The 70,935-nt window shown below is 37.6% G+C and overlaps 6 protein-coding genes, 1 long non-coding RNA gene and 2 other non-coding genes across 11 annotated transcripts in view; 4 read left to right on the top strand and 5 right to left on the bottom strand.

Moving 5' to 3' along the window:
* LOC106407447 overlaps nt 1-2,522 on the top strand; it is a 2,869-nt gene extending 347 nt beyond the window's left edge. The window contains exons 1-8 of one of the 3 annotated variants that reach the window (XR_001281764.3): nt 1-244; nt 340-521; nt 600-749; nt 844-915; nt 1,017-1,261; nt 1,343-1,566; nt 1,697-1,953; nt 2,027-2,522. The exon at nt 1-244 is cut by the window's left edge and continues 347 nt beyond it. This is a non-coding gene — a long non-coding RNA (uncharacterized LOC106407447). Of the gene's footprint in view, nt 245-328; nt 522-599; nt 916-1,016; nt 1,262-1,342; nt 1,567-1,696; nt 1,954-2,026 lie in introns of all 3 variants that reach the window. The other 2 variants (XR_007328476.1, XR_001281763.3) reach the window with 2 other exon arrangements.
* Nucleotides 2,523-11,737: 9,215 nt separating this feature from the next.
* Nucleotides 11,738-11,844, bottom strand: LOC125593681. The gene has a single exon (XR_007329581.1). It is a non-coding gene; the product is annotated as a small nucleolar RNA R71 (small nucleolar RNA).
* A 685-nt stretch (nt 11,845-12,529) lies between these two features.
* Nucleotides 12,530-13,324, top strand: LOC106408895. The gene is made up of 2 exons (XM_013849581.1): nt 12,530-12,972; nt 13,069-13,324. The coding sequence occupies exons 1-2, from the start codon at nt 12,530-12,532 to the stop codon at nt 13,322-13,324; spliced, it is 699 nt and encodes a 232-aa protein (XP_013705035.1).
* Nucleotides 13,325-26,951: 13,627 nt separating this feature from the next.
* On the bottom strand, nt 26,952-30,361 carry LOC106411551 (zinc finger protein-like 1 homolog). The gene is made up of 11 exons (XM_013852339.3): nt 30,226-30,361; nt 30,009-30,086; nt 29,728-29,808; nt 29,153-29,270; nt 28,976-29,070; nt 28,282-28,353; nt 27,856-28,110; nt 27,631-27,742; nt 27,357-27,540; nt 27,174-27,263; nt 26,952-26,995 (listed from the first exon to the last, which is right to left on the bottom strand). Exons 2-10 carry the CDS (start codon nt 30,030-30,032, stop codon nt 27,176-27,178), a joined length of 1,029 nt encoding a protein of 342 aa, XP_013707793.1. The 5' UTR covers nt 30,033-30,086; nt 30,226-30,361; the 3' UTR covers nt 26,952-26,995; nt 27,174-27,175.
* Nucleotides 30,362-30,921: 560 nt separating this feature from the next.
* LOC106409083 (histone deacetylase 6) lies at nt 30,922-31,910 on the bottom strand. The gene is made up of 4 exons (XM_013849766.3): nt 31,759-31,910; nt 31,541-31,677; nt 31,269-31,394; nt 30,922-31,187 (listed from the first exon to the last, which is right to left on the bottom strand). The coding sequence occupies exons 1-4, from the start codon at nt 31,798-31,800 to the stop codon at nt 31,058-31,060; spliced, it is 435 nt and encodes a 144-aa protein (XP_013705220.1). The 5' UTR covers nt 31,801-31,910; the 3' UTR covers nt 30,922-31,057.
* A 2,328-nt stretch (nt 31,911-34,238) lies between these two features.
* On the top strand, nt 34,239-39,230 carry LOC106409642 (BTB/POZ domain-containing protein NPY2). The gene is made up of 4 exons (XM_013850236.3): nt 34,239-36,488; nt 36,693-36,762; nt 36,849-38,030; nt 38,539-39,230. Exons 1-4 carry the CDS (start codon nt 36,427-36,429, stop codon nt 39,112-39,114), a joined length of 1,890 nt encoding a protein of 629 aa, XP_013705690.1. The 5' UTR covers nt 34,239-36,426; the 3' UTR covers nt 39,115-39,230.
* Nucleotides 39,231-45,921: 6,691 nt separating this feature from the next.
* On the bottom strand, nt 45,922-46,028 carry LOC125593527. The gene has a single exon (XR_007329431.1). It is a non-coding gene; the product is annotated as a small nucleolar RNA R71 (small nucleolar RNA).
* A 6,837-nt stretch (nt 46,029-52,865) lies between these two features.
* On the top strand, nt 52,866-54,733 carry LOC106408896. Its single transcript, XM_013849583.1, has 4 exons — nt 52,866-53,103; nt 53,231-53,303; nt 53,517-54,072; nt 54,146-54,733. The coding sequence occupies exons 1-4, from the start codon at nt 52,866-52,868 to the stop codon at nt 54,731-54,733; spliced, it is 1,455 nt and encodes a 484-aa protein (XP_013705037.1).
* Nucleotides 54,734-58,536: 3,803 nt separating this feature from the next.
* Nucleotides 58,537-59,028, bottom strand: LOC106408897. The gene has a single exon (XM_013849584.1). It carries the CDS (start codon nt 59,026-59,028, stop codon nt 58,537-58,539), a length of 492 nt encoding a protein of 163 aa, XP_013705038.1.
* Nucleotides 59,029-70,935: the final 11,907 nt, after the last annotated feature.

The following is a 70,935-nucleotide window of genomic DNA, read 5'->3' as shown; positions in this document are numbered from 1 at the left end:
GTAACGCCATCACACTCCAGATGTTCCAAGTGTAGGGACATTCGAAGAAGAGGTGATTCCGGCTTTCAGGGGCAGTGTTACAAAGAAGGCAAAGCGGTGAAGTTTGGAGGCCCCAACTGATTATTCTGTCCCTGGTTGGGCAGCGGTTGAGCACAAAGAGCCAAGTGAGGAAATTATGTCTAGGAATTCCTCCTTTGTTCCAGACAATGTTACACCAAGTTACCGCTGGGCCTTGGACACACAGGTTAGCGTAAACCATTCCAATCGAGTAGTTCTGATGAACCCTCCCTTCAATTTCCCATTCGTAAAAGTCGTCCTCATTTGTAAGATGGATTGTAGTGAGCAGAGCTTGAACCTCAACCTGTCTATCCGATCGAGCAGGAGGGAGAAGCCAAGTACTGTTGGAGTGAAGCGATGCAAGAGTTGCCATGTCTTGAATCCCCAGTGATGAGTTGGTTCTTAACTGGAGAAAGTCTCTCAGGTTGCCATAAGGAGACCAATTATCCGTCCAAAAACGACAGGTTAGTCCATTTCCTACTCTGAGTTTGATCCAATTGTAGACAAGGGGACTGAGCTTGAGCAATTTGTAAACTTGCCAGGAGAAGCGCCTGTGGGGAGCTACTGTCCATAAGTTACTCAGATCACCTTGTAGAACTTCTTCTCGAGAACCAAGCAACCCAAACAGAACCAGCTTTGGAGAAGAGGAGCCAAATGAGCTTGAGACAGCAGGCTTTGTTCCAAAGAGAGAGGTCATTTATCCTTAATCCTGCTTCAATTTTTGGTCTGGTAATATGTTCCCAAGAGACTCGTGCGGAGTGATGGCTCTCAATGTTTCCTTGCCAGAGAAACACACCACACAAAGAGTTGATACGCTTGACACACGCCTTGGGTAGGATAAACGTTGAGCACCAGAAGGTAGTTATTCCAGCAATAACCGTTTTTATTAGAAGCAACCGACCTGCAAAGGACAGAGACTTGACACTCCATGATGAGAATTTTGTTTTGATCTGTTGCAGGAGGCCTTCACAATTAAGGAGAGTGAGCTTCTTGGTACATAATGGCACTCCCAGGTACCGCACAGGCAAGGACCCCAGAGGCATACCCGTGGAGAATTGCACCAGATCGGTCTCTGCTGCTGTTAGACCCGAGGCAAAGAATGATGTTTTGTGGACACTCACAGCTAGACCAGAACGTTGTTCGAAATCCCTGAGGACCTGCAGAACAGCTTGGACCGAGTCCAAAGTTCCATCAATGAATATCAGTAAGTCATCAGCAAAACATAAGTGGGTCATTTTAGTAGATGCACAGTTTAGATGGTAATTGAATTTCATCTGTTGTGCAGCTTGTTTTAGCATGAAAGATAGATTATTCAAGGCAATTACGAAGAGATAAGGGGAGAGAGGATCCCCTTGACGCAAGCCTCTAGTCCCTTTGAAGTACCCATTGACCTCGCCATTGTAGCCTACTGTGAAACTCGTAGTACAGATGCAGGCACGGATCCAGGAGATGAAGAGCGGCGGGAGATTTAATCCCTCGAGACAAGAGAGAAGGAAAGCCCAAGATAAGGTATCGACAGCCTTCACTATATCAACCTTGATTGTTATTTTTTTTGTACCATTTGTCTTGTGATATCCATTGATTAGCTCTCCCGCAAGTGAAGTATTCTCAACTAATAGCCTTCCTTTTACAAACGCAGTTTGGTTGGGGGCTATTAACGACGACAAGATAGGCTTTAGTCTCTTCACCAGTAGCCTAGACACGACCTTATAGATAGTGTTTAGGCAGGAGATGGGCCGGTAATCTGTTATCTTCGATGCTCCTGGATGCTTCGGGACGAGGGAGAGTATAGTGGAATTTGTGGCTAAAGGCATGAAGGAGGTGAGGAAAAAATGGCGAACGGAGTTGACAACTTCAGAGCCCAAGATATCCCAAGAAGATTTATAAAAACCCGAGGTTAGACCATCTGGACCCGGAGCTTTGTTTGCATTGAGCTTGTGCACGACTGATGAAATTTCCTCTGATGTAGGTATTGAAGTCATGAGAAGGCTCTCAGTAGAGGAGCATGAGTAGGGGACCAGAGAGTTGAACCAAGCTGGTGAAGAGTTAATTCCCATCATAGGAGTAGGGCAAGGCCCAAGGATGCTGGTAAAGTGTTGAATCGCATGCGAAGACATGTCGAGTGGATCTTCTTTGAGCCAATTGGCTCAAAAAAAACAATTCGCCGGATATTTGAGGCATTGGTTTTTAACCACTATGACTAACCAACAAACGTTATGTCAAGTGCCGATGCGGCCACCTTGTTCAAATCCGGGTCTATCTAGTAAAAAAAATAACCCATCCCAAACATATTTGCCTAACTATATGTACTTTGCGTCGTCTCCTTCCATTCATAGAAGGTGTTTGCAATTTCATGGGATATGGTAATTGCCACCACTACAGATTGTTTCTTGTGTTCCATAATGAACAGTTTGTTCTTTTAGTTGTTTTCCTATAAGATAAATTGAGAGGGTCACATACTGTTACTTTGTTCTTCAACAAGGTCTTGTTTTTCGGTATGGATGGTTCATTGGAAGATAGCGCCGATGACAGTTAAACCATTCCAAGTAGAGTATGGAAAGAATATGTCAAGAAAATATGACATGATAATCTCCTATGCAAGAAAGTTACTTATTGTTCACATAAGTACAACTTGAATCTGACCGGCTGATTGTGGTCAAGTGGTAAGGAGACGGGACTGAGACGCCAACACGTTTCAGGTTCGATCCACCTGCTGCACGAAACTAAGTCACAATTATCCTGATCACCCAACACGGATATGGGCATATGCTTTAGGGCCCATTTGAATACCCGGAGAGAGGGTCTATCCGTGGGCTGCACCTCCCCTTGGAGATTAGTCTGGGCCTCTCCATGGGCCTGAGATACCCCCAGGTTAAAAAAAAAAAAAAAGTACAACTTGAATCGTAAAATTTCCTTTGACTGAGAAATCGAACATGCGCACACCATTAAAGTATTACACTATAACTCATTCAACTCATGTATCAGAGGTCGGAGAAACATCAGTGACCGCTTTGGATGTTTGGACCATGGATAAAAGATTCCTAATTAAGGATAACATTTTTTCTTTGTTAATTTTCGTCGTTATGGATATGTTTCCTTGTAATGGGACTGGTATTGGTTTGGATTGTTTAGTTGGAACAACGGAGATCATGTTGTGACTTGTGAGGGATCCAATTAGATGTTTCCCTATCTATACTACTAAAATTGAAATACATTTTTTGAACCCTTTATTTTGCTTAGTATTTACAGAAGTGTCACTCCTATATTAATGGTAATATTATTTTTAATTATTTATTAAGAACCACTAAATTTATTTTAGTAAATTTAATACTCTAATATTCAATAACAATATATTTGTCGAATATGTAAATACTTGTGCATTAAGTAAAGGATATTCGTTTGTTGAAACTATATCCAATGCTAACAATTTTGTTAAATTGAGAATCTGAGATAAACCAAAATATCGTCAATTTGAATTCGGTATATGTATTTTGACAATGATCAAATGGATAGTTTGACTAAAGACATAATTTGTTAGCTCAAGCTTTTATATATATATGTGTGTGTTTATATATCTAGGGGTTTGTAAGCAAGCAGTAATATTAGTTTTTAACTTTTTTTCAAATAGTATGTCTAGAAAATGATGGAAATTTCTTTAACAAACGTTATGATGGAGTGAAACACATGTTATTTGTAATATTTATATGCTTAAAAATATTGATTATATTTATATAGAATGATTTTAAAATTATTAAATATTCTAATTACTTATAAATGGAACTACTCAAAATGCTAGGTTATCCAATTAAATATTTAATCTGCTAAAATTTTGTGAAAAAATTTATCCGATTAAATATTCTGATATTTTTTCTAAAAGTCCAAAAATATAATTTTTACTCAAGCTATACAAAATTATCAAAAACTGGAAACCAAGCTAGAATCAAATTAGACCCAAAATTATTTTGAGTTCCTAACGTTGTTATTCGAACCAAAACAAAAACTAAATAACCATATCGGAACCAAACCCAAATTCATAAGTAACCGAACAATTCATATATCTATTTAACAAAAAAAATCACAATCGAATCAGAACCAAACCAAAAAACAAAAAAAAAAAAATTTGAAACTGAATCCGAGGCTTGAACATATTAAACAAACATATGGGTTAATAAGTCTGTCAATAGAAAATAATTACACGCTTTAAAAACGTGGGTCAAAGTCTAGTTGTCAACTAAAATAATATTATTAGATTTAATCTTATTGAATGGTCATATGTTTTTAATAACCATATGTTTTTTTTTGAGAAAGAGTAACTCTAGTATATTTTTTTAATAACTATATGTCAACTAGGCGTTTTCTTGCACCATGTGTAGAAATAAAATTTTAAAATTATATTTATAAATAAAATTTTATTAATTTTTTGGTTTTATTATTTACGTACAATATTTTAATTCTATGTAAAAATTAAGATAAAATAAATATTTTTATTTACATTTATATCTAATAATATATATATATATATATATTGAAAATATTTTTATTTATTTATTTTGGTTAATATATATTAAATAAATTTCTGTAAAATTAAGGGAAAGTTTTTTATGTATAATTAACAAAACATAAAATTAAATAATATTTCTAAAATTTGTAAATAATAAAAAGAAATAATCATAATATGATTAGAAAATTATTATTTTTGAAAATGCATAAATTATTTAAGATTTGTTTTAGTAATAAAAATTATAAAATAATTTAAATAAAATTAAATAATAGTTTCGAAAATTAGTATATATTACTGTATTTCTAACTTTAATATTTATTATTATATTAATGATGATTTATAAGTTATTACATTATTCTATAAACTTACCAAAATTATAAAACAACATTAAATGTAAAATATCCGTGTCGCAATTAGTCCAAACCATGTCATCTTTATTAGTATGTCATGTCATCTTTTTGTTTTCAAAATTAATGTGGTGATGACATGCGTTAAATCATTTGGCAAATAATGTATAGGGAATATTCAAGCATGTCAATCTCTTAGCTACCCATTAAACTCTAGTATATTTATTTATTTTACGATGCAGATTTGTATATACATTTTTCTTGAACCATTAATATATCAAAATGATCCAAAAAGGAAAAAAAAAAGGCTTTGGTCGATGGCTATAAACATACGGTTTTGGTTGCACAGTTAATTTACTATTTCCGGTGTAATCCTATAGTATTTTAGCCATCTAATCTATTAATTAAAAATCTTAAATTTTATCAACTTAAAAAATTATCATTTAAATTTGGACCTATTCACAGGACATTAGAAATAAGAGATAATTATCATTCCTTCTATTTTAGCTATACATTATAACTTTCCTTCTACAAATAAAGTCTATTCAAGATTATACTACAATGATAACAATACTTCTCCTACACTCACGCAAACATTAATACGACTTTGTATTATTATTCATAACTCTTAACTTTTTACTTGAATCGTCGGCTATCCAAATAAAATTATGTCAATTATACTTTGCATTTGAATCTTGGACTGTTATTTATAATTCTTTACAATGCACTAATAAAACAAACCTATACATACATCATCATCATGCACTTTTTTCAATTATATACAATATATATCTGGATGATAGAGCATCGATATTTATCATTGATGCATGTTATAAAACCTTAAGTATATATGTATGAAATATTGCAGATGCATGAATTAGTAGAGTAGATGTATTAAAATTTAGGCTTAACAAATTCAATATTATTAAAATTTAGAATATATTCATGAATAAAGGGAATGAGCCAAACGATTGTCACTGTAGTCATATGCTAATAATATTAACTACAACAACCAACATATTTCCTAAAATTATGCTTAAAAAACAGAAACGATGTATGTTTATCTTCCCTAGAGTTTAAAAACCTAACTGAATAATAGCAAATAACAGTCTTTTTAATTTTATTGGCCCAAAATTTTAAGAATGACTTTTTGATCTTTTTAGAATTCAATTAGTAGTTGACCAAAAAAGAAAGAATTCAGTTAGTAGCTCATTCTGATATGAATTCTCTAACCCAACTTTCAATTTCATTTATGTTTAATAATTATTATTTTTTATAAATAAATACCAATCATTGTTTTCATATAAATTTACGTATTGAAAAATATATTAAGTTCATATCTATCAATCTATACATTTTCAAACTAAAATTTTACAATAATTATTTTGCGTAGAAAAAAAATTTATTATACAATTTATGATTATCACACTTTACTTAATTTTTCTAAATTTTAAAATTAGGCTAATTTTTAAGTTTTTTTTTATGAATTTTAGATATTTTTAACTTCTATTTGAAAACTGTTAATACTTTGATATATTTTAGATATTAAAATGGGCACATGTTTAAAAATTTGTGTATTAAAATGAGCAAAACATTATTTAAAGTATTAAACTGCGTAACAAAAAAGTTTAGTTATTAAAAAGCATCATAAATATAGTTGAGGTATTTTTATAGAATTTTTTCTTTTGCATATTATAATTTCTATATTATCAAAATATTAGAATATTGTTTGTAAATATTATGTCAAACTACACAAATAATGATACCTTTGCATTATTCAACTATGGTTCAAGACTCATGTAAATAATATAATTTAATATAAAAAACAAAATGTTACACAAAACTTTTAAAAAATCATGAAATCATGAAATATTAATTCAAAAACATAAATCATTAATATAAATATAAATATAAATAATTCTGCGCATAGCACGGATTAGAATTTAGTCGTAAATTAAACTGGATTATCACTTTCCAGTTATTCTCACACGACCCGATTAGCCTTAAATTAGATAAATGATAGAATTTTGATTAGTTGTATAATAATGTTAGATTATCTCCTATGGTCATCTTGTTTTCTTTTAAATACCAAATATAGAATAAAAATTATTCTAATAGTGTGTTATATTTTGCGTCAAATACAGAGATATCAATAGTAGTACGCTAATCATAGAGTAACACTGTTTCTTTATTATACCAAAAAAAAGAATCATTGTTTCTCTACACTATTTTTATAAAGAAAATTTTTCTTTACAAAATCATCATTCACATTAGTATGTTTTCAGTTTTTACTAAAATAAAATTATATAGTATGATTTACACATTTAAATATAATGTTTAGTACATCATTTGCTTATAATTATGTATTATGATAAAAAATTAATTTAAAAATAATAGTGTTGTTGTATAAATAGTGTCATTGTGGTAGTATATTATTATAAAATAAAATGAATGCATAAAACTTTAATATTTCGAAATTTAAAATTGTATAATAAATTAATAAAATAAAAAATACTATATTTAGAATATTTTTTAAGAGTATAAAATACAGGTAACCATTGGAAAACACTCTTTTTATTTTTAGAGTACTTTATTTTTGAAGTAAAAAATAGAGGCTACCAGGTCTTACAAGAATAAAGCCATTAGTAAAATCTTAGGAACAGTGTAATTTTCAGTAACAATTTATGTAAAAACATTAGTATTGTTTTTTCTTCATAGAGTAGATATTATATATTTTCTTGTTGTCTTTATTTATATTGTTATCTAGTGAAATATACTTTACAATAATCTAAAATGGTTATTTTTTAAATGGTTATTTTCAACTGATTTCTAACAGTGTGGACCATCAAAAATAAGCAGTTTTGACCGTCCCACCATTTTCTTTGTTTTTTTCAAACCTGCTTATTCTAAATTAGCTTTTGATTTTGACTTTTGAGTTTGTTTTGATTGTTTTATTTGCTTCAATTTTTCGAAATGGATTTGCTTAATTTCTGTAATATCGTAGATTCTTAATATGTGATTAGACTTCTCCTGATGGTTCGCTACCCTTTTTGTACAACTCTTGTAGTACTTATGATTTTTTTTTAACTTTTCCTCACATCAACCAAAACACACAAGAGAAGGTGCAAACTAAAAGGAGATAGCCCTGAATATGCCATCTGCACATATGCTTAGTGAGAATCCAAAGGCAACGTACAAACCAGTTTAGTGACATTCCCAATCCTTACATATAAACAATATTCCTTGATTTTTTTTTTATAACAAGTAAATAACTTTTTTTTGACATTCATAGAGGATAGACGATATATACCCAATATTAAAGTTAAAATTAAAATTTGTAGAAAATAGACATAACTATTTACCGAGAAGTAAAAAAAGAAGAAGAGCTGTGTTTAGCTTTTGAAAAAAGACATTTGCCTAGGGCCCCCAAGTTTTGTAGAAATTTCAGGGTCCCTAATTACAAAAAATACTTTTACAAGGTAGTTAACATATGCTCTTAGTCAGATTTTTACTTTTATTTGATTTTGAATTGGACTTTTGTTTAAAATAAATATGTTTGTGATTATTTTTTGCTATTTTTTAAATAAAACTATAAAGATTCTACTTCTAAAAACCGTAAATATTTGATCCACATTGGTTTTCTTTTTATATGTTATGAGTTAGATTTATTTTATATATTTATGAGAATTTGATAAAAATATAATATTTTGAATATATTGTTTATTAGTTAATTTAGATACTAAGATTCACCTTTTTGACAGCTACCAACATTTCAGTCAAAAATTTGTATATTTGTATTTAAATTACAAATTCATACTTTTTTGATCATGATTTAAAAATTTTAGTTTATAAAATTTTGGTGAAGAAAATTTAGAAAACGTTTATGTAATAATTCAAAACTTTTGAGTGTTATATATATATTAAAAATATTTTATATAATTTGAATTTAAATAAAATTATTATTTAAAAACTATCATGTAACATGTATTTTTGAACTCGCCTCGGGCCTCCAAAAATCTTCGTACGGCACTGGGCATAAGAGCATCGAACTGATTACGGTTAAAATTACTGGGGGCATACGAAGCAAATTGCGTCCGTACCCTCGATTTTAGATTCCCCACTTTGAATTTAAAGGCTACGAAAGATCACTGTCCTGCCGATGATAAAGCACCTCCAATAATTATATTAAACGATTAAAAGCAATTGTTGTTGCTTTTTGTTTTCTTTTGGTGTGTTTAGAGGCTGAGTCTCAGGGTTCATGTGACTTGCATCAACCGGCCAAAATAGATAAAATATGCGTTGCCTGTGAGCGGTGAGGCTCATGATGATCAATGCGACCTTGAATCAATGTGTTTGTTAACCAAGGCCTAAGACCATCTCTAACCCATTCCATATTTTATTTTAAAATAAACTTTAGAATGTATAAATGCAATAATATTTTTATTTTCTGTTAACTACTCTATTTTCATTCCAGAATTGAGAAGGGTTAAATAATAAATCAATCTTCATTGTAAAATTACTCTTATTTTTTTTTTTAAAAAAACAGAACTTTACTTTAGAAATCCTCTAAGTAATCAATTATTAGACACTTGATAATATTTTTTGTTAACTCTAAGTCCGACTAAATAGGCTGAACACACCATCTATACAAAGAATCTTGACGCATGTTGATTTAAATTAGCACTCTCATTACAAATTACTAGGTTGCTACATGTGATTTTGCGGAATATATATAATTTGTAAAATTTGTAATATAATATAACATTTTATGTTTTTATTATTTTTTAATTTTAAACCTAAATATGACTTTGTTATATAATATATCAAATTAAAGTTAATATACTTGTGTATTTTAAGCATGTATATACTTTTAAAAGATGATAAGTAAGACTATTTTATATATTTCATTGTATTTCTATCAACAATTATGGTAAAACTAGTTAATATATGTTTTAGTTCAACTTTATACAAATTTATATGCTATATAATATTGAGAACTTTAATTATTTGTTTGACATATCTCTTTGTCAGTGTTTTGAAAATCAAATAGAATTTGGTATGCTACAAAGACTGATATATCATGTCTTTAATGCATTATATGTATGTTTTGAGTTAATTCTCGGTCCTAATTCGTGCTTAATTGATATCATTCCAGGTTTGGAGTAGGTGAAAGAGCAAAGAAGAGAGTTTCATGAAGTCAGATGTCATTTTGGAATATTCGATGCGGAACAGCCAGTTAAATCAATCCAAAGGTTGTTCCCGAAGAGAACAAGCGTCTGACTGTTCCCGATCAATAAGGAAACTTCCAATTTCAGAAGTTGCCCTAGATTTCATCTCTTCTCTCTTTACCACGGGCGCCTCCATATAAAAAGCGGAGGCTATCATTTCTATTTGACTTACGCTAGTTTTAAGAGAGACCTAGAACGATTTGGATTGAGCAACTTGTAAGGGAGAAGGCTCTATCTCTCATTTTCACGAGAAGATCATCCTGAACCTTTGTCTTTCTACTTTATTTTATATGCAATATTATTCAGAAACCATGTATGCGTCGTCTTGCTTTATGATTGAGTAGTCGGATAAGCTTGCTTAGGGTTGTAGGGTGTCAATAGCGTGAGCTGAACACAAATAAGTGATCTTAACTGTTCTTCATTCATATTGTTCTTACTGCTTGCATTGAATTGATCACTTAATGTTCGATCTCTGGTTTAATCACCTAGCTAACCGCTTAGGAGATAAATCAACATATATTGAATGAGCTTCATGTCCCTAATCAGCGAGAGTAGATATTAGGGCATTAAGTGAACTAATCGGACCTGATCTCTGAGCTTGTTATCGCGTCTTGTTCCAAGTGAGAGCTTAGGACTCAAGACCGATCAGCAAAGGGAACAAGTCCACGATAGTGGATTGTTCTAGCCGAGTGATCCAAGTTCTAGACTGCACCTCATTTTACTTGAATAGTTGTTCGGTTCCGCATTGACACCCGATGAATAACACCCTAAGCCAGCTTTCATTTAAATCGAATTTGAATCTCTAGGTATTCTAGTTACTTGCGTCATTTTTAGTGTATCAAGTTTTGGCGCCGTTGCGACGGGGACCAGGCTTTTACCTTTATTTTTCGTTTAATATTTAGTGTGAGATATCTAACTTGCTTTTAATTATTTGTTGGAACAGATGATCCAAGTGCATGACCAGTAGACATACTCGGAGCAACGCACAAGGATCACTACATCAACTGACCAACGACGAACTCGCAAGATTAGAAAGACAGAACCGTCAACAGCTGAGAACAACCGACACCAACATGGGTGATCACGGCAATCAGGATGACCTCACTTCTGCATTGGCAATCATTCAACAACAAATGCAGGCTCAGCAACAACAGATGTTGCAGATGCAGCAGACCATCCAAAATCAGCAACAAGCTGCTCAAGAAGCAGCAAAGAACGCCGCGCGAGAAGAGCGTGGTGCTCCTATTGGGGAGAGGAACCTTCCGTGGAACTTCGCTACTAACCGCTCCCCCATCAACCCTCCTCCTTGCACTCAGCAAGACTATGAGATCAAACCTGCACTGATAAGTCTGGTGCAAAAGAGCACGTTCAGTGGTCTCACTAGTGACATCCCGATGGATCACATTGAAGCCTTTGAGAGAATATGCAATTTTTCTCGCTCTAACGGAGTGCCACCAAACTATGTCAAATGCACCATGTTCCCATTCTCTCTTGAAGGGAAAGCTTCTCGCTGGCTCCAATCTCTGCCGACCGGTTCTCTTACCTCATGGGACCAGGTCCGATCAGCGTTCCTGAGCCACTTCTACACGAAGTCTACGACCGCGGCTCTACGGCACAGGATCTCCAATTTCAAGCAGAAGTCCGATGAATCTTTCCATGAAGCTTAGGAGAGGTACAAGGAGTACCAGAGAGAATTTCCGCACCATGGGTTTGACGATGACTATATATTGGAGGTGTTCTATGATGGAGTGAGCTACAAGTTTTGAAACACCCTTGATTCTTCGAGTAATGGAGACTTCATGACTCAAACCACACCTGGTGCGTTCGAGCTGATTGAGAACATGGCTTCAAGTTCACTAAGCAAGAACAATGAGCATGACCGCTCGAAGAGTGTGAACAACATAGATGATCTCGCTGCAAAGGTAGATCAACTGCTTAAGGGAAACCAAAGCCAAGTGTTCATAATGGAAGAAGCAGTTCTTGAGAAGAGTGTCGGTGACCTGGCGTTTGATGCAGAAATATCAGGAGACGATCAGCAAGAGGTAAGTTACGTGAATGGGCAAGGATGGCAGCTCAAAAACTACCACCCAAACCCTAACGTGAGGAACAACCCACAGCTTTTCTGGCCTAAGCAGGACAAACCAGCTGATCCTGCTCAGAGTAACCAAGGTCAGTATGTCGGGTATCAAAAGAACTACCAACCCCGGACCTATGTTCTAAGCCAACAGTAGAACAATCCACCTCAGATGCAGAAACATCAGAACACTCAGCCAGCTACCTCCGCCCCTGTCGCTGTTACGCAAGATGAGATAAAAGCTATGTTTCAGCAACTGTTCCAAGGACAATAGCTCCAAGGGAAGGCTCTAAACCAGGTTACTACTGAGATCAATACCAGAATGAACCATATGTTCAGCGATTTGAGCACCAAATACGACAATGCCACGAGTCATATGAGTCATATGAGGCAGAAAGAGTCGGAACAACCACCAGCCGATGCCCCGGCAGCTGAGAAGGAGAGGGAACCAACAGTTGGAACCAATTCGTCAGGACCAGAACAACCAGCTGAGGTTGTTTGCCCGATTCCAGAGCTTGTTCCTGCTCGCAAATACACTTCTAAAGTCCCTTACCCGGTTCCAGCAAAGGCTACTCGTAAGGACCAAGAGGAGATGAAGTGCAGAAAGATGTTGGAGGACCTAACCGTCCGACTCCCTTTGATGGATGCGATCCAGATGATGCCCTCCATGCGCAGCTTTATGAAGGGATTGATCTCAGGAAAAATATCAGAGGAGAGCGAATTCATGACTGTCTCTGAGGAGTGCAACGCAGTGCTTCAGAACAGGTAGATAAAGAAGCGAGGAGACCCTGGCAAGTTCGTCCTCTCTATCCAAATTGGTTAGACAATTTTCTCATGCTTCTTGGTTGATCTGGGATCCAGCGTAAACCTCATGCCCTACTTTGTAGCACGACGTCTGGGATACACACATTTTAAACCAACTAGGATGTCCTTGGTGTTTGCGGTTAGATCAGTCAAGTCCCCGGTTGGTATTCTAGAGGATCTCCAAGTAAAAGTCGGAAACACCTTTGTTCCAGCAGACTTCGTAGTTCTAGAGCTAGAAGAGGAATCCAAAGATCCTCTTATTTTAGGAAGACCGTTCCCATGTACTGTTGGAGCCATCATTGATGTGCGGTAAGGGACGATTGATCTCCATCTGGAGGACATAGTCATGCAGTTCGAGATGGATGAGCTGCTAAAGAAGCCGATGCTGGATGGACAGACCTTCGAGGTGGATGAAGGGATTGATCCGCTACAACCTCGCGAAGGGATGATCGAGGAGATTCTTAAAGAAGATCCACTCGAGCTTGCACTAGTAAGAGCTGAGACCGAGCTGAGTGTCGAGAACGTTGACGCATATGGGTATGCTAAGATGCTTGACTCCATAAGGAGTATGGGAAGAATGGTGGCGAGTCTAAGTCTCGGGAAGAGAGCAACAAAGACGAGAACACTCCAACTAGAGCGACCCATTTACCGAACTCGCCTTTTCCGCCGAACCTACCTGATGATCCCTAGAGCGAGTTAAAAGCTCCCAAGGTTGAGCTAAAATCCCTTCCCAAAGGGCTTATGTACGCTTTCTTAGGTCCAAATTCCACTTACCCTGTCATTGTGAACGATGAACTCAATAATGTGGAAACTGCATTGCTTTTGTGTGAGCTTAGGAAGTATCGTAAGGCATTAGGATATTCACTAGCTGACATACCCAACATCTCACCTGATTTATGCATGCGTAGGATACACCTACAAGATGAATCAATGACTTCTGTTGAACATCAGAGGAGGTTAAACCCGAATCTAAAAGATGTTGTTAAGAAAGAGATAATGAAACTTCTTGAAGCAGGTGTGATCTATGCCATATCTGATAGTAAGTGGGTTAGCCATGTTCATGTAGTACCTAAGAAAGGTGGGATCACTGTTACCACAAATGAAAAGAATGAATTGATCCCTACTAGAACAGTGACAGGACATCGCATGTGCATTGATTTCAGAAAATTAAATGCAGCTACTAGAAAGGATCACTTTCCACTTCCCTTCATTGATCAAATGCTTGAGAGATTGGCTAACCATCCATATTACTGCTTTTTAGATGGTTATTCAGGTTTCTTTCAGATCCCTATCCATCCAGACAATCAGGAAAAGACGACGTTCACATGCCCATACGGAATGTACACATACAGGAGAATGCCATTCGGCTTGTCCAATGCGTCGGCAACATTTCAGCGCTGCATGATGTCGATCATTACTGACCTCATTGAAGACATAATGGAGGTTTTCATGGACGATTTCAGTGTCTATGGAAGCTCCTTTAGTGTCTGTTTGTCAAACTTGTGCAGGGTACTCAAAAGGTGTGAGGAGAAACATCTGGTGCTAAATTGGGAGAAGTGCCACTTCATGGTCAGAGATGGGGTTGTTCTCGGGCATAAGATCTCCGAGAAAGGCATTGAGGTGGATAAGGCAAAGATCGAGGTGATGATGAGTTTGCAACCACCACAAACTGTGAAAGCTATCAGAAGTTTCTTGGGTCACGCAGGGTTTTACATGAGGTTCATCCAGGATTTCTCAAAAATAGCGAGACCACTCACCAGACTTCTCTGCAAAGAGATCAAGTTTGATTTCGACAGCGAGTGCTTAGCAGCGTTTCACACTTTCAAAGGAGCTCTAGTCCGCGCACCTGTTGTACAACTGCCAGACTGGGATCTCCCCTTCGAGATCATGACTGATGCTAGCGACTTTGCAGTTGGAGCAGTCCTTGGACAGCGCAAAGATAAGAAACTTCATGTAATCTATTACGCAAGCAAAACCATGGATGAAGCTCAATGCAGATATGCTACGACTGAGAAGGAACTCCTAGCTATTGTTTTTGCATTCGAGAAGTTCAGATCCTACCTGGTGGGATCGAAGGTGATTGTGCACACAGACTATGCTGCTCTTACGTACTTGCTCACAAAGAAAGATGCAAAACCGAGTTGTTGAGGTGGATTCTTCTTCTCCAAGAATTTGATCTTGAGATAAAAGACAAGAGGGGAGTCGAGAATGGGGTTGCAGACCATATGTCCAAAATGAAGATTGAGGACGACACAGCTCTTGATGAAGAACACACAGTGGAACACGTCAATGCGATTGGTTTGCGTTCGCGGAACAACCTCCGAGCATGACATCTGATTGTTCTCGCGTAACGGAACAACCAGTATCCGTGATCCAAAATCAGTACTCTCACCTCCCTTGGTTTGCTGAGATTGCGAATTTCCTTGTTGCTGAAAAGCAACCACTTAAGTTCACTGGAAACGAGAAGAGGAAATTTTAAAGAGAAGCGAGGCAGTATGTTTGGGATGAACCGTACTTGTACAAACATTGCAAGGATGGCATATTCAGAAAATGTGTTCCAGAGGCAGATATTCCAGGGATTCTACATCATTGCCATGGTTCTTGTTACGCAGGCCACTTCGCTACATTTTCAAAACGGTTTCAAAAATCCTTCAAGCAGGTTTCTGGTGGCCAACTATGTTCAGAGACGCTCATGCCTACATAGCTCGATGCGATGCATGCCAGCGACTTGGGAACGTCAGCAAAAGGAATGAGATGCCTCAGAATTACATTTTAGAGGTTGAGGTGTTTGACTGTTGGGGAGTCGATTTCATGGGACCATTCCCTCCGTCCTTCAAGAACGAGTACATCCTCGTCGCCGTTTGACTATGTCTCCAAGGCGTAAAAGCAGTGGCGAGTCCCACTAATGATGCAAAAGTGGTGACCAAGATGTTCAGCTCCATCATCTTTCCGAGATTTGGGGTGCCTAGAGTGGTCATTAGCGATGGTGGAACACACTTCATCAACAAGACATTTCAGGGCCTGTTGAAAAAGAATGGGGTGAAACACAAGGTGGCAACCGCTTATCATCCCCAGACGAGTGGAGAGGTTGAAGTTTCCAACAGGGAGATCAAGAACATTCTCCAGAAAACTGTCAATACCTCGCGCAAGGACTGGTCAGTTAAGCTGGATGATGCTCTCTAGGCCTACAGAACAGCCTACAAAACGCCGCTAGGAACCACCCTCTATCACCTGGTCTACGGTAAGGCTTGTCACCTTCATGTCGAACTCAAATACAAGGCTGCATGGGCGGTTAAGTTACTGAATTTTGACATCAAGCCAGCAACTGGGAGGCGCATGATTCAAGTCCATGAGCTGGAAGAGATAAGGCACCTCGCCTATGAGAGCTCCAAAATTTATAAGGAGAAGACCAAGGCCTACCATGACAAGCGAATCATTGCCAGACGTTTCGAACCAAACGATAAGGTTTTGCTCCTCAACTCCAGACTTAGGCTGTTTCCAGGCAAGCTGCAATCTAGATGGTCCGGACCCTTCACCATCAAGGAAGTTCGACCTTACAGAGCTATTGTGTTGCTGGACAGAAAGGGAGACGAGTTCGTCGTCAATGGTCTGCGCATAAAGCATTACCTTGCTGACTCCACTATCTCAGAGGGCGAAGAAATTCCCCTAAGCGATCCTCCATCAGCCTGATCGGCTGAGCCAAGTCAAGCTAATGACTTTAACAAAGCGCTTGGTGGGAGACAACCACTGGTGAGTGTATATATTGTTTTCTATAATTTATTTTATTTCTTTTCAGATTTAGTTTGGACCAAAAAAAAACGGACACTTCAATCAGAACAACCAAAGGAATGTTCTCCTGGTGGAACAACCCATAGCCTGTTCCAGGTAAGTGTTTCGGACCCAAAAAAAAAAAAAAATAATGGAGAAAGAAAGGAGAGTGATTAGGGGTAACAGTGGCGAAGAAGTTTGCCCCATCAAACACCTTCTGGGAACTCATTGCGACTGGAAACTTCACACCCGGCAAGGCTTACCAGTCACAGATCAGGAACCCGGCACTTAGAGTCATCGCAAAGATCATTTCAAACCTCCTGTTCGCCAAGGATCAGACCTCCAAAGTGACAAACGGGGAGCTGCAAACCCTGTATGCAGGTATTGAGGATGAGATACGCGGCTCAGGGTCTGGCATTCCAATCACGAATGTAAAGACGAACCCAGACTTTCATTTCATCACCATGCTTTGCAAGAGGAGGCTCTGTCTGATGCACGGCACAAACAAGAAGGACAGAAACGGTAGCTTGCTCACACCGCTCTTCAAGCATTTCGGTATTGATCTCAGCAAGTACAAGGTGAACACGGAGATTCAGTACCTCGACATCAGGTACCTTATGGCTTGCCACATCATGCGAGATGAGGACACCTACAGCTTCTCCGACAAGGAGAGTACCCAGCTGTTCGTCAAGCTGCCTCACCCCGAGATCACCAGGCTCAGCAAGTTTGACAACATACGCTTCCTCCCACCACCCGAGCTCCTACGCACTGATCCTCGTGTTGCTGCACCTGGCGCGGATATGGAAGATGTTGAGGATATTACCCCAGACGCTGACCCAACATACGACCTCGGAGAGCTGGCGGATGTGACAGATGATCAGGCTTACCGACTCTGGATGGTTGACTCGCAGCGGAAGAACAACAGCCTCATGCAGAGGATCCTCCATCTCATCACCGGCGGCTGCATTGACGGAAGTAACCAGCGACAGTCACCAGCAGAGCAGACTCCACGATCGCACCGTCCAGTAAAGGCGCCTATGTGAACAGGCCCTTCAACTGAGGAAGTTCATCGGTCGCGCAACAGACGTTCGTTTGATCCGGCTGAGAGCAGTGAGTCCGACTGAGTCCGCGAGGACTATTCTCTATCCATTGTTCTATCCATCTGAACTCTTTATTTTTTATGCTTTACTTTTATGCTTTGCGTTGTTATTTGGCTGACCTCGACTTGGTTTCACACCAGGGATGGTGTAAATTAAGTCTGGGGGAAGCACTTGTTGTGTGCTGAAACTCTATTTCTTTATTTCTGAGTCAGTCCTTATGTCATTTGGATGTTTTATAGAGTTAGTTTAGGATCGAGTCAGCTAAAACTCTTGTGGGAATTAGGACCTTGTGTTGTGATAATCTTTTAACCACCTCGTGCTCTAACATTCTTATCCAGTGACCTTAGCAGTGATGAGAGGCCCACACTTGGACCTGGAACACCCCTGACTTATCTCATTTGATTCTCCAGAAGCTCTCAACCGATCAGGTTACACTGGGTAGACTCAACTCCACCTAACTTGAACCTAATCTTGACTGATATTCTTCTTGTTATGGGCACTAGATCAGGGAAACGAGACTTACACTCAGGACTTCTTACTCCTTTTGCCAATCTTGTTGATCCTTAGTGGCTAGCTCATCTTTAGCTAGTTCCCACCTTGCGCCTAACCCTTTATTTTTACCCTCATGCACTCTGTTTTTCAGTGTCATATGTGCAGATATGTGCAAAAGGGTCGGAGAGGAAATGATCGACGCAGTCTCTTACTCGTTAATGCCACACATTCAAAGAAGAGAGATCAAGCATGAAGAGAACAGTCTAAGGGTGCACGTACTAACCAGAGGAACAATGGAGACCAGTGAGAAACAAAAGAATAGACCATCAGTGGATGTAAAACATTCATTCTGTTGCCTCTCCCTCGCAACCCCATCACCTTGTATATTCTGTTCAAAAAAAAAAAAAAAATCTATATATTGTTTATATCTAATTTATGGTGATGGAGATGGGGAAGGTGAATCCAAAAAAAAATACACGCCACTGGGAAGGTTGAGCAAGGAGTCGGTACCAAATTTTGAGGAGTAGGCAAAGGAAGTAAAGAACTGAAGAACAGTCCCACGGTTGATCCGAAGGAAAGAACAACTGCACCCGTGAAGCAGAAACGAGTTAGGGTTGTGGACATCAATGGATCCGTCCTCTCCTGCTATTTTGCACGATATCCTGCATCCACTTACATTTGGTAGCCCCTAAACACTCTTAGCTCCATCATGAAATAGCCTATTTATTACCTAGCCCGTCTACCCTGAATAGTGCCTGTGATGAGAAGCTCATAGTGTTCTTAATTGAATTCAAGGAGTTTTGTCTCGATAGTGTACCCTTTTTTAGGTATGAGATACATAGTATGGAGCTGATTCTCGAACAACGATCGTGGGCGTTCTGGTAAGGGTGTGCAGTCTGAGTCTACAGCTTGTATGGTTCAGAGATGTGTGGTAAGAGTATGGTTATTGAGATCAAGCTAGTTCCCACTCTTTCAAACCTTCCTCCCTGTCCTTGAGGTTTGTCCTTGTTCGAGGACAAACAAGGATCTAAGTCTGGGGGAATTGATATATCTTGTTTTTAATGCCATTATATGTGTGATTTGAGTTAATTCTCAGTTCTAATTCGTGCCTAATTGATATCATTCCAGGTTTGGAGCAGGTGAAAGAGAAAAGAAGAGAGTTTCATGAAGTCAAATGTCATTTTGGAATATTCGATGCGGAACAGCCAGTTAGATCAATCCAAAGGTTTTTCCCGAAGAGAACAAGCGTCTGACTGTTCTCGGTCATTAAGGAAACTTCCAATTTCGCAAGTTTTCCCTAGATTTCATCTCTTCTCTCTTTACCACGGGCGCCTCCATATAAAAAGCGGAGGCTATCATTTCTATTTGACTTACGCTAGTTTTAAGAGAGACCTAGAACGATTTGGATTGAGCAACTTGTACGGGAGAAGGCTCCATCTCTCATTTTCACGAGAAGATCATCCTGAACCCTTGTCTTTCTACTTTATTTTATATGCAGTATTATTCAGAAACCTGTTTGTGTCATCTTGCTTTATGATTGAGTAGTCGGATAAGCTTGCTTAGGGTTGTAAGATGTCAATAGCGTGAGCTGAACAAAAATAAGTGATCTTAACTGTTCTTCATTCATATTGTTCTTACTGCTTGCATTGAATTGATCACTTAATGTTCGATCTCTAGTTTAATCACCTAGCTAACCGCTTAGGAGATGAATCGACATATATTGAATGAGCTTCATGTCCCTAATCAGCGAGAGTAGATATTAGGGGATTAAGTGAACTAATTGGACCTGATCTCTGAGCTTGTTATCGCGTCTTGTTCCAAGTGAGAGCTTAGGACTCAAGACCGATCAGCAAAGGGAACAAGTCCACGATAGTGGATTGTTCTAGCCGAGTGATCCGAGTTCTAGACTGCACCTCATTGCACTTAAATAGTTGTTCGGTTTCGCATTGACACCCAATGAATAACCCTAAGCCAGCTTTCATTTAAATCGAATTTGAATCTGTAGGTATTCTAGTTACTTGCGTCACCATTGATTTAAAAACCCCACTTGTTTTCCGGCTTAATATTGAACTCATAAGAGTAAAGAGTAAACTGGTCCTCTGGATTGAATCTCAAATATTACAATCACCACTGTTAACTTGACAGTAGCAAGGATTCATTTTTAGTGTATCAAAGACATAAGAAAAGTAATTAGATTTTGGTTGTGACTCATTGTGGTCCATCCAATTGAGACACTTTGAATGTATATAGTAGGTGAATATAAAATGTATGATTAGGTTATAATTAATTAGTTAGTTGGAATCTATAATTTATTAACATACTTATTAGTAGAGAACTATTTAAGATTGTTTCTACAGTTACTTCTATAATATCATCTGTAGTTTTAGGTATGTTATAAATTTGTATAAAATAATTTAGGGATTTTTGAAAATATGACTTAAAACTTGAAGTCAAATGCAAAAGTAACCTATTTTTTGGAATTTTTCTTTGTCATATTCATTCCAGAAATTCAAGTTATTCATGGAAATGTCATTGTTTTTTTAATGATTGTTTTACTCTATGATCCTAATCTTCTTCTTTTATTTACAATATTATCATTATCATCAATGTACCAACCACCATGAACAACTAATTTCAAGTTTTTAAATGCATCTAAAATCGACATCTATATCTTCATATCTCAGTTTCTTACACACACAAACCATTTCTCTTTCATTTTCTCTTTCATTTCATTCCAAAATCTCAACTTTTTATTTTGAAATTTATAAGCTTAATGGAGTTACTCCAATTCATGTTGTGTGTTTTTATAGAAGTCTGACTTTTCTTGTAACAAAAAAAAACAAAACAAAAGAAAACTTCTAGAGAAATCTTCTTTAGTTTTGCAATTAACCGAAATTTTGCAGTGATTTTTCATAGAAGACTTCTTGGTCTACCAAAAAACTTCTGCAAAATCTTTATTACAGTTATATGAAATTTCTGAATTGGGCAAGATTTCTACTTGCTATTAATAATAAAAAAAATAAATATTTAATATTATTTAGAAGAGGCACTAGAAGTATTCCAGCAGAAGACTTCTCTAGAAATATTTTTCACAAAATGTCAAACATGGTCAATTGCAAAAAATGAACTTACGTATACTTATTGCGATACTTTGGTATATTTCAAGGGGGCTTGAACCCATGAATGTGCTGCTAACCAGGGCAGGCCAAGGCCTGTTGATTGATATTATCCCTTGCGCATTTTACTTATTTTTTAATATTAAAAATGAAATTCATTCTTCTGGTATGAACTTATATCAGCGTATTCAATTTAACCAAAGCATCTGTCCACGAGTGTTTACACAACAGTCTTGAAACTTTTGTGTGGATTGAGTACAAAGAAAGACAAGGAGATAGGGAGATCGTGTTATGTGTCCTCACGAATGTTGCTCATTTGAAGATGGACAGAACCTCCTTGGTGACAGCTTATGGTTATTTTGTTTATATGGTATTTTCCATTGAATATATTTCTTAAAACAATAGTTGGGGGTATGTCGTGTAGAGAACGAGCTGTGGTTCAACATTTAACATTTTGAGTTTCAAACAAACAAATGTCTTCGGGTTAAATTTTTTATATAGGTAGATACCAACATATATTTAAACCACAAAGCTACGAGTAGAAACGTCGATTCTAACTCGTATCAAGTCATTCGGAGACCACAACGATGACCGTGTTGGGTTTTCCCTCATTAGCCCAAGAATAATAATTAATCAAGTTATAACCCAAGAGCCCAAGAAGAAGAGATATGTAGAGAAAAATGGAGAAGGATGAAGAAGTGTGTAGAAGAAGAGAGAAAGTTATGGAGTTAGATATTTTGAAATAAATAATAATTTAGAGAAATCTAGAACTTGTTGGAGTGTGCTCCTCCACTTGTATAAATAGGGGTGCTTAGCACCATTTGTAATCATCCACATCAAGAAAACAAAGAGAGAAAACATTTGTAAGAGAGAGTTCTCAAAACAAAATCTTTGTAAACCCTTTCCAAAATTATAAAGAGTCTTCTTCTTAAATCTTTTAGTTGTCTAATCCCATCTTCATCTCATCGATATTGGGTAATTTTCCCAACAAGTGGTATCAGAGCTAGGCTCAAACATAACATCAAGACCCGTGAGATTCAAGATGGAGGCTACCATTACCGTTGAAGGTGACATGTTCAAACTCACGACAGACAACTACTCTTATTGGAAACCGATGATGGAAGATCACCTTTATTGTAAGGATTTGCATGAACCCATCATCATGAAGGAGAAGCCGGAAGGAAAGGATGACAAAACATGGGAAATACTAAACCGAAAGGCGGTTGCTGTAATCCGTAAGTACATTGACCGATCTCTCTTTGAACATGTTTCTACCTACACAAATGCTTTTGAATTATGGACAAAACTTGAATCCATGATTCAAAAGAAAACACCTCGAAACAAAGCTCTTCTTGTTCGACGGTTGGTAAAGTTGGAGTACAAGGATGGCCAGAGCATGATGGAGCACTTGAACAATTTCAAGGGGATTGTAAATCAGCTTAACAAAGTTGATATGAAGGTTGAAGACGAAATGCAAGCCCTTTTACTCCTTAGTTCACTACCGGAGAGTTGGGACACACTAGTTGTCACTCTAAGCAATTCAGCACCGGAGGGAAAGCTTACATTGGACACCGTCACTGATAGCCTTCTAAACGAAGAAGTTCGCAGGAAGGAGCGAGGTTCGAGTTCTTATTCAGAAGCTAACATTGTTGATAGACGAGGTAGAGAAGAGACTCGTGGCCAAAACAGAAGCAGAGGACGAGACCAATCTCGAGGAAGATCTAAGTCACGTCCGAGAGTTACTTGCTATTACTGTGGCAAACCGGGTCACATGAAGTCGGAATGTCGGTTTCTCAAGAAAGACAAACAAGCCGGTAATATCAAACCAGACCGGTTCAATCCTACAAAGAAGCATGAAGACAAGACTACCACCATTGTGGAAGACCAGAGCGAAGAATTATATCTCGTTGGAGAATGTAATCTTAGCTCTGATGATAGCTCATGGATCGTTGATTCTGGTGCTTCTTTTCACGTCACCCCTCATGGAAGCTTCTTCACAACCTATCAAAGTGGTGACTTTGGTAATGTTCAAATGGGAAATCAAGGAAGAAGCAAGATCATTGGAAAGGGGGATGTTATTCTTACATCAAACACTGGATGTAAGATAGTTCTCAAGGATGTGAGACATGTTCCCGACATGCGACTCAATCTCATATCAACCGGAAAGCTCGATGATGTCGGCTTGGACAGTCATTTTGGTGGTGGCAAATGGAAGTTAACCAAAGGAAGTTTGATCATGGCTCGAGGAAGAAAAGAAGGCTCATTATACGTTACTCAAGCCAAGCTTTGCAAGGAAGAAGTAAATGTCGCAAGTGATGACATCGATATATGGCACCGAAGACTCGGGCATATGAGTGAGAAAGGTTTAAATATACTTTCTCGCAAGAAACTTCTTCCTGATATGAAAGGTATTCCTCTCTCACCATGTCATGATTGCTTAGCCGGAAAACAACATAGGGTCGCTTTCCGAAGATCATCTACGCCTATGAGAAGAAAGCATATTCTTGATCTTGTGCATACTGACGTATGCTCCATGTCCGAGAAATCCAATGGAGGGGCATCATATTTCGTCACCTTTATTGATGACCATTCAAGGAAGGTATGGGTATATCTTTTGAAGTCAAAAGATCAAGTTCTTGATGCTTTCAAGGAATTTGTAGCCCAAGCAGAGCGAAGTACGGGTCAAAAACTCAAGTGCGTTCGATCTGATAATGGTGGAGAGTATCGAGGTCCCTTTGAAGCATTTTGCAAAGCTCATGGAATTAGAATGGAGAAGACACCACCAAAGACGCCACAACTGAACGGGCTAGCTGAAAGAATGAATCGTACGATCACAGAAAGAGTTCGGTGCATGCTCTCTCACGCTAAACTACCCAAGCCATTTTGGGGAGAAGCCATAAAGACTGCAGTGGACGTCATAAATCTTACACCATCAGTTCCTTTGGAAGGCGATGTCCCGGAGGAAGTTTGGTCGGGTAAGAAGGTCTCTTACAACCATTTGAAGGTGTTCGGTTGCAGAGCATTTGTCCATATACCTAAGGATGAACGGGCCAAGCTAGACTCCAAGACTAAAGAGTGCATCTATCTTGGGTCACCAAGAGATGATTTCGGCTATCGGCTTTGGGATCCGGTTAACAGAAAAATTATCCGAAGCAGAGATGTTATTTTCTTCGAAGATCAAACAATCGAAGACATCAACAAATCAAAGAAACCAAAGCTAAGGGTTGTAAGGAATGAAGATTCTCATAAGCCTCAAGATCATGAACAAGTGATTGGAGATGAGGGCGAAGGGGGTCCTATCATGGATCCGAATGGTGATGAAGGTGAAGAAGAAGTTCAAGTGGAGCCAGAGGAAGAACATGAGCCAAGAAGGTCTGGAAGAGAGACAAGACCATCTGTAAGATATTATCGAGATGAGTACGTTAATCTTACAGATGAGGGGGAGCCTCAAAGCTATGAGGAGGCCATAGGAGACACTCATAGAGATGAGTGGGTTGAAGCTATGCAAGAAGAAATGCAATCCTTGCATGATAATCACACTTATGAGCTGATGAAGCTACCAAAAGGAAAGAGAGCCTTGAAGAACAAATGGGTGTACAGGTTGAAGTATGAAGAGAAAAGCTCAAATCCAAGATACAAAGCTCGATTGGTTGTGAAAGGATTCAACCAAAAGAAAGGCATAGATTTTGAAGAAATATTCTCTCCAGTGGTGAAGATGTCCTCTATCCGAGTGGTTCTTGGTCTAGCAGCGGTTCTAGACTTGGAGATTGAACAACTCGATGTCAAGACGGCCTTTCTACATGGTGAACTCGAGGAGGAGATCTATATGGAGCAACCTGAAGGATTCAAGGTTCCAGGAAAAGAAGACTTGGTGTGCCGATTAAAGAAGAGTCTTTACGGTCTCAAGCAAGCTCCAAGACAATGGTACAAGAAGTTTGACTCCTTCATGGTGGATCATAACTTCAAGAAAACCAAGAATGATCATTGCGTTTTCATAAAGAGGTACGAAAGCGGCGACTTTCTCATATTATTGCTCTATGTTGATGATATGTTAATTGTGGGTCAAGATCGCAACAAGATAGCCGCATTAAAGAAAGATTTGGGAAGGTGTTTTGCGATGAAAGATTTGGGGCAAGCGAGACAGATTCTTGGAATGAAGATCACTCGAGATAGGCCAAAGAAGCTTTTATGGTTGTCCCAAGAACGATATGTTGAAAGGGTGTTGGAGAGATTCAACATGCACAAAGCAAAGCCGGTGAGCACTCCACTTGGTGGACATTTCAAGCTAAGTTCGAAGCAAAGTCCAACAAGTGAGAAGGAGAAAGAGGAAATGAAGACTACCCCATATGCATCAGCAGTGGGCAGTCTCATGTATGCTATGGTGTGCACCAGACCCGACATTGCCTATGCTGTAGGAGTTGTGAGTCGCTTTCTAGCGAATCCAGGAAAGGAGCATTGGAAAGCAGTTAAGTGGATCCTACGCTATCTACGAGGCACAACGAAGAAGTGTCTATGTTTTGGCAATGAAAAATTGGAGCTGAACGGTTACACCGATGCAGATTGGGCTGGTGATAAAGATTCAAGGAAATCAACATCAGGCTTTGTTACTACCTTTGCAGGGGGAGCTGTTTCCTGGCAATCGAAACTACAAAAGTGTGTTGCCTTATCCACCACGGAAGCAGAATACATCGCAGCAACGGAAGCATGCAAGGAGATGCTATGGATGAAGAATTTCTTGCTTGAGTTAGGAGTAAAACAAGAAAAGTACAACATGCTATGTGACAACCAAAGTGCTATTCACCTAGCAAAGAATCCAACATTTCACTCTCGCTCGAAGCACATCGACATTCGGCATCATTGGATTCGAGAAGTTCTTGAAGAGAAGCTTCTACATCTCAACAAGGTACACACCGATGAAAACTGGTCAGACTTTATGACCAAGGTATTACCGATCAAGAAGTTTGAAGATTGCTGCAAAGGCACGGGAATGGCAATGGTTTCGGGCTAAATCGGGAAGGGGGAGATTTGTTGGGTTTTCCCTCATTAGCCCAAGAATAATAATTAATCAAGTTATAACCCAAGAGCCCAAGAAGAAGAGATATGTAGAGAAAAATGGAGAAGGATGAAGAAGTGTGTAGAAGAAGAGAGAAAGTTATGGAGTTAGATATTTTGAAATAAATAATAATTTAGAGAAATCTAGAACTTGTTGGAGTGTGCTCCTCCACTTGTATAAATAGGGGTGCTTAGCACCATTTGTAATCATCCACATCAAGAAAACAAAGAGAGAAAACATTTGTAAGAGAGAGTTCTCAAAACAAAATCTTTGTAAACCCTTTCCAAAATTATAAAGAGTCTTCTTCTTAAATCTTTTAGTTGTCTAATCCCATCTTCATCTCATCGATATTGGGTAATTTTCCCAACAGACCGATTCTCGGAGAGAGACTACTCGAGAGCACGCAAAATGTTGAACATAGAAAATGCTAAGCCGTCCATAAATTGCATTTTCGTCTATACCAAACATATCAAGAAACAGAAACAGATGAGAATCAAAGAACCGCATCCGACAATTCTCGAAATTAACATTTTCTAGACGTCCAAAAGGATCTAAAGTAGGGCAAGCTGATTTGAATAAACATGGAATATCTATGTTGATCCAGTCTTATCACCCTGTCCGATACGATATTACCTTCATTGCTGCTCCTCATCGGGTAATTCTTGACCAATTACCCGTTGCGCAAGTCTGTAGTATAAGATCCCCATTGTTGCCATACATGCTCTGCACATCAGTTACATGGTTGAGTTAACAATTACCCTATAGTTGATGATATGAAAAGCAGTTGAGAAAAAAAAACAATAAACAAGGTCTCACATGATTGCTATGAAAAGGAGTATTTTTCGTATATCCATCCTTGATGATCGATGTCTTACACGTCCTTCTGAACCATCTTCTCCCTTTGTTGCATCTTTACGAGGTGGTGCAGTCACGGGTAGAGTTGGTAATGCATTTGACCAGAATGGTAGTAAAGCCCGCAAAAACTTGTGACGAAGAGGACCTTACATGGAGCAAAAAAAATAACCAGTCTTAGTCAGTTAAAGCAAAAACGCATAGACATTATTTCAGAAAGACAAGTTTATTCTCTCACCTCTTCTTGAATACTTTTTTTTATTCCCGTCTTCGTCGTCTGCATAATATAGAGTCTCAGAGTTCTGTCTGTCCACAGCGGGTACACCTTTCCGTGCAGCAGCAGCAGCAAACTATATACAACATCAATTGATAGTTAAGGTTATTGTGACAAATCATAGAAGCAAACACTGGAGCTACAACCAGTTTTCGTGGAAGAAGTCATATTTTTAGAAGAATGTCTTACTCCAGGGCTTGAGGTTTTCATGTAATTCCCAGCAGAAGCAGGAACATCTATCTCAACTATCTCTGAAACCGCAGATTTGGAATATTCTCCATTTCCAGCTACTGAATAACCATCAGGAAGATTCTTCCCTTCTAGTGTATGAGAAGATGATGATACATTAATCAATGCATCTGACGCAAATGCAGGGGGTGGGCTACGAGATTCAGTGGATCGAGAAACTGGATGGTTCCCAAATAGATTCTTCTCAAGACCAGTCTGGCAAATAGAGAAACGAAAAAATTAAACTGTCACATTAATGGGAATAATATATGCTCTCATTTAGAGATGTCTTGAGTGAGGGCAAACTAATAATTTTAAGAATTTAACTTCTTTCAAGAACAACTTGGATAACCTGCAGCAGCAATTGAGCTAAAGAATAAAACTGACCAGCAAAATCGCTTCCCTTAACTGTGCATGAAGCCGCGATCCAGCATCTTTTACCATCTTGGGAGGCCATATCTGAAATTTGACGACCATATGAGAGCTATAATATGGCACTCTTCCAAGAACGAACAGTTATTTGAAGCAATATACAAGATACAACCAGAGTGACAGGAGTGGCATTTACATCAAACCCTCAGGACCAAAAGAACCTAGATAGAGCTACATCCACCATATTACATCAATAGGTGCAGTAGTACACACCAGACTAAAGGAAGCAGCTCAAAGTCATCCGATTTTTAATAGAAGGACTCAAGAGAGCATGAATTATTTATCATCAGCTATTCTTATTTTAATTACTTCTCAAAGATTATCTATACAAGAAGGCATAAAATGATTGCTTGACTTTAATCTGCTACATTACAAACAAGTGTTGACATTGACTTGAGAATATTATACAAAATTCAACCTATAACGTTAAGTGCAAAACATGACACCAAATACTCCAAAAATGCACACATAGTTCTCCACCTGCAAATACTCTTTAAAAATGAACACATAGAATCACTCCAACTCTCTCAAAATCTATGAATCGATAGGAGACACCAAACAAGAGTTCCCACAATATACCAACAAGTAAGGGAAACAATGCGACAGAAACAAGAAAGTAAAAAAATTTCTACAAATCAATAGGGCTTACAGGGGTGCTACAAGATGGGCAGATATAACCAGCAGGTGCAGTATGAGGAGGAAAACTCTTGATAAGCGAAACCAAGCAAGTTGTGTGTATAGCATCTGACACAAATAAAGAGTTAGATTTTACGTATTAAGAAGTAAAAAAGTCTGATCCACTAATGATAAGAGTGAGATAACATACGCAAACAACCCAACCGAGTGACTTGAAGACCTCCCCCCTCATCAAATGTTGATTGGCATTGACAACACTTCGGCTGGTCATACTCTCCATCTATCACCCATTCCGAATAAGTCCGGACCTATAGATAACAAAATCATATAAACATCTTTCAAAGAAGAAAAAAAAAATTTTGAACATTGTCCAACTATAGATGGGGGAAAACATGGCAATAGAAAGACTATAAAAATAGATCAGATGGCTGCTTATGAACACAAATCATTAAAAAAAAAAATACATAAAATGCCCCGAGAAATAGATCTTGATGACAGTAATGCATCTGTTAGTGACATACAGGCGTGAAAAGAACATCCATAAATGTCGAACAAAATAAAATAAACACTGTAGGAAAGAGCTGAGATACATTGACAGAATCAGACAAGGGAGCTTGCTTCTACTCTGCAAAATACAACTTTTTAAGAGTCTTTAGCAATTTGAACAAGGACACCACATTCCAAACAACAAGAGACTTCACTTAACTCGTCTACAAAACAATCAGGTCAGGGTAACAAGAAAGCATAAGACTTTGATGAACATACCACACAGGTTTGATGCTCCGGGAAGCAAATGCATTCCCCACAAACAGGGACCTTGTGAACAAAGCAATACAGCTTAGTAGCCTGCACAAAAAAAAAAAAAAGAAGAGAAATTAAAAAAAAACATTAGCATTCCCTTAGTTAATGATTTCTCCTACAAACCACAGAGATTTTGAAACACATGCAGACAAATCCAAAACTAATTTCCCAATTTCTTAACCCAAAAAGTCAGATGCAAGATCTGAGATCACGAACACTTGGACAGATGATGAAACGAATCGTACCTTTCTGCATTTGCAGACCACCATTGGGAGAGATCAGGGTGGATAAGCCAGAGTGCGATCTCAGCAAGCTTAGGGTCTCTGCTAGATTAAACGGATCACGCACAGAAGAAGATATACATATCAAATCGGATCATTGGAGTTAAGCAACATCTCTCTCGAGAGAGAGAGAGAGAACAAATGGATCGAAGGAGACTAGAGATGGAAGATCGGAACGTACCGAGCAGAAGCGATTGATTTAGCTCCGTATCGATTCTCCGGAAGCGCTTCCCCTTTATCTTTATCGCCTATATGATGAATATATATATTTATATTTCTTTTCTTTTTTTAACTTAAACATTAAACTTGTTCTGAGTATTTACTTCCAACATCAAATAAATTTATATGTTTTTTTTTTTTTGCCTAATATCATTAAATCAGATCTTTAGAAAGAAAAAAAAATATTTGTTTAGTAAAATTTACAATTTGAACGAAAATCGGTTAAGATGTTTTTGTTTTACATATAAACATATAATCTAATGTTCCTACCAAAAAAAAACATATAATCTAATGACATACACTTACTCAAGTTAGGTAAATTAATGGGTTTCATAACCCACTTAGAAATATTTGGCTATAATTTGATCTAATGTGTTAAACAAGAAGCTAATAAAGTGGTTTGAAGATGAAATGTGTTTATTATTGAGTATACATTATACAAATAACAATGATGAATCGAAAGAGACAGTAAAATTATATGGGAATTCAAACACAAGAATATGATTCAAGCTTATTGAAGAATGCAAAAGAACCGGACCTCCTTCTCCTTACTGAAGAGGAAGAACATGATTATACCAAATAATTGTGAGATCAAAGAACTCTACATTGGAATGGTTGGTTGAATTATACGCTAACGTTTTAACGGAAGGCAGTGATCTATGTTGATAATTTTATCAGCCAAATTGGAGAAAGTTGATAATTAATATCGTTTTTAAAGAAACGTAATATAAATCTCACTGGCTTTCAAGGAACCAAAAAATAGCGACGGGAAAAACACAAAGAGCTTTGAATGTTCAAAGTTGGGGTAAGGGAGGAGCCTCGCCGAATTTGAGAATATAAGCAGCTTGGTGAACTGGTCTCAGCTGTAATATGACCTGAGCATCAAGATACGCTTCGCAGCAGAAGCACCACACTGACAAGTCACTGTCCCCGCAGCAAAATTAGCATATGAGTTGCCGGTAAAGTAAAAAAAAAAAAAAAGAACAAACACACAGAAGCATATACCTGTAGCTGAGGGTAAGGCAGTGAGCAGTCTGTTGATGATGCATAAGCATATGCCTGTTGACAAAACGGCTGCACATAACCTCTTTACAGCAAAGACATAACCAGTTCTCTACCGGGTTTTCGCACCTTATCAAGTAGAGATAATTGAGTTAATACAATAAGCAATGTCACAAAATCAAGATACCATCAAACAAAACAAAAAAACATCCTCGTATCTTTTCTTATGTTCAATTTCAACAAAAACGTAAAAAGAAAGGATCAAAGGGTGAAACCTTGAACAGGGAGTATCAGGATTTGGTAAGCGAGCTAGATCGGGAGAAAGGGAATTCAAGTGATCGCAAGATGTTCGGGCTTCGACCCAACCCGACCCGGCTCCGAGAATCCAGTCTTGGGTTTCATCTGCAACTTCCTGCGAAAGAGAGATTGATTGAGAGGAAAACGACAGAGATCTGGAAACGATATCGGAAGATTAAGGGAGATTAGGGTTTACCGGCTGAGAAGATGAGGAGGAGGAAGGTCCTACGTTCGACATCGGATGAAAGCAACGCCGAGAATATCTAAACGCACTGGGGATGATTTCGGGCACCGTTTTGACTTTTGACTTTCGACTTTCTTTTTTTTTTTGTTCACGTATTTATACTTTTTCGTGGAAATTTGTGAAAAATATTAAATAGAAATAGAAAATAATTCTTTTTTTTTTGTCAAAGAGTATTAAATAAGAATAGAAAATAATTCCTTTTTGTCAAAGAAATAAAATAATTCACCTTCCAAAAAATTAGAAAAAAATAATTTTACATTTATAAAACTCAAAAAAAAATATCTGAGAGAATTTCAATTCTACCACAAATTTGATATAATTTTCAAATTTACTTTTTATAAAACTCATTTTCATAAATATCATAAAGTTGTGATAAAAAGACTAACTAATCTTACAAATGACTAATCTTCCAAATCATTTGTAAATATTAAAAATAATTTATAAAAATATTTATGTAAGCTTATAAACTCAACCTCACCTCTAAATACTTAATCATGAACCATAATCACTAAATCTTAAATTTAAGTGTTAAAATATTTTAGATTTAGTGTATTTTTGAATAATGGTATCCGTATTTTAATGGTTCATTTCAAAATAACATAATTGTGGTTATTGTTGAAAAAATGACATTGATTTACTAATTTAAAAGTCAAACCATATAAAAAGGGTCAAAATGGAGATTTCTTAACTAAGTTTTATAAATATAAAATAATCTTACTATTATAATTTTTGAGTTACTTTTTGGTTTCAAAACAATAGTATTCCACACTCCTATATGTGAATCTTTATATATTATTTTTCTTTTAATTTTTTGAATAATAAAAAAATTTTTATTTAAATTATTTCATTTAGTTAATCAATATTATTAAAAAGGCACAATTTGGACGTAACCTTAGTATACCATATTATATTACCAAAATTGGATCCTTGTATTAAATTATTAATTATGCACTCTAATAAATTTTTAACAACTTACTAATTCAATTAGATATTTCAAATATAAAATAACCAAGAAAATATTTGCACAATTTGTTTTTAAGATTGCAAACTAATAAAAAGCCTATTATATATTTTTAAAACTACATTTCGTTATATATATTAAAACTTTATTAATATTTAAAGAACTAAATGATTTCATAATTATTAGACATTAATACTAATTTAAATTTCAATTTATATACACAGTAAAACTATAAATATTAAATATATAATTTAATAATTATTAGATATTAAATCAAATAATTAATATAACTAAATCACTTAATTAATTAGTTAATTTGTAAATATAAAAGTAATTTAAAGTTATATACACACAAAGTAACAAATATTTCGACATTTTACAATATACTGTAATTTATAAATAAAAAAGTAAATATTATATCAGTTAAAATTAACTATTATTTATATAATAAATTTTTAGAAAATAGATATTATATTAAGATAAATATATTTTTACTTGATAAAAACATAATATGCAAATTAACTAATCTTTATATTACTTTATAATATAGTGCAACAGGTTGCAATTGATATTTTTACGATTGTATGTTTTATACATTATTTCATCAATCATGCAATATTCTAATCAAATACAAGATTATTTAAACAAAGACATTAAATCATTTATATTAAAAAATTATAAAAATGAAATTTAATCAACGTGAGACATGTTAAAGATGTGTTACTCTGTTTCAATTTTAATTTGTTAAAGATAAATTAAAACAAATAAAAAATGAAATATTCTAAACAAATAGAATATTTAAAAATAAATAAAATTTTATATCAACACAATTTAATGTAAAAATATTTTACATTACACAACCAAATACCTTAGATCACCTTTAATCTTACCGACACTCTTTGCAAATCAAAGAAAGTATAACTTTTACATTACACAACCAAATACCTTAGATCACCTTTAATCTTTTCCATGAATTTTATTTTGAAAGTAGTTTTTTAATTAAGAAGATGTTTCTTTTAATGGTTATAATTATATCCATTTATAGTAGTTTTTCAAACATATATTTTATTTAATTACAGTTTTCTTATAAATTTATACGCTTTAAACAAACAGATTTTAACATTTTATGCCATTAGAGATTTTTGAATGATTTCCTTCATTTATCTCTTATATGTTACAAATTTTATGGGGATCTTATTTGAATCTCTCCAAACCGAGAAAAGGATTTCGAGCACGGATCTGATGAAAACATGTCAGATTTTAAAGATCATCAAACGTAGAATAACGGTTATGGTTGTTTTTTCCTTGGTCATATAAAATCATTAATAGATGCATGCAATTTGGAGCCCCTTATTTATCAAAAATGATGTATTAGTATTTTTTTTATGTCATGAAGAAACATTAACATCTTTTGAAAACAATGATAAAAGGAACATTAAACTAATTTTTTCATCGACAAGGATTAACTCAATAGAGGTTCTAGATTTTTACAAATTCCATTTGTTGATAATCTTGACACGAATTTTCTGAGTCTCACTGGATGGTTCTCGCAAGGTCACCAGAACATAGTATGAGACATTATTTTGTGACAATCGACATTGTTATGTATAAGAGAGAGTTAACCGATTATGTTCTACGTGAGAGGAAGATGTATACATAAGTATTTGACTGGTTAACCAAATGATCATAAGAATATATTCAAAAATATATTGGTATTACTATGTTTGAAATTTTTTGTTTAATATAGTTCAAAAAGTATTATGTTTGACTATAGTATTGTATGTACCATAATTGGTTATATTTAAATTAATGGTTAAACTATTTTATGGTATAAATTTAGCATTTTGTCTTTCACATAGACGATATACTTGTATTATGAATAAAAGAATTTTGGTGAAAAAAATATAAGAAACGTAGTTTCTTGAAACAATCTCAAAACTGAGTATCACATTTTATGTGGTTATCAATCAAATATCATTCTTTTACAACATAATTTATCGTGTACCATACTTTACTCTTCAAACCTAAACCTTATACCCTAAAAACTAATAATTACATGTCTGCATACCTAAAATCCAAACACTAAACCCTAAATAGGTAATATTTTGACTCATAGTAGAAGGAGTTTCATATGGAATTAATGTATGATTTCGAAATCATAGTATATAAGGAAGCTCAACTGAATTAGACCGAACCACAATTGTGTATCTAAACCATATATGTTGCATAGACAGTATATGTAACTGAAACACTTAATGAAACGATATATATGTATATGTTTAGAATATGCATCAAACTTTATAATGTGATATCAAACAAAATGATTGACATGTATATGTGTAGAATATACATCAAATTTTATAATATGATATTAAACCAAATGAATTCAAAAGCATAATAAGTTAGCAATTTTTGGTTAGGATAACCACATAATTTAACACGAATCGAAATTGAAATTATGGTAATTAAGAACGGTTTAATTAAATTAATTTCATATTAGTCATGTCAGCAAGTTTTGAGAGCCTAATCCTAGGTGAAATTCAGTCACATTTAAGTCATAAATACATGTTACCTTTGTCATGTGAATAGTCTCTTTCGATTGGTTCATTATTGTTTATATTGAAATCTCATTGATCTGATTAAATGTGTTCCGTTAATTAGGGTTCTTCAGCCTAAAGTAGTTTAACTTTGTGAAATTTTCTTGTAAATTCTCAGATTTAGTTGTTTGGTCAACTTAAAATAGATCAGAGCACCTGTAATTTGCAGTTTTATGCTTTCATTATTCTTTCATATGTTTAACTTCCAGGAAAAATATTAAAAGGAGAAAGGACAAACAAATAAAAGATTCTTCTTGTCTACCGTTGTGGTGGTTTTCTTCTACTGATATCAAGATGCTGTTTTTACCTGTTTTTAAATCTGCAGCTTCCCAAACTTCTACGGTTTGAATAAACTAATACTATAACCATGTGATTCAAAGTTGGACCTTGAGACTTGAAGAAACACAACACAGATTAAAAATCCATTATTTTAATTCTAATCTTAAGCTGCATTACATTAGTTACAATTAATTAAACAAAGTACAATAAGTCATTAAGAGGATGGATCTTGATTCTTGATTCTTGATTCGGATTTGCACTTGGGACACTTTGCTACGGTATTGTCCCCTTCGTTTGCATTGTTTGGCCGCGCTTCACGGCCATTTGCTGGTCTACAAGGAAGCAATTTGCTTCTCTGATTCGCTCTTCCATTGAAAAGAGAACCTTTTATTTGTTTGATTATTATACAAGTTAACAATTTAATAAAGAGGAAAGAAAAGTTGCATCATGTTGTTAATCTAATTGGTTTTAGAGTCAGTTCTCTGCATTTGAGGCTTTTCTTTTCTTTCTTTTGGCTTTTTTTTTCTCCTTTCTCTGTGTGTGTGCTTTTAGATCTCCAAGGGAAGAAGTTAAGTTAGTTGCATAAAAGGAACAATCTGGTCCCCACCCTCAGTTCTTGGAACATCTTTATTTCCATTTTAAGGGGAACGGTTTTGGTTATGGTTAAACTAATTTGGATGAAGTGGACGTTGTGATTCTTGAGGCTTTTCTTGCTCTTTCTTCTGTTCTGAAAGCAATTGATTTTTAGCTCTTCAAGAGTTTTTTTTTCCTAGGGGAAGAAAAATGAAGTTCATGAAAATTGGGTCGAAGCCAGATTCGATTAAAACTGATGGGAATAATGTCAGGTAATATCCAAATCTTTATCAGGTTTGTATTTTTTTTTCCCCAGCTACTGCGGTGATCTATACTTGTTCTTGTTCTCGTTCTGTTAGTTTTGATGTCTTGTAGAGAGAACATAAACGCTTGCATTTTTTGTTCCTTGCATATCAAAAACAGAGTAGCCATAGTTGATTATCGCTGAGTTTAGATGTTTATTTTATCTAACGCAGGTACGTAGAAAATGAACTGGCTAGTGACATTACTATCAATGTTGACGGATCGAGATTTTGTTTGCATAAGGTATGTAAATTTTCTCTCCATATGACTTATGTCCACAAGTGTTGGCTTTGAGCTTTTGATGATTTTTTTTGTTTTATCCTCTGCAGTTTCCTCTTCTGTCTAAATCTGCATGCTTGCAAAAGTTGCTCTCAAGCACAGACAAAAACAACGCCGATGAGGTTGATATCTCTGGTATACCCGGCGGACCAACTGCCTTCGAGACGTGCGCTAAGTTCTGTTACGGCATGACAGTAACCCTAAGTGCCTACAACGTTGTGGCTACAAGATGTGCAGCTGAGTACTTAGGGATGCACGAGACGGCCGAGAAAGGAAACTTGATCTACAAGATCGATGTGTTTCTAAACTCGAGCCTCTTCCGTAGCTGGAAAGACTCCATCATTGTTCTTCAAACCACTAAAACGTTCTCACCACTCTCCGAGGACCTCAAACTTGTTAGCCTCTGCATTGACGCCATAGCGAGCAAGGCCTGCGTCAATGTATCCCACGTCGAATGGTCTTACACTTACAACAGAAAGAAACTGGCTGAAGAAAACAACGGTGCGGATCAAGTCAGGGCTCGGGAAGTTCCACATGATTGGTGGGTCGAGGATTTGTGTGAGCTTGAGATTGAGTTTTACAAGAGGGTTATAATGAACATCAAATCGAAAGGTGTACTTGGCGGAGAAGTTATCGGAGAAGCTTTGAAAGCTTATGGATATAGAAGATTATCTGGTTTTAACAAAGGCGTGATGGAACAGGGAGATTTGGTGAAGCACAAGACCGTCATAGAGACGCTTGTTTGGTTGCTGCCATCTGAGAAAGACAGCGTCTCTTGCGGTTTCTTGCTTAAACTGTTGAAAGCAGCCACTATGTTAAACTCCGGAGAGACGGTGAAGGAACAGCTTGTAAGAAGAATAGGACAGCAACTGGAACAAGCTTCTGTCGCCGAACTCTTGATAAAATCTCATCAAGAAAGCGAAACATCATTGTACGATGTTGACTTAGTGAAGAAGATAGTTGTTGAATTCATGGCAAGAGATCAAAACAGTGAGATAGAGGTTGAAGATGATGACGAAGGATTCGAAGTCCAAGAGGTAAAGAAATTTCCTGGGATTTTATCCGAAGCTTCAAAGCTGATGGTGGTGAAACTGATAGATGGCTACCTTACTGAGATTGCTAAAGATCCAAATCTTCCTGCATCTAAATTCATCGATCTTGCTGAGAGTGTTTCTAGCATCTCCAGGCCTGCACATGATGGGCTCTACCGTGCTATTGACATGTATCTTAAGGTACGGATCAATAAAAAAATCTCTTTTTTCAAATGTTGTTTTTGAAACAAGACTACTGCCTCTGTGGTTGATCCATAGCCGGGTTGGGTCTAAAAAGTGATTCGACCATGAACCGGTCCAGTAGTCGGATTGGATCTCAAAGTTATTGAACTTTATAAAAAGTATTAAAACTATCAAAAATATATAAACTATATGAACAAAAAATAGTTTATATGTATAATGTTTTATATTTGATATTTATTTAATTATAATTATCTATCATATTTACTAATTTTACTTTTAAATTTGTATAGTTAAAAAGTATTGAACTAGATTATCGAATCATGTTTGACCTAGTCGAACCATATTGAACCGTGACCTAAATAATTATCTGATTCTGCTTCCGGTCCGGTTTTAAAAACATTGGACTTCTTACTAAACTTTCAAGAGGCAAATCTTAGTTTATCTCTCTGTTATAGAAACTGAAACCAAACAAAACAGTTTGTGATCCGGTATGGTTTGGTTTCAGGAACATGCAGGAATCACAAAGGGAGAGAAGAAAAGGATGTGCAAGTTGATGGATTGCCGGAAACTGTCGGTGGAAGCGTGTATGCACGCCGTTCAAAACGACAGGCTTCCTCTACGTGTGGTGGTGCAAGTACTCTTCTTCGAACAAGTGAGAGCGTCTGCTTCGTCGGGAAGCAGCACACCTGATTTTCCCAAAGGCATAAGGGAGCTACGCAGCTGCGGGACATATGGGAGCTCAAGATCAGTGCCGACGGTTATGGAAGACGAATGGGACGCCGTGGCAACTGAAGAGGAAATGAGAGCATTGAAGAGCGAGATAGCCGCACTGAAGCTGCAGGAAGAGAGTGGACGTAAGAGCACGGATAAAGCGGCGGTGACGGCGATAAGCAGAGTGAAAAGTTTGATAATGTCAAGGAAGATGTTCGGGAAGAAGTTGCAGGGAAAAGGAGGAGGAGGAGAGAAGAACAATGGAGGTGGTGGCTCAGATTCGTCGGAGAGTCTTGGATCTGTAACTGAAGAGGGGGCTAAAACGGCAACGCCTTCGAGAAACTTGACTAGGAAGGTTTCTGTTTCTTGATGAATAAGGTCTTTACAAACATGTTTGAAAGGTTTTCCTTTAGATTTATATGAATCAACTGTAATTTCTTTGACTATTTTGTTTGGTCTGTTTGCAAAAGAGATCCTTTATTATAAGAGATGCTATGTGGTTGCCTACGATTTCTGGATAAAGAAATTTTTTAAACTGAAATATAATGTAATATTTTTTATGTTTTGACAGATACAATATAGTTTTTTCAAAAAAACATACATTTAACTATAAGATGAATAAATATTTAATGTTTTTACATACAAATTTTGACATTTATACTTTACTCATTTCTAAAACATAAGCCCAGAGAGGTTATCGGACTAATGATTTGGGTAGAGTTTGAGAATTTGAAAAGTTGATAGATTTTAGATGTTAAGGATTCTGCAGATATATGTATTCTTGATTTGTAAAATTCTATCATACTTTATATAGCTTGTTATATATTTTCCTTGATTGTATTAAACTTTTTCTATTGTTATTTTTGTAAAATAAATATATGATATATTTAATAAGGATTTCCAAAATAGTTTTTACAATATTGCATGTTTATTAGGGGATTTGCCAAAATAACTTAAAACTTGATTAACAAATGCAAAACTAACCCAAAAGGATTGTGAAATTTCAATCATCTCCTTGTAACCAAATAAAAAAATTGTATAACTTTTACGACTATAAGTCTGCGAAGTATTCTCAGGTTAGTGAAGTCGTCTATGAGCAGACTTCTCAATATTTAATCTTTATGATGTAAACAATTCTAAATGATGTAAATTTTGATTTACTAAAATTGAATTGTTTTCAATATAGATGAGTGAATATATATATGTTGTAATTCATGATTGTTTTTTCTTTAGGGTTTGGTAACATATGTTGTAGTATTTTTTGTATTTTTGGAGTTATATTTTAGAATCTTTAAAAAGAAATTTAAAAAATTAAATTTAACATATAATGTATTTAGTTTTGTATACATTAAACACTTTATAAGTTGATCTTATGTTTAATGATGTGTTTGTTACTATTTAGTTAGTTATTTAATTTTAGGGTTTAGAAGACTGCTGACCAAAAAAAAAAAGACTTCTTGGTAAGTCTTCCGATGAAAATAAAAAACATGATTGGAATTTTTATCTCCGTATATAAAGAAAATCTACGTATTCTCTACCTTTCTCTCAAATGGTTGCAACAAAAATGTAATATTTCTCACTCTGAAATTCTACAACCTCTTTTTAATCTCTTTGAACTTGAAGACACTAAACTTTATATCAATTTCATTTTTTTGTTTGATGTCTTTCTCACTATTTTATCTTGGTTTTGTAGGTTTTTCATTTCACGGTTTTCATCTTCCACTCTTTTAAAGGTAAATCTATAAATTGTATGCATTTTGTGTTTTATTTCTTAGATTTTAAAATGCTATATATTCATCCTAATGTGATTTTTTTGTTTATTATTTAATAAAAAAATTGATTTTTTTTTTCTGGTTTGAAGCCATTTTAACATTTTTGGATATGCATGTTTTTCAAATTTGAGGACAATATCGGACTTCAAAATTTATTAGCAGATTTCTCAAGAAGACTTCTATAGTATATGTTTATTTTAATCGCAGTTATGTATACCATTGAATACCAGAAAAGAGGTCTATCACATGCACATATATATTTTTTCCTTGAAAAGACAATAACATTGCTACTGGTGATGATATTGGTAGTTTTATATCTGCAGAAATTCTAGACAAAACAAATGATCCAGATTTGCATAAGATAGTAATTGATAGTATGATGCATGCGCCATGTGAATCCGCAAATCCTCGTCAGGATTGTAAGGCAAAAAGGAAATGTTCTAAAAAACCATGCTATGGTAACATCTATAGATGAAAATGGTTTTCCATCTTATAAACGTCGAGACAATGACCGCTATGTCGAAAAGAATGGGTCAAATGGGATAGTAAGTATGTTGTACCATATAACAAGGAACTTATTTATGAGTGGTGCATCCAAACTTGGGAAATAAAATATTTGTTCAAGTCAGTCACAAGGGTCTGGATTATGTATCAGCAGGAGGAAATGCCGAGAAAGATGAAATGGTTGATGAAATAAAATTCTATTTGGACTGCATGTATCATTTAAAATTATTCCTTATTATTTGATGTTATTATTTGTCAAATCATATTATTTTTACCATGTCCTTGTTATTCTTTTAGGTATGTTTTTACATGTGAAGCTACATGGAGAATACTAACTTTTCCCACTCATTATTGTACTTTATCTGTAAAAATACTATGGTTTCATCTACTGAACCAAAAAAATATATATTCATGACGAAGAAGAACTTTTAGAAAGTATAGTTAGTTCATCATACAAATGTGAGTATATCTCAGTTTTTAGGGTGGTCTGAAGCGTGTAAGATTTATCCCCAAAAGAATACCATAAATTATTATGAGATACTCCCTTTGTATCATTTTAAGAGCATCCGCAATAGAACCTCTTGCGAATTTTTTAGCTCCAAAATCTAGGAAAAAAATAGTAAAAATCTTGATGGGTCTCGTAATATATTAAAGATTGGCCTCTTCATATCATTCTTTAAGGATCAATTCGTTTGGTGTATTGTAAATGTTCGCGGGCCCCGCTGTTAGATGGCGGCCCGCCGTTGGTTATTTTTTTTTTCTTTTTTTCAGCTAAAAAAATAATAATAATAAAAAATATAAAAAAAATATAAAAAAAAGTTTCTAAGGATTTTTAACCGGGTATCACGGTTGCGGATGGTCTAAGAGCATGGAAATCAAGGAAACGATCTACTGTAATTTGAAGAATTGCAAACGTCGGTAAGAAAATAGAAAAGTCGTACTATTTAAAAATTCTAAATTTTTAAAAAGATCTATAATGTTTTGAAGATATCCAGACTTTGGATGTGGTAACATATGCAACACTCAAATAGGCATGTGAAGTATTAAGATTTTTCTATAATGATAATCAATATATAATAGGTTGGTGAAGCGAGCGTATATATGGTTTAGCGGTTTTTATCTACGTAAGTTTTTTCGTTACTATGCTGATCAGCGATTGTCCTGCACAACTAGAATTTGTGTGAGAATCAGCATAATAATATTTAACAGGGGATATTTTGTATCACAAAAGGAAAAATCACAATAATCCGTCTAAAGTCTATCTTCTAATATCTTTAAAATTTTCCTTGGGTTGTATATGTACAATTTTTTTTTATATTTTGATTTAACTTTAATCAAATTTTCAGCTTTAACGGTAACGAAAGATCATGCTCTTTCTGATATCCAACATTATCAGGAAAAAAATGATCGCTCTTTGGAGAACTGGATGAAAAATGCCTAAACAAGATGATTATAAGAGTTACAATGGAAACCATCTAGTAGACGATGAGCTCAAATATAACCAAGAAGAACAAAGAAAGGAACAAGAAAGATTACTTTCTGTGATAACAGATGAGCAAATAATTTTCTAAGAAGAGATATTGGATGATATGGTTAAAAAGAAAAGTGACTTGTTCTTTTTATATGGTTTTGAAGGAACTGGTAAAAAAATTATTTGAAACATAATTTATGCTGCCATTCGTGGATTAGATAAAATTATTATTAACATTGCTTCCAATGGAATTACAACCCCGTTATTGGAAAGTGGACGACGCACCACTCATTCACTGTTTGATTCCTCAAAACTTTTTAACCAAATCTGCTCTATATATACCCTCCACGCTTTTAAACATCATTTTGTTTTGTTCATCCAAAGGAACCACAATATCCAAGAAAAGCTTCTTCTCATATCCGACGGAATTTGAATATTTTCCCCCATTTAGAAGAGGTAAACATGTTGACAAATAAAGAGTCTTTACAGAAATAATCTTGAAGAGTAGGGAAGTTTGAAAGTGCGCCAACCTGCAGATTTGCATAACAGTTGAACAGAATGTGATTTGCAGATTTACCTTCAAAACCACAAAAATTGCATCTTGGATCAACCTTCATTCCTCTGCTTGCAAGACATTAAGCTATTGGTATGGCTGAAGAAATTGTTTTCCACATGAAGGTTTAAATCTTTGGGGCTTTGTGAACATTCCATAATGCTTCTTTAGGCAACTAATTGAAGGATTAACATTTGCTCAGTCCAGTACTCTTTCAAATTCTCCCTTGATGCTAACCAATAACTTGAATTTACAGAGTATTCCCCATTTCTATTATGTTTTCAACACAAACACAAATCCCATGAACTAATTACTGGAATAATCTTCATGGTAGAGTTAAGATCCTCAGAAGAAAAACTTTTGTAGATCCTAAAATCTACACTAAGTATTTGATAGTGATCGGGAGTTTAATCTAGGGAAGATAAATGATATCTTGTATAATTATATGATTTTAGCCATTAATTCTTGTACATTTTGATCATATAGACAAGGATTTAGTCATGTTTAGGTTGCATTTTGCATGCATGAGTCTTTATTAGGTATTGGAGTACCACATGGAGTTCTTGGGGACATTTGGGTGCGTTTGGAGCTCAAAAGAGGTGATTAAGGTGAACATTGGATGAGCAGTGCATGGGAGCGACCCTACCGGAGCGACGCCATGAACTCGCTCGCCATTTACGCTTCGGAGCGACCTTACCAGAGCGAGACCCCGAGGTTGCTCGCCATTTACGCTTCGGAGCGTGATGTCTTGCATATTTTCATTGTTTTATCCATTCATCAATGAGCATTTTCATCATATAGATTAGGATTTAGCCATGTCTAGGTTGCATTTTGCATTCATTGTCCTTATTAGGTGTTGGAGTGTGCCATGGAGTGATTTGAAATGTTTGGGAGCATTGTGATCCAAAAGGAGGTGAAAGATGAGCATGGATGGAGCCTTTAGAGAAATCTCCTGTTGCTAAGATTTTGTGGAGACACAGAAAATTGAGTTAGCTTTCTAATGGAAGTGGTTTCAAGTCATTTGTAGATGTAATGAAGGAGTTATGATCAATTTACTAGAGGCATATCCATCCTGGTCGAGCATCGCAGAGTGACCTCTCAGAGCGACCTACCGAGGTCGCTCCCAGCCAGAGCGACCAGTCCAGAGCGACTACCTCAAGTCACTCCCAGCCAGAGCGACCAGCTCAAGTCACTCGCGTTTTGACGGGTCGAGACACAAAGAAACGCGTCGGGAGCGACCTCCTGGAGCGACCTTGGTAGGTCGCTCCGCGTGTTTTTCTTAGAAGATTTTTATGTTATTTCAGGGGCCTTTTGGTCATTTGTTTTGTTGTTTTACATTGCCTAAACCTAAGTTAAGTGTTTTTGGTAAGCCATGGGAGGCAAATGAATCCCTTTTTCTGAAGAACAACTAGTAAAAACTTCTTTTGATTCATATTTCATTGATTTCATCTAGTGTTCTTGTTGATTTCTTATCTATTTCTCTACATGATTAATCTGAAATCCAATATGAGTTTAAGAGGAATCATGGAGATTAGTGAGTAATCACCTTTTGAATTCATGGGTTAGGGAGATCAAGGGTGATTAGGTTAGTTCTAGGATGTTTTAATGTAGATCATTCTTGTTCCTTGCTAGTAGAGTATTCATAATGCATCTTATGAGTTGGCCACTCAAAAGTTGATCTTTAGACATTTCCCACCCACAAGGTGTTTGATGAAATATCTGAGACAACTCTCCTAAGCTTTTAACATACTTTACCAAAGACATTTGTTGTTAAAAGTGTTAAGATAACCAATAAACCTGTTAGTAATGATTGCTTTCATATTATTCAACCAAAGACATTTGATGTTTGAGATATGTTAGCAAATGAGCATTTATCTAGACATAGAGCTTGCTTAGAATTATGTCTAGGCTTAAGGTTGATAGTTTGATTGATCGTTTGCCATCCTTAGTTCGAAACTTGATCACCCAAGGTCTAATCCCTATGCCCATGAGTTCTCTTTTCCCTTAGTAAAGAAAGTCATTTCATTTATCATTAATCATTAGTTTAAAAACCATCTAAATCATTGGTTGCACTTAGATTAAGTGAGTACTTGCATTCTCAGTGCTTTGATATCCCTCAGAACTGGTTCGACAATCACTTATACTACAACATTTGTCTTAGGAGCCTTGAAAACTCCTAACGCCAAATTGGCACCGTTGCCAAATTCTGAGTTGATTTCAACATTGAGATTTAGTCACTTGCTTGAGACTAAGTCATTTTTATTTTCTTTTGTTACTGATTCTCCTTCTTCACCTCCCTTTAACTTTAAGGTGTATGAACTTGAGGAGCAGGGGTCCATCAAACCTAGTTCCAAGAGTTGCAGACATCAGAGCTTTAGAGAGAGAGTGTGCTAGAGCGAAAAGAGAAGAAGAGCAACAGGCTCACTTGCAGAGATTGGATACTGATATGGGAGACATACCTCAAAATGATGCGAACGCCAATGGAGCTAACAACGTTCCACCACAGTGAGCAGCTCGACCCATTGGCACTTATGACCGCCCCAATATTCATGGTCATAGATTGGGAATACGAGCACCCGCCGTCGCAGCCAACAACTTTGAGATCAAATCAGGACTCCTCAACATAATCGAGAACAACAAGTATCATGGCTTGGCTCTAGAGGACCCATTTGATCACTTGGACAAGTTCAACGCTACTGTGGGTTGTCAAAAACCAATGGTGTGTCCGAAGATGCCTTAAAGCTCAAGCTATTCCCTTTCTCTTTGGGGGATAAGGCACGTCAGTGGGAGAAGTCTCTACCCAGCGACTCTATCACCACTTGGGATGATTGCAAGAGAGCATTCTTGGAGAAGTTCTACTCTACTTCAAGAACTGCTAAGCTGAGAAATGAGATTTCCAGCTTTCAACAGAAGAACTTGGAAGGCTTCAGTGAAGCCTGGGAGAGATTCAAGGGCTACAAAGCTCAATGCTCACACCATGGTTTCTCTAAGGAGAGCTTGCTGAGCACATTCTACCGTGGTGCTCTTCCTAAGTACATGGACAGACTGGATACAGCTAGCAATGGGTTCTTCTTGGGGAGAACTGAGGAAGATGCAGAGGAGCTGGTTGACAACATGGTAAAGAGTGATGCAGTCTACAGTGGAGACCACGACAGAGGCAGTCGAACAGATGATAAGCAGACGAGGAAGGAGTTGAAAGCTCTACAGGATAAGATAGACATCCTCCTTGCTGATAAAGCCATACAAGAGCAGCTGCACTTTGTTGGTAACCAAAGCCAAGAGACACCACCTGTTGTCCATGAGGTTGAGGGTTTGGAAGGTCAGGAAGAGCTGTGTTTCATCAACAACAATGGTAGCTGGTACAAAAAAGAGCCCAACTTTCAATACAACAACTACCAACAGAAATCCTATCCCAACAACCAACAGAGTGGTTATCCGCCTCGAAACAACCAGCAAGGCAGCTATCAACCTCAGCAAAACCCCTCATCTGGTTCCTCTGCTCCTCAAGAGAGTAGCACTGATACCTTACTGAAACAAATCTTGGAGTCTCAGACTAGAAGTGAGAAGCATGTTGGTTATGAGTTGAAGAACCTTCATTCCAAGATTGATGGGAGCTACAATGAGCTCAACAACAAGTTCTCACATCTTGCTTCTACAGTCAAGAATTTAGAGAATCAGTTTGCTTCCATGAACACTCACCAGACTCGCCAGCAAGGATCTCTACCTGGAAAATCTGACCAAAACCCCAAGGAGGCCAAAGCTATCACCCTTAGGAGTGGTAAGCAGTTACCTCCTACAACCCTCACCAGGGATGCTGAGAAACTAGGTGAGGAGGTTGCCATCAACTTAGATGATGAAGTGGTGATTGTTGATGAGAAAATCAATGATGAAATCTTGGAGAAGATTGTGGAAGCCAAAGGTAAAGGAAAGGTTGGGGAAGAGAAGAAAACAGTGAAAGATGGTGAAGTTCTTGCTCCAGCAAGTGAGAATTCTTTTGTTCCTCCTCCTTATGAACCCAAACTACCATTCCCTGGTAGATTCAAGAGGCAGCTGCTAGAGAAGTGCAAAGCTCTATTTGAGAAGCAAATGAGTGAAGCTCAGGTTGCAATACCCATCATCGATGCTTTCATGTTGATTCCTCAATACAACAAGTTCCTGAAAGATGTTGTAGCTGCAAAGAAGAAGGAAATGGAAAGCATGATGATTCTTACCCATGAGTGCAGTGCCATCATCCGAAGGCTTGATGTTCCAGAAAAGTTAGAGGATCCAGGATGCTTCACACTACTTTGTGCTCTTGGACCTATGGTATTTGAGAAATGTCTCTGCGATTTGGGAGCTAGTGTCAGCGTGATGCCTTTGTCTGTTGCAAAGAAGCTTGGATTCACTCAGTACAAGAAGTGTAGACTCTCTCTGGTGTTAGCTGATCGTTCAGTGAAGTACCCTGTGGGCATCTTAGAGGACCTACCTGTGAAGATTGGAAGGTATGAGATACCTACAGATTTTGTGGTGCTTGAGATGGGTGAGGAGGCTCAAGACCCATTGATTCTTGGAAGGTCATTCTTAGCTACAGCAGGAGCAATTGTTAAGGTGAAAGAGGGCACAATTGATCTCCATTTGGGTAAAGGGCATGTTCTCCACTTTGACATCAAGGAGAAAATGAAGAAACCAACTGTGTCCGGGCAAGCCTTCTACATTGAAGAGATGGGCACTCCTGTTGATGAAACCCTTGAAGAGTTACCACCTGAGGACAACGAGGAGGGAGCATCTCCCTCTACTCATTCCCAATAGAAGGTAACCCACTACTTTCCCTTGTATATACCATTTTGTTTTTGCATATTAGTTTTCTCTTTTTGGGTATCTCTCTCTCCTTGACAACACAGAGACTGTGTCATTTAAGTTTGGGGGAGGTACCAAGTATTTGATCATGTTTGCTTTGATGATTTTGTGTCTCATGCATTGCATTATACATACATATTTGCATAGAAAAAAAAAAAAAAAAAAAACCAAAAACAAGCATGTAGTTGCATCATTTGCATCCTTAGGATTGAGTCTACGGCATATAGGATTGCATTCATGTTGCATTTGGAACAATGATTGGGATTGACTTATAGCTTAAACTTCTCTTGGAAAACTTGTATGCTTTGTGCCTTGAAAGCTCCGCTTGAAACTTGTTGTTCTGTGTGAGATTTATATAGCCTTGAAACCAGCTCCAAATGAACCTGAACTTAATGAATCTAATCTCTCTTGCATATGGGCATTTGCGTACGTAGTCATGGATCTCATACACATTTGGGTTATCTTATTCCATTCATTACCTTTTTGTTAACCCAAATGGCACTCCACACCCTTAAACCCTTACCATTCTTTGAGACTAACATTGATTTGCTTGAGTGAGGCCTCTTCTTGATAGCTTGTCATGTGCAAAATCTTGAGGGTATTGGGAGCGACATAGGTTTGTTCTCATCTTTGGCTAGCAATAGGAACCTCATTTGAGCTAGCATCTAGGATGGTGGGTGAGTTTGTGTACTCTAAGTTCTTTTATCTTGGGTTTGGGAAGTGACTAAAGAGGAAACAGAAGATAGAAAGACCCTAGGGACAAGAGAGGTTAATGAGAGAAAGCTCTAGATAAGAAAAGTGTTGTAAAAAAAAAAATATATAAAAAAAAAAGAGAGTGAATAAGGAAAAGTTAGAGCTAAGTGTTGAGAAAGATATTGAGTCCCTATTGGTTAAAAGAAAAAGAAAAAGAAAAAGAAAAAGAGAGAGAGCAAGAATGTTTATCGGGTGAAAAAATGGATTTGTGGAGTTTGATGTCACTTAGAAAAGGGTAGAAGGATGAGAACCACTCTATGTATGCATCAGTTGCTTTCTTTCTTAGATAGATTTTGCATAATGATCAGGTTCCTGTTTTTGAGTGATAGCTAGAAAAAAAAATGCTTTGGAAACCCTTCTTTCATTCTCATGAAACCAACCCTTGTTCACCAAGCCAAATGACTAGGATCAATTATCCATTTGCAAGAATTCACTTGTTTGCATTGTGCTTAATTTAATGTGAGAGCTGGTTAAGGTGCTTGTTAATTGATGATCCGGCAATTTGTGTAGAGGTATGAGTTTCACTAGGCCTTGAGAAGCTAGAATAGACTAAAGAGTGAGGTTATGCTATTTGTCTCTCTTCCAAGAATTTGAATTGATCACTTGAGGACAAGTAAAGAGCAAGTTTGGGGGAGTTGATGTCTTGCATATTTTCATTGTTTTATCCATTCATCCATGAGCATTTTCATCATATAGATTAGGATTTAGCCATGTCTAGGTTGCATTTTGCATTCATTGTCCTTATTAGGTGTTGGAGTGTGCCATGGAGTGATTTGAAATGTTTGGGAGCATTGTGATCCAAAAGGAGGTGAAAGATGAGCATGGATGGAGCCTTTAGAGAAATCTCCTGGTGCTAAGATTTTGTGGAGACACATAAAATTGAGTTAGCTTTCTAATGGAAGTGGTTTCAAGTCATTTGTAGATGTAATGAAAGAGTTATGATCAATTTACTAGAGGCATATCCATCCTGTTCGAGCATCGCAGAGTGACCTCTCAGAGCGACCTACCGAGGTCGCTCCCAGCCAGAGCGACCATTCCAGAGCGACTACCTCAAGTCACTCCCAGCCAGAGCGACCAACCAGAGCGACCAGCTCAAGTCGCTCGCGTTTTGACGGGTCGAGACACAAAGAAACGCGTCGGGAGCGACCTCCTGGAGCGACCTTGGTAGGTCGCTCAGCGTGTTTTTCTTAGACGATTTTTATGTTATTTCAGGGGCCTTTTGGTCATTTGTTTTGTTGTTTTACATTGCCTAAACCTAAGTTAAGTGTTTTTGGGAAGCCATGGGAGGCAAATGAATCCCTTTTTCTGAAGAACAACTAGTAAAAACTTCTTTTGATTCATATTTCATTGATTTCATCTAGTGTTCTTGTTGATTTCTTATCTATTTCTCTACATGATTAATCTGAAATCCAATATGGGTTTAAGAGGAATCATGGAGATTAGTGAGTAATCACCTTTTGAATTCATGGGTTAGGGAGATCAAGGGTGATTATGTTAGTTCTAGGATGTTTTAGTGTAGATCATTCTTGTTCCTTGCTAGTAGAGTATTCATAATGCATCTTATGAGTTGGCCACTCAAAAGTTGATCTTTAGACATTTCCCACCCACAAGTTGTTTGATGAAATGCCTGAGACAACTCTGCTAAGCTTTTAACATACTTTACCAAAGACATTTGTTGTTAAAGGTGTTAAGATAACCAATAGACCTGTTAGTAATGATTGCTTTCATATTATTCAACCAAAGACATTAGATGTTTGAGATATGTTAGCAAATGAGCATTTATCTAGACATAGAGCTTGCTTAGAATTATGTCTAGGCTTAAGGTTGATAGTTTGATTGATCGTTTGCCATCTTTAGTTCGAAACTTGATCACCCAAGGTCTAATCCCTATACCCATGAGTTCTCTTTTCCCTTAGTAAAGAAAGCCGTTTCATTTATCATTAATCATTAGTTTAAAAACCATCTAAATCATTGGTTGCACTTAGATTAATTGAGTACTTGCATTCTCAGTGCTTTGATATCCCTCAGAACTGGTTCGACAATCACTTATACTACAACATTTGTCTTAGGAGCCTTGAAAACTCCTAACGCCAGAGCGACCTTACCAGAGCGAGACCCCGAGGTCGCTCGCCATTTTTGCTTCGGAGCGACCTCCTAGAGCGACAAGGCGAAGTCGCTCCAGCTCCTAGAGCGACCTCACCACAGCGACACCTAGAGGTCGCTCGCGTTTATGTCGATTTGAGAGAGACGAACAAGCCGGGAGCGACGTACCACAGCGACCACCTAAGGTCGCTCCCAGCACCCAGAGCGACCTCCCGGAGAGACGTGCCGAGGTCGCTCCGCGTCGTCTATTTGGTCGAACTTATGATTTATCAAGGGCTTTTTGGTCATTTTGTTATGCACGTTTTTACACTTTCTAAACCTATGTTTAAGTACTTTTGTAAGCCATTGGAGGCTGATTATCTTTGATCTTTTGAGAAAACCACCAAAAACCTCTTGAAAAGTTCATCTCTTTGATTCATTTGATCATATGTTATCATGTTGATTTCTAATCTATTATCTGTATTTCTCTACATGATTAATCTGAAATCCAATATGAGTTTAAGAGGAATCATGAAGAGTAGTGAGTAATCCACTCTTGAATTCATGGGTTAGGGAGATTAATGGTGATTAGGCTAGATCTAGGACGTTATAGTGTAGATCCTCCTTATTCCTTGCTAGTAGAGTATTCATAATGCATCTTCTGAGTTGGCCTCTCAAATGTTGATCTTTAGGCATTTTCCACCCACAAAGTGTTTGATGAAATGCTTGAGACAACTCTCCTAAGCTTTTAACATACTTTACCAAAGACATTTGTTGTTAAAGGTGTTATGATAGCCAATAGACTTGTTAGTAATGATTGCTTTCATATTATTCAACCAAAGACATTTGATGTTTGAAATATGTTAGTAAATGAACATTCATCGAGACATAGAGTTTGTTTAAGATTGTGTCTAAGTTAAGGTTGATAGTTTGATTGATCATTTGACACCCTTAGTTCGAAACTTGATCACCCAAGGTCTAATTCCTATACCCATGAGTTCTCTTTTATCATAACCAAAGAAAGTCACTTCTTTTATTGTTTTATTTTTCTGTTATTGCATTCTATTATTAGTAGTAGTTTAAAACCATCCAAATTATCGGTTGCACTTAGATTAAGTACGCACTTGCATTCTCGGTGCTTTGAATCCATTAGAATTGGTTCGACAATCTTTTATACTACATCATTTGTCTTAGAAGCCTTGAAAACTCTTAACATCAATAAATGATGTAGACAACGATATCTTTAGAACACAACGATATAATCAGTTTCCAGTATGCAAAAATGGACTTTATTGATGAATAAGATCAAATACAATGAGTTGAACAAGATTGAATGTTACAAACGAGATCGTTAAGAGAAAAGATCTAAAGATGGATGAAAACAAGGTCGAAGTATGGGTGTAGCTCTCTCTAGGATTTTCAACGTGTCATCTTCCTTATGCATCGATCTCTTCTTATAATTGGGCTGCTCCCGTGATGCTCGCAACTATTCCGTGATCTCCGTTTCCTTGGACCGATCTTCTTCCTGCTTCGTCGAAGTTGGGTTTCTTTCGTGGTCGCGTGGCCCAAGACGTTCGGGCGCATTTACTTAGCTGACCAATATTGGGTCCAACAATTGTCCCCCAGCCCTTTTGGTTTATTGGTAAACCGAAAGGGTGAGAACTGACATAACCCGATGTCGTCGCGATTCTCGGGGAGTGGGATATGGACTTGTCGGCCATTTTTCAAATCGTGTGGTTGAAATCGATAGTTCGTGGCCGGTTACATTTAAACGCTTCGGGAACAGTTTTTTGTGTATATATATTATTCTTTACTGAATATATCGTCTTCTCCAACACAACGATTCTACTTTCTCTCTCATTGTCTTCTTCTTGGTATTTCTTATTGTTTCGAATCTATGGCTTCTAAAAAAATTCGGTCCTCATCTCCCGAAAATTCTCGAAGTGAAACATATCGAGGCCATCTACGAACTCTGGGGAGTTGATTATGCCGTCGAGATCGAAATTCCCGACGATGATGAAACTCCTGAGACTGTGAGGCCGGGGTACTGTGGGGCCTACATGTCGCATTTCTAGGACGGAGGCTTGTCATTTCCTCTTCCTCGTTTTCATCTAGAGGCGCTTGCAGAGCTTGGGATGGCTTTTGCCCAGATGGCGCCTAATTTCTTCCACTACTTCTTGTCTTCGTGGGTCCGAGCTAGGGAGGAAGGTCTCGAGTTTGGCCTCGGGGAGTTAAAGCAGTTGTTTGCTATTAAGCAGAACAGTGGCTTCCCTGGCACGATGATTCTCGCTCCTCGACCCGGCCGTTTTATTATTGATGGTATCCCTAACAGGGATCACCGGTGGAGAGAGAAGTTTTTCGTCTTCAAGATTAACCCGGCGTCGGTCGGTGACTTTGATTTATGAAGGATTCATAGGGAGTGGTCCGACGAGATTGGTAAGTATTTTCTTATGAAATGAATTCTGCTTTTTGGTCATTTTTTGGCGTTTTTAGTCTTTTCTCTATTTATTTGTAGAGCCCTTCGGTCCTGCACCTATGACTCCTGAGCTTCGTGGACTAATCACCACACTGCTGCGAGGTAACCCTCGGTGGCTCGCATATACTGTAGACCGAATTCAAGCTGCTAACGCTCTTCCACCGGGTGAAAACCATGCAACCCCTATTGGTCTGGCGGCTCCCGTTCGACCGGGGAAGGGTCGTCGTAACAAAAGTAAGCTGATCTTTGCTTTCACTCCTTTTTCGAAAAGATCCGAGATAGATTGTTTGCGTGTTCCTTAATTCCCTAAATCTGTTTCGATCAGGAGCGAGGGAGAAGGAGCCGCTACCCGATCATCCTACGAGTCCTATGAAGTCGGGTCGTTGGAACGAGCTCAGAAAGCTCGGCGCGGACCGATTCTTAAATCGGGGTCGCAGGCTCAGTCTCCTGGCCTTATGGCTAGGCCGGTGTCGATCGCCGCTCTTGTTGGTGGGGCCCGAAGGACGCCGAACACTTCAGCCGATTCTGTCGGTGGTCGAGCTCTTAATGACGCCGTCGATTCATCGACTCACCGACGCCGACGTCGAGCTCTAGAGGAGGTCAACTGTGTGAGTTCGAATTCACCGAGCTTGGGGCTTCCTCCGCCGTTGCGGGCTTCTGGTGAAGGTACTTCTCAGGTTGACCCTAGTGCTCATCTTCCGGATGTGCATGAGACTTCTTCATGGAGATTTTTGTACGATAACAACGTACCGATCCTCGAGAATCCCGAGCATCTCGCCTTGATCTGGCATAAGATCCGAGAGAAGGGATGCGAGCTTCCTTCTTTTGGGGATATGCGAGAACATGACGCTTACGTTCGGATGGCGGTCGCGAATGATAAGGTAATCTAACCTGCGATTGCTTCTGAAGTTTTAGAATGATGGCTGCCTGAACTTTATTATTGCTTTTGTTTAGGCTATGGATGCGAGCAATGAATATGCCGCTTTGATGGAGAGGCGTCTGGCTGACTTTCCGAGCAAAAAGGAGGCCGGGAGTCATCTTCTCACAATTCAGAAACTTCGAGGTGAGTTGGAGGCCGTTCAAGTGACGGAGCAACAGCGTGAAGTCGACATTGAGGGATTAAAGGGGAAGTTGGCTGCTGCTGAGACGGAGAAGGTCGCTGTTCAGAACGACCTCGACTTGATGAAAGAAAAGCATAGGCGGGAGATAGAAGGTTGTGACGCGACAGGTCGGAAGGAGTGCAATCTTGCTCGTCTTTCTCTTGCTCGAGAGTATGACGCGGTTCTGGCCGTGGTGAAGGATAAGCTTCAGAAAAAAAAGAAGAAAACGGCTGCGGAGATTCGTTTGCAGGAGGTGCGAGCTCGTATTGAGGCTTTGACCGAGTGCATCGAAGGTGGTTTTGAGCTCGAGGAGGAGTTGGAGCGTCTTAAGGACCAGGAGATCTCTCTCGATGTTGATTATGGTCTTGCTTCGGGGTCGGATTCTTCCCTTAGTCGCCTCGAACATCCTGAGGTTTCTGGTGACTCGATCGATCAAGACTGATGCGAAAATTGACCCACTTGCTTTGGAGTTTGTAATTTGTTATTGTTTTAGTTTTCCTTTCGGTTTGTTGAAGAAACATATATATGTCTTCTAAATGGATTATCGGGTTAATACATTTCTAATCGAATGCTTTGTTTAATTTTTGCTTCATTAAGCTTGTTTGTTTTATCCTTTAGAAGGGGTAGAACAGAGACTGATCAGGAATCTGTTTTGTGGACCTTTATATGGCCTGTTAGCGTAATCGATTGGGAGGGGTTATGCTAGTAGTTGAGTTTTCTAAGTGATAGAAGGAATGCAATAGAGGTTTGTTTGGTTCTGTTTCGTTTATACAGAGCTGTAGACCTGTAGCCTCCCAGCTTGTAGTTTGACAGACTTGGTCGAGGTTGGGGTTTGTACTATTTGTAGTATTTCTTTAAGTTGTAAGCGTTCCAAGGTCTCATTTCCGGGAGGCCGGTTTTTCATTTTTCTAATTCGTAGACTCCGGTTCGGATTTCTTTGGTTACTTTGTATGGGCCTTCCCATCTTTTTCCCAGTTTTCCTGCTCTTGCTTCCTTTGTTCCGTCGAACACTTTTCGATGGGCTAGGTCGCCTATGGAAAATGTGCGGTTTCTTACATTGGAGCCGTAGTAACGTGCCGCGGCTTGTTGGTAATTTTGTATACGTACTGCCACTTTTTCTCGTTGTTCTTAGATCATATCTAGTTGATCGATCAGTAATTCTTCGTTGAGCTCGATGTCCTCTGGACATATTATTTGTCGTTGGCTTGTGGCCTCGATCTGGCTGGGATTATGGCCTCAATTCCGTAAGATAGTGAGAATGGGGTTGTTTGGGTTGCTGTGTGAGGAGTTGTCCGGTAGGCCCAGAGGACACTGTACAGTTCTTCGCCCCACCTCTCTTTCTTGAGGTCGAGTCTTTTCTTGTGGTTATTCATTATGGTTTTATTTGCGGCTTCGGCAAGACCGTTGCATTTTGGATATCGGGGGCTTGCGGCTTTAATCTTGATTTTCCACTTTTCTAAGAATTCATTGAATATTTTCGCGATGAATTGCGGTCCGTTGTCGGTTACTATCTCGTACGGTAAACCATGTCGACATGTAATGTTTTTCCAAATGAAGCTCGTTACCGTCGTAGAGGTGATTTTGTGGTATGTCTCGGCTTCGATCATCTTGGTGAAATAGTTTGTTAATATCAAAAGGAATCGTAACTGGGCCGGTCCCGATGATATCAGCGGACCTACTATATCCATGGATCATTTCATGAAAGGGTATGGTGATGATATCGTAGATAATTTTTGGGTCGGTTGATGTATCATCGGTGCATTTTTTTGGCATTTGTACCATTTTAGTGCGAAATGCTCGCTGTCATCGGTGATCGTTGGCCAGAAATAGCCTACTTTTGTTTATCCTAATTGCTAAAGATCGTCTACCGGAGTGGCTCCCACACGACCCTCCATGAGTTTGTTTCAGGATTGTGAACGCGTCTTTGGGCAATACACCTAGCAAATAGGGCTCGGTCAGGCTACGTTTGTATAGTTTCTTCCATAATACAGTAACGCGAGCTTTGGACTTTTATTTTTTGGGCTTCCCATCTCTCTCTGGGGAGCTCGCCATCTTTTATATAGTTAAACATTGGGACTTTCCAGTCTAGTCTGGCCTTAAGTTCTTTTCGGAAAGCTTTGTGTGATTCACTGTTAGTTTCATGAACGGCCTCTTCGGGGAAAGTTGTTGAGGTTGCGGTCCTCCTAGTCCTGACGGGTGGCTCGCTAGAGGATGGTCAATGGTCGAGCTTGCTGTTGGTTTCATCGTCGAGATTCTGGTTTTCTCTCTGGGCTTTGCTTCGTGTCATGATTGGGCCGATGCGAGGAGGATTATCCCCTTGAAGGCCGGTTGCTTTGCATGGAAGGTCTATGCTGGGCTTCTCTATTCCTTCTACTGGTATAACTCTCCTTATTGCCGGATTAGAAGTCGAAGCTAGTGCGGCTAGAGCGTCGGCCGACGTGTTATCTCCTCTTGGAATTTTCGTGAGCTCGAATTTGTCGAACTGCTGAGCAATATCTCGTAGAATTGCAAGATATGCTTCCATTCTTTCATTTTTTGCTTCATATTCTCCATTGAATTGGCTCGTGACTAACTGCGAGTCGCTGAAGGCACTAATTTCCCGGGCGCCAACGCTTCGTACGAGACGTATACCGGCGATCAGGGATTCGTATTCAGCTTCGTTGTTTGATGCACTGAATCCTAGGCAAAATGATTGCTCGATCATTTCTCATGTCAGGGATTCGAGTCCTTGTCTCGACGAGGCCCCATTGACGTGTAATTTCCATGTTTGGGTATTCGATCTCGCGTTATCCTCCTTCGGGACGAGTTCGATGACGAAATCAGCTAGTACATGTGCTTTCTAGCTTGTTCGTGGTTTGTACCCGATGTCGTATTCGCTGAGCTCGATTGCCCACTTTGCCAATCTTCCATATTGGCTTGGACTGTGGAGTACTGTCCTAGGGGTTCCGATGTCATGATTGTGATCAAATGCGACTGGAAGTAGGGTCTTAATTATCGAGCCGCGGTTAGCACTGCTAGCGCTAGCTTTTCCATTACGGGGTATCTGGTTTCGGCGTCGACCAATGATCTACTTACATAGTATATCGGTCTTTGTTCTCCGCTTTCTTCGCGGATTAGCACTTCGCTTACCGCGTGTTCGGAAGTTGCGACGTATAAAAAGAGGGTATCTCCTGTGACAGGTTTTGATAGTATGGACGGCCTGATATATGCCTTAAGTTTTTTTAAGGCGGAGTCGCATTCGATGTTCCATTTGAACTTCTTATTTCCTTTCAATAGCTTGTATAAAGGAAGGCATCTGTCGGTTGATCTGGAGATGAAACTGTTTAATGCAGCCATTTTGCCGGTGGGGCGCTGTACTTCTCGGATCGACCTCAGAGGTAGGGTATCGATAAACGTCGCGATCTGTTTCGGGTTGGCTTTGATTCCCCTTTCAGTTACGAGGAACTCTCCGGAGGCTACTCCGAAAGTGCATTTTGTTGGGTTCAGTTTCATTCCGAACTTGTTGAGAATGTTAAAGCACTCCTGGAGCTGGAGAACGTGGTCGCTGGCTCTTGATGACTTTACTAGCATGTCATCTATGTAAACTTCCATCGTTCTTCCGAGTTGCGTGGAGAAGATCTTATTTACTAATCTTTGGTAAGTGGCTCCGGCGTTCTTTAATCCGAATGGCATCACTTTGTAGCAGTAGGTGCCCCGCTCGGTGATGAAGCTCGTTTTTTCTTGGTCGTCGGGGTTCATAAGGATCTGATTATAGCCGGAGAATGCATCCATGAAGGAAAGTAGTTTGTGTCCAGCTGTGGCTTCTACCAGTCGGTCGATGTGTGGTAATGGGAAGCTATCTTTTGGGCATGCTTTGTTGTGGTCGGTGAAATCGATGCACACTCTCCATTTTCCATTTTCTTTTTTCCTACGACTGGATTTGTGGGCCAGTTAGGGTATTGGACTTCGCGAATGGAACCGATTTTTAGAAGCTTGTCCACCTCGTCGTTTACAGCCTTGGCTCGTTCGGGTCCTAGCTTTCTTCGTTTCTGTTTAACAGGCTTAAATGTAGGATCGACGTTTAGGTCGTGGGAGGTGATACTGATGTCGATTCCGGGCATGTCTGCTGCGGACCATGCGAATGTTTTGATATTTTTCCTGAGGAAAAACAAAAGGTCGCGCCTGACTTCAGGAGGGAGATCGTTCCCGATGTTGACGCCTTTTTTCTGGGGAGCTTTCGTCTAGAGCGACGACGCTCGATAGGTCTTAGGCGGGGTCTTTTACCGTGAGATCATGGACGAGTGAGACGTTCACTCCTCGCGGGGGCATCTTCTGGAATCCGGTCATATAGCAGGCTCGGGATTGTTTCTGGCTCCCGCGTATGGTTTTTTCGCCGGTCAGTGATAAAAACTTCAAGCATTGGTGGTAAACCGAAGGGACCGCCCTCATCTGGTGTAGCCAGGGACGTCTTACGATGGCATCGAAGGGCATGAAATGATCAACTACGGTGAACTGAGTCTCTAGTTTGACGTCGTAAGTTCTGGTGGTTAGTGGCACGATCCCGAGTGATTGGGCCGAATTTCCTTCAAAATTATTGAGGGGAGTCGTTTCGTGATCAATTACAGGGGTCAGTTGACTAATCAATGGTAGTGTCTTTTGTGAAACGACGTTGACGGCGCTTCCAGTGTCGACGAGAATCTTTGAGAAGATGGTGCCCGCAAGCTCCAACGTGATGACTAGGGCATCGTCGTGAGGCATGTCGAGCTTAGCGATTTCGTGTTCGTGGAAATTTATAGTCTCGACTTCGCGTATTATCTCTTCGGAAGGCGCGACGCCCGGCTCGTTAGTTGTTCGTCGCGAGGTATCAGATAGTTTGTCACTGAAGAGACAATCTCGTCTTTGGGGAGAGATGCTTTAATCCTTCGCGTCGTGGAAGATTTTCGACGACTTTGGTTTTCCCGATCTAGAGAGGTTGAGACTGATCGATTTGATGCCGTCGGATCGTGCGTGATTAGGATCCATAGTCGCGCTTAGGAAACTTAGATCGGTTTCTTAGCAAAAATGTTTTTTCGTTTATCTTCCTCACATATAGCTCCAAAATGTAGATCCTAAAATTTACACTAAGTATTTGATAGTGATCGGGAGTTTAATCTAGGGAAGATAAATGATGTAGGAAACGATATCTTTAGAACACAACGATATAATCAGTTTCCAGTAGGCAAAAATGGACTTTATTGATGAATAAGATCGAATATAATGAGTTGAACAAGATCGAATGTTACAAACGAGTTCATTAAAAGAAAAGATGGATGAAAACAAGGTCGCAGTATGGGTGTAGCTCTCTTTAGGGTTTTCAACGTGTCATCTTCCTTATACATCTATCTCTTCTTATAATCGGGCTGCTTTCCGCGATCTCCGTTTCCTTGGACCGATCTTCTTCCTACTTCGTCGAAGTTGGACTTCTTCTGTGGTCGCGTGGCCCAAGCCGTTCAGACTCAATTACTTAGCGAATATTAGGTCCAACAACTTTCATTCAAGATATCAACTCTCCTGCACTATTTTCAAAGTCAATAAAATAACTAACTGATAGATCTAAGTTAATGATCAGATTCTTCATCCAAGAATTCATCCTACCACAAAAGTCACACAATGGATCTATCCAAGAAATGATAGAGTAATTTGGGGATATCTTTGAAATAAGTTGTTATATATGTGGAGTACATGTTGCGATTTCGAAGCTATGATTTTACTGATATATGAATTACTATATTTAAAATCGTTTTCTATGCTTAAATTTATGTCTGTAGGAAAAATAAAGTCTTTAGTTGAGGGAGTTAATATATACCTTATAGTTTACCACTTTTAATATATTTAATGATTTATTTAGTAAAAAACATATTGACTTTGGGTATTAGTTTTTAATTCGTAAAGTATGTAGAAAATTTTGGTATTTCAGATTCACGAAGTGGATGAAACAAGTATTTTAGAGATTGGACAGCTTTAAAAAAAAATGATCAGATGAATTAATCTAGATAAACTAATCAGTATATAACCGGACCTGGCCTTTGGAGGAACCTGAAGTAATTTGGCTTGCATCCTCTAGTAATATCAGTTATTTTCAGCTGACCCAGATAGAATATGACGTTACGCATCTTTTGACCAGGGAAGCCTCCAGATAAGCTTTAATGATCTTGTCGGGTTATGCAATACTAGTACTTTCTATTGTTAAATAATTCAATTTGTTTTATTTGTATCGTTGCTTGGGAATCTCCGACACACGTGGCACCTTCATCGTCCAACCGTTTTGATATTATTAAGGGCAAATATCATTGGGAAAATTGTTTTTTAAACAAAAAAAATGATAATTATTTTCTATTAGACTCATTTTTTTACCACTTTTCTCTCTAATATTCTTTAGTATTTTCTAAAATAAATTAAATAAATAGTTTTACAAACAAAAAAAAATTAAAAAATAGGAGCTACTGATAAAAACCTATACTGTCTTCGTATCACTTTAAGTGGTGTTTAAAAAAAAAAAATTGTTTCAAAATAATTGATGTTCTCTTTATTCTAGATAGAATTTAATATCATTTAAACATTGTGACCAATTGCAAATACTGAATTTTTTCTTATTGGTTGAATTAATTTCATTTAATGATATTTTTATTTAACCAAGTTAAATTATATAGAAGTTTGTATTTTTTAATCCAAGTGCAAAAACCTTAAAAATCACTTAAAGTGATACAGAGGGAGTATCAGCTTATTTAATTTTTTTCCAGTTTTAAAAATGTTTAAATCATACTCCCTTTGTTTTTATTTGTAAGTAGTTTTATTTAAAAATGTGAATATTAAGAAAATTTTTACTTTTGAAAAAATAGCATTTAATACATAAATTCAACCAATAATAAAAAGATATGAATTATTTGATTGGTCACACAACATGTAATAAATGTAAAAGGTACTTTGGATTTATGTAAACATCTTACGTCGTGAAACAAATATTTTTTGCTAAAACTACTTAGATATAAAACAGAGGGATTAATTTCATAATTTTTTCTACAAAACGTAAAATTGACATTCTACAAAGTAGAAAATGTAATCCACTTTTTCCTTGAATTTAATATGTTTAGAATATGTGATCTATGTAAATAATAGTAATCTAAAAATATTTGGAAAACACATTCCGCGCTTAACCTATCGTTCTAAAATCGGTAGAATCCGGAATCTACACATTACTATAAATCTAAAACCTGTAGAAATCAGAATCTACACATTACTACTATAAATCTAAAACTAGTAGAAATCGATTTCAAACATGTTTATTGTGTTCTACATATATTAGAATACAGATTCTACAGATAAGGATAATCAGTTCCAAAAATATGAGAATAGAATATTTAGAAATATTCAGTTTCCTTATATTTATTATATAGATTTTTTTAAAAAGAAAAACATTATTTATAAAATCAGTTTTTAAATTAAAAAAATTAAAACATCGATTTGGAAACTTCTTCTCACGCCATCTTCTTCTCCCCTTAAATCGAGTTTTAAGAGTTCAGCTCGTGTTTGTTCGGTTCAAATCAAGTGGAAATCAAACCGGATTTAACCGACAAAAACCAGGAAATCGATTTGGAAGACTTACCTTGGCACGGGATCGATCGATCAAGACACGACTGATCGATCGAAGTGGGATAAAGATTTTGGGATCGACTAACCTGGGCTTGGTCGATCAGTATATGCTCCGCATATTTTCGTTGTTCTGGATATATTTATCAGGATCGATCGGTTCACATCGAACGGTTGCTTACGGGATCTATCGATCCCTTTGAGAAACAAAAATTTTGAACTTTAGGTTTTTTTGGGATTTTTAATATTTTTTTGTAATTATTTTAGTTAAAAATTATATAATATTTAACAATCGTTTTATTAATTGTAATTTCGAATTTTAATTGAAATTAAGGATAATATTGCCATTTTAAAAATATTTTGACTAATAAGACATAAAGTATATGAGATTAGCCTAATAGGACATAGTTATTATTTTTTTGGTCTAAAAACAATTTTTCCAATATTCTTTTAATATTTGACAAAATAAGGAGGAAAGAAACCTACAAGTAAATATTAAAAAAAGAGAAGACTAGATACAAATTAGCGTGGATGCTAACTTAAACAACAGAGAGGTCGTATGACTATTTTAAAGCGTAAGGGGGCATCAAATTGACAGCTTTCAACACAATACATAAGTGATACTATTAATAATCTATATTCATATTAGTTCTTATTCTATTTGTAACAAATGTTGGGTCGTGCGTGCAAGGATTCTCTCGTGTACAAGAACCATCCTAAAAAGCTTGTACTTACATTAACAAAATATCATTTTTTTTAGAACAATTGTCCTCTGAAGATGAGCAAAAACTGTTTCTGCAAGGATGCCACAATTAAATATCTATGTTTAAGAATTCTTTTTTTTTTTAACTAGATAGTCTTTACGTATTTAAATGTTATGTTTCTTTTCATCTTCGCGCTTTCCTTTATCTTTAAAGGTGACCACACTGCATGCCGGAAAATTGATGGTTGATTGATCGATTGAAGACGATTGGTTTCTTTTCCGAGTCGTAGACCTGCAAAGCGTCTGGGTTTTCTATGAAGGCTGCTCTCCGATGATGAAGTTCATGCGATTAAACCGCTGGTGTTATGGCTTTTCAATTTGCTAAAATTGTCTTACGGTCTCTTCTTCTCCGGTATCATGTGTCCGGTGGATCTACGGGAAGTTGCTCCTGTGACGATTTTCTTGTCGTGAAGTTCGGTGGCGTTGCAATTCTCGGGCACGTGTCTCTCCATCGCTATCAATGTAATGCGTGGAAGTGTTCGGGTTGACTCACCTTCTTCATTTTGGGCATTTTTTGTCTGGTTTCTTTTTGGACTTTTTTTCTAGCCGTGTTGGGTCTTCTGTTTGCCTTTGGTTGGGCCTCCTTGTATTTGTTGGTCTCTAGCCTTTGTGCTTTTATAATACAAGACTAGAAATTGATCCGCACGTCCGTGCGGATGTTAATTTTTATTGTTTTATAAATTGTCTAATGAAATTTCTAAACCCATAAATTATTTGGATATTTTTAGGTTTCTACAAACCTATCTGGACCCGGAAGGATCCGAGTCCAAACTCCGTCCGAAATTAAAAATATCCAAACAAAATTTAATCTTAAACCCAAAAATCCGATATCCAAAAAAACTGATATGTACCCGATCGGGTACCTGGATGCTCATGTCTAACTGATTTTGTAAACAAATAAAAAACTATTAGTCGGTTGAATTCTTGTCATGAATGAATCAATTTCATTCATAAATTATTTTGATTAACACGTAAAATAAATGTTGTCAAATTATTATGATAAATATAACTAATGAAGTAATTAGGCAGAGTGAAAAAGGAATGTATATGTAATAAAAATAATATAAGTTCTATTTTGTATTTTGTAAAAAATAAATTCGAATTATTTGAAAAAATAATAAATAAAGTGGTTTAAATTAGTTAAAAAGAAATAATAAGATGTTAAAAATAATTTAAAATATGTAAGTATTGTTTTGTATTTTAGTTTTAATATAATATATTGTTGCCCAAGTTAATATTAATAATTAATTAAAATCTTGAAGAATATTGGTAGTATCCATGTATTGTGTTTTCTCTATATTTCATCTTCCAAATCGATTGGTTTGCTTGTATTAAATGATATTGACTGTTACTCAAATTTGAAACTCATGAATTAATCATTTTTTTCAAAATATGTAAAAAAAATATGAATACTATTATTTATTTCGTAATGAAAATAATATATTGGGAATCAAACGTATTCATATTCAGCCTTCTACAAAATATTTTTAAAAGAGATGTATTTTAAATGGTAAACTTCATATTATTGTGATGAAATCCTAAATTGCAAGTAAACATCTTTAGAATATTTCTTTTAACTGTTTTACAAAATTTGATTACTAACGTTTTGTATAATATGAAAGATAGGCAAGCTATGTGTTTTTTTTTTTGATAAAACCTATCGGCTGATCCGGTTGGCATCGGGGAGAACACACTTAGTTATACAGAGTGGACTGACTACCACACTGCATAACCCGAGTTTGGAATACCTTCCGACTAATGTGAGGGAATGAACCGATCATCTGTTACGATCCACTATGTAAACCATTTGGGCCGAAACCCAAACCCAGACTGGCCAAGATAATGTATCGTATAAAATAATATTAATTGTTGGCATGATTAAATTCAGGGTTTAACGATATGTCTGAGGTATATATACTTTATAATTTAGTTATCTTTTAGGGGTTGTATAGTATAGAGTTATGCTTTAATGGTTTTGTGTATAGTTATTATTTTGCTTTCAACGGAATAAATATAGATTTTAGTTTACGTGTGAAAAGTTGATAAAGAAAAGTTGATTTACAATACACTAAAGAAAGTAAATAATACTCCATCAGTTTTTTATTGTAGGTAGTTTAAAGAAAAAATTTTTGTTCCAAAATGTAAGTAGTTTCCAAATATCTAGATAATTTTTACATATATTGGATATAGTGCAACCAATTAGATAATATCAATTTTTTATAATTGGTTGAACTAATTAATTAAATATTAATTTTTTTAAAGTATTAACTTTCTTAATATTAGTGTTTTTAGTCTAAACTACTTACATTGTGAAACGGAGTAGTGGTTAAAACTTTCGATTGTGTTTTGTAGCATAGGATAGGAACGTTAATAAATGCTAAATCGTTTGTCAAAAAGGTCAATAAATACTGCAATGTTATTCGCTACTAAATCATTGATAACGATTTGTTTATTTTTTGATAGATTTTAATTAGTTATGTTAAACTAAAATATAGGAATGGCATGGTATGTGATTACCAAAGAAAATCATGGGCAAAATCTTATTTTTACTTTAATTTTCATAGATTAGATAGATTAGATAACAGAGGAAAAAAAAATGTTATGTTTCTGCGAGGACGCCACAATTAAATAGTCTTTACGTAATTAAAATAATGAAAAGAAAAAGCTAGAGAATAACACATGCAAATAAAATCTACACGTGTAGTACAAGTAGACCAATTTTATTCATACCGTATCTTGAAGAAACGAAACATTATGTGGCCATTCATTTTGATCACTAGAGAAGAGATCTGCGCGTTGGTGCGGAAGCTTTTTTTTAGGTTAATTTTAATAGGGAAATTGCATATTACATCAAGCAAACAAATTATAACTCACTCGGTATCTAAAAACTCTTTTAATCGATATACCCTGTGCACAATATACAATATTGTCATTTTGCCCTTCTCAACCAACCGGGAAACCGTCTAATTAAAAAAATTCAAAATTAATATGGAAACTGTTCACTTACCATCGTGGCCGCTCCGTTTTCACCCACTCAAATATAATTACTTTACCTTTTCTTCTTTCTCGATTACGGTGAATTGTTCCATCTTCTGCAACTCAAAGCTTCATCGACGGTTAAAGATTGCGTCCGTTCGTTGAGCTTTCACTCCTCTCTTCCTTCATTTCCGATTATTCTCTCTTCTTTCCGTTGAAGACAAGTTCCTGGGAGCCTGAATTAGGTTGTCGCCGACCCACGATTCCAACGACATCGGATCGAAGCGTTGGAAGTAAGGCTTCTCCGCTTCTTCTTTGCAACTTCTCTAAAATTGTTTGGATTTATTGCGTAAACGAGTGTAAATTTTGAGGTACATTGCGTGATTGTTTTGATTTTGACTGATTATGTGTGTTACTTACATCGACCTCGTTCTCTCTTCTACTTTGGATACTGTCTATGCGGTTGCAAGTGGTTAATTTGTCATCATAGTATTGAATTTAGTGGTCCCGTTAATTGGAATTGCATTAGTACTGGTTTCGAAGGGAAATTTCACTGTTGTTACTCAGTTTTTACCGAAACTGGTGATGTTAGTACAGCGTTATATTTCACATACATCGAATTGGTTATTTTCCTTTTGAAATCGGCTGCATACCATTCCATTTATGAGATTACAGTTGTAGTGATTTACTATCTGAAGCACATATTCTATTCTATTTTTGTAGTTAGTTATACCATTTGTCTAGAACGGTATACAAGCTTATGTGATGATTATATGACTTTGATGCAGATTATAATGAACGAATTAGGCCTCCCAACTAGAATGTTCGCGTTAGATTGCGAGCCATCAGGTCGTAAACGTGTTAACAACTACTTCCACCTCCGGTGGATCGATATTGTGCGCCAAGCGTTAGAGGATGAGCATTTTGACTTGTTGAATAATTCACAGTTCTCAAGGATCTTGCAGATGGGAAGACATACATTCTCTGTGATGTTCTTCCATTATCTTCTTTCCCGTCAGTTGGTGACTGAGAAAGAATTTGAACTGTGGTGGCTTTATGTTGGGAAGCCAATCCGTTATGCCATACAAGACTTTGCGCTAGTCACAGGTCTCAATTGTGGCGAAAGAAGTTCACTTGATGGTGACGCTAATGAAAGAGGTATTGGCAGAAGGAAGGAAACTGCTAAAGTGAAAACCTCGGTCTCCATATGGGATGAGCTGTTTCGTGGGGAGGAGAAGCCCACAGTTGCTTGGATTATGGATCGACTTGTCAGGGGGAAAAAGTACAAGGACCCGTTGACGCGTTTGCGACTTGCACTGTTGGTTTTGGTAGAAGGTATTTTGTGTCCTACTTGTGGGACAACAAACATCAGACCAGAGGTGGTGAGCAAGCTGGCCGATCTTGACGACTTTCTGAAGTATCCATGGGGGAGGGAGTCTTTCTTACTAACAGTGCGGAGTACAAAATCTCGAACACCTGTGAATTATGTTCAGGAGACAATGGCGATTCAAGGATTTTCTCATGCGATGGTTTTGGTGACTATCACTGCTTGTCCCTCGATTATCATTAAGTCTGGTGGTGGTGATCCCCTAGCAGATTCAGCTCTGTCGACGGCGGATATCATCACGCGTGTTGTAGAGCGAAAGCTGGTAGTGAACCTGGTCACAGCCAAATCCATCGATCAACTAGGCCAGGTAACCACAATTCTATACGAGTATTCCTATTCCATTATGTGATAGCGACTATACCATTTGTATAGTATGGTCACGTGGTGTACTATTTATATTTTACTGACTCTTCACTTGTATCTTCCCAGGCTTACGTGCAATCCTTCGTATGTACGGATGTAGATGGTGATCTTCTAAATCAGAGTTTGGGAGACAAGGCCAATGCTTCCGTTGCCAACATGGTCTCTTTGATAGAGGAGGATTATCCATTTGAACACAACACCTGGTCTGGTGGTGTTAATGCTGATGATGTAAAGCAGAAGAAGGGTCCTCCTCCAACATCAGAATCTAGTGATGATAATGTTTCCTCCGCAGCAGAGAAGGGTAACGTGCCACAAGGGGGCGGTGACAGTGGTATGCAGTCTGGAGACCGGAGGGGGCAATCTAGCAGGCGACAGGGGCATGAACCTCAAACGGGTGAGAACATCCTTCTAGACGTCCCAACATTGCTTAGAAGGGCGGCAGACGCCTATGAGGAGAGGGTTATGCCCATGTTCGAAGGTTACGTTCTCAGTTTGAAGGGGCATTTCAACAGAGAAGTTGGAGTTCTGCGTACTGACCTTCAATCTGCTACAACATCTATTCGGGAAATGGAAACCGCGGTTACAACTGAGTTTGAGAACATCGAGAAGTTAATAACGGGTCCGGGTACAACGACGAGGAACCACCGATCGGTGGAGGAAGTCCGCATAGACAGTATTCTCCTTATCGCGGTGCAGAGCATGACGCTGGAGACGCATTTTTTTTCCCCCGCGAAGGTCACTGTAACCAGTTCTTTCAAATTTCCATTTACCTATACTATTTCACTTAAATAGTCATCTTGATTTCCACTATATTATTGTATTGATTCTTTATATTATGTGGTAATCTCAGGGAACCGCATCCGCTCCTCTCTATGCAGCCTCCACCGCTTCTCCAGGTGTCTCTAAATCGGGTGAATATAATGTCCAGTTATGCGCTGATATAAGGTCAATGCAGACTCAGGGACAGCGAGGGCTTTCTCCTGATCCTCCACCACCATCTGTCCCACATACAAAGTTCACCGTAAGCTCACTTCCTTTGAATGGTGAACATTGTCGTTAATTTTGTGTTTTTCCATGTTTGTTCTATTTCATATGAACATGCTTACTATTTTAAATGGTTGTGAAAAGTACTGAATGACGGTTGCAACACTCGCAGGACTCAGGTCCAGTTGATGTCGATTCACACGGTGTTCTGCCAGGTGATAAGGATACTGCATCTAAGGGTCCAGTCACTTCAAACATTCATCCTCCACCGACCCAATCAACAGGACACATAGATGATGTCGTTGTTGAACCTATGGAAACTCACACCCACGACAGTCATGAAGCGTCGCCGCAGGTATGTCATCTTAGAAATTTATAGCATATGTGCTTCGAGTCATCTAGCCATGCACATATAGTCAGTTTGTGTTAGCATATCCTCGCTTTTGTAGGATCCTTTACCTCCGGTATCTCAATCCGACACTGTCCCTGATGTCTCTGGAGTTGTCAACCAAATTCTATCTGATGCTGGAATCAGCAAAGTAGGTTAATCTTAGAATGCTATTTTAGCGGAAAAGGTGATTTTCATTAACTGTCATAGGGAGTAATAAATTCGTTTCGTAATTGATTAATGTCATTCTTATGTTCTGCTTCTCAGGAAATACCTCAGACATCAACTTTTCCCGGTGACGTTGTTGGGGGCGAATGTCAAAGTTCTAACTTTGACAGATTGAATGAGCAGGTAACTCGCTTCCCGGCTCTCTGTTTTAGTGGTTGTACTTTTCCGTAGGAGTATATACTATACCTCATACGCATTATAGTACGTTTTCACACCTTTTACGTCTGCCCACGTGGTCGCATCAGGAGCTTCCTCGTCCATCACCACCTCCTGCTACCGTTGCTGGAGGCCCAAGTGTGAGTTCCAAGTTTGTTTCATTGAAGGAGAAGGTAACTCTTATTAATTAGTCCGGCTTTGTCATTGTCTCTAATGTCTTAACCGTAAGTGGTATAATACCGTTGGTTGATGCGATAAGTGTTGTAGGAAACCACATCTCATGGCGGTGAAATGCATGGCTCTAACCCCGTGGAGGAAGCTTCGGAGTTGGGTTTTGAAAAGAATGATGATGTGGATGGGTCTAGCAATTCTTCTCCAACCAAATTTAAGGTACTTGTCTTTATCTTCTTTCGCATTGCCCCCTATTATTTTTAGATATAAACGTAATACAAACTCTGGTTTTCTTAATAGGGTGTGGGTGATGTGCCAGGAGCAGGCGATGCTGCAGGTGATGGTGGCAGACGAGTTAGTAAACGGAGACACACTAGTCCAAAGCGGTTCAGTCCTTTGGAACCGACAGTGCGTAACGAAGCAACCAAAAGGGCACAAAAATTGTCCCGCTGACTAAACAGGCTTTCAAGCGTGCCAAAAAAACCGCCAATGCGTCATCTAATCCTACACCCCCTACCAGGGTGCTGCCCGTCTTTATTGGGGGCTTCAATGCTTTTGCTCCTCCAACGCAAGCAAACCGAGACGCTTTCTTGAAGCGGTTAACTACAGCTAAGTATGTCTGAACCTGTACTGTTTCAACTATGTACTTCATACTATACTTTTCTTTATAGTATAGTAACCTAAACTAGTATATTCTATAATATATAATAACTCATACTGATTCTAATGTGTTCTCCATTTGATATGCCCCAGATCGGTGGACGACTCCAGCGGTTCCGGTTATTCTATTTCAAGTTTAGGCCCTCTCTTCCATTGCAATGGTGTTTGTTCGCATGAGGTATTTTGATTGTTTAAATACGAATGACTATTGCTTAGTAAATCATTTCTATTGACTAATTGGAATTTCATTTCAGGCTTTGGACCGTGTGGTGAACCTCATACGTAACCGACGTGACCGTTTACCATATGCTAGATTTGAGTTTGTGCCTCCATCGTTTTTCCTCGAGCTGATGCGTAATTATGCCGGGTTCGAGGCAATCAAAGAGAAGCACAAGTTTGCTTTCTCCACCCCTCTTAAACCACAGTTTCTGCACCGCCCTGGGTGGTATACTCAAGTTGATTTCATCTACAGTCCGTTTCTTATTAAAAAAACCCACTGGGTTGGGCTCATTGTGGACCTCAAAATGGCGGCTCTGTATGTCGTCGACTCTAACTCTGCATGCCCCTATACTGTAGATGTTACCTCCTATCTCTCCCCGATAGCGACCATGCTGCCTCACCTTGTTTCAAGGTACTGTATTGTCCCCAATCCTTGTGAGATGAACTTCCGCCCCTTTCCTATTTCTCAAATAGAAGTCCTGGTTCTCCTTGAACACCCAGGTATAAAGTTTTTTCTTCATTTCAGGTGTATGAACGTAATGTTTCATATATAAAAGATCACTTGTTTGCATACATCCTAGGTTTCTCAGCTGTTGCTGCCCTTATACTGCTAGAAATGGCAGCAGCTGATCAGCCTTTGAACTCGCTTTCTTTGAGTGAAGAAGAAGTACGTGTAGCAGCGGAGAACTATGCCATTGCAGCTTTGTCTATGGGTTAGGTTGGAGGTTGCTTGTGTTGTGTCTC

Source organism: Brassica napus, chromosome C9 (assembly GCF_020379485.1).
Source record: "Brassica napus cultivar Da-Ae chromosome C9, Da-Ae, whole genome shotgun sequence".
Classification (NCBI taxonomy): domain Eukaryota; kingdom Viridiplantae; phylum Streptophyta; class Magnoliopsida; order Brassicales; family Brassicaceae; genus Brassica; species Brassica napus.
This window is presented reverse-complemented; position numbering and strand designations above follow the sequence as displayed.

Excerpts from the sequence above, each read along its gene's own strand:
- LOC106408895 (XM_013849581.1), top strand. The coding sequence starts at position 12,530 with ATGAACCATATGTTCAGCGATTTGAGCACCAAATACGACAATGCCACG. Across the intron at positions 12,973-13,068 it reads AACGCAGTGCTTCAGAACAG|CGTAAACCTCATGCCCTACT; the intron begins GTAGATAAAGAA and ends TCTGGGATCCAG.
- LOC106411551 (XM_013852339.3), bottom strand. The coding sequence starts at position 30,032 with ATGGTGGTCTGCAAATGCAGAAAG. Across the intron at positions 29,271-29,727 it reads CGGAGCATCAAACCTGTGTG|GTCCGGACTTATTCGGAATG; the intron begins GTATGTTCATCA and ends TGTTATCTATAG. Across the intron at positions 28,354-28,975 it reads GCCCATCTTGTAGCACCCCT|ATATGGCCTCCCAAGATGGT; the intron begins GTAAGCCCTATT and ends GTCAAATTTCAG.
- LOC106409083 (XM_013849766.3), bottom strand. The coding sequence starts at position 31,800 with ATGTCGAACGTAGGACCTTCCTCCTCCTCATCTTCTCAGCCG. Across the intron at positions 31,678-31,758 it reads CCTCCTCATCTTCTCAGCCG|GAAGTTGCAGATGAAACCCA; the intron begins GTAAACCCTAAT and ends TCTCTTTCGCAG. Across the intron at positions 31,188-31,268 it reads TGCCTTACCCTCAGCTACAG|TGACTTGTCAGTGTGGTGCT; the intron begins GTATATGCTTCT and ends CTGCGGGGACAG.
- LOC106409642 (XM_013850236.3), top strand. The coding sequence starts at position 36,427 with ATGAAGTTCATGAAAATTGGGTCGAAGCCAGATTCGATTAAAACTGAT. Across the intron at positions 36,489-36,692 it reads ACTGATGGGAATAATGTCAG|GTACGTAGAAAATGAACTGG; the intron begins GTAATATCCAAA and ends TATCTAACGCAG. Across the intron at positions 38,031-38,538 it reads CTATTGACATGTATCTTAAG|GAACATGCAGGAATCACAAA; the intron begins GTACGGATCAAT and ends GTTTGGTTTCAG.
- LOC106408896 (XM_013849583.1), top strand. The coding sequence starts at position 52,866 with ATGGCGCCTAATTTCTTCCACTACTTCTTGTCTTCGTGGGTCCGAGCT. Across the intron at positions 53,104-53,230 it reads GATTAACCCGGCGTCGGTCG|AGCCCTTCGGTCCTGCACCT; the intron begins GTGACTTTGATT and ends ATTTATTTGTAG. Across the intron at positions 54,073-54,145 it reads TGGCGGTCGCGAATGATAAG|GCTATGGATGCGAGCAATGA; the intron begins GTAATCTAACCT and ends GCTTTTGTTTAG.
- LOC106408897 (XM_013849584.1), bottom strand. The coding sequence starts at position 59,028 with ATGCCTCACGACGATGCCCTAGTCATCACGTTGGAGCTTGCGGGCACC.